The sequence below is a fragment of the Hydra viridissima genome, unplaced genomic scaffold (assembly GCF_058129835.1).
Source record: "Hydra viridissima isolate aposymbiotic clone 2 unplaced genomic scaffold, HvirCarnegie_v1 scaffold_6, whole genome shotgun sequence".
NCBI lineage: Eukaryota > Metazoa > Cnidaria > Hydrozoa > Anthoathecata > Hydridae > Hydra > Hydra viridissima.
The window spans coordinates 10776565-10848653 of NW_028324305.1; the positions used below are offsets into that span (position 1 = coordinate 10776565).

At 29.5% G+C, this 72089-nt stretch overlaps 1 protein-coding gene, 1 long non-coding RNA gene and 1 pseudogene across 3 annotated transcripts; all 3 read right to left on the reverse strand.

Annotated features, from left to right (window-relative positions):
• Window positions 1-8612: 8612 nt before the first annotated feature.
• Window positions 8613-47582, reverse strand: LOC145190592 (uncharacterized). Its single transcript, XM_090089516.1, has 49 exons — window positions 47360-47582; window positions 44488-45254; window positions 42695-42929; window positions 40082-40128; window positions 38947-39735; window positions 35476-35725; window positions 34878-34924; window positions 31534-31777; window positions 31082-31128; window positions 29803-30597; window positions 29190-29448; window positions 28766-28815; window positions 28452-28496; window positions 27817-27846; window positions 27385-27425; window positions 27154-27279; window positions 26985-27048; window positions 26591-26716; window positions 26250-26503; window positions 25123-25221; window positions 24584-24638; window positions 24422-24481; window positions 23078-23418; window positions 22351-22537; window positions 22219-22263; window positions 21867-22139; window positions 21707-21763; window positions 21524-21586; window positions 20331-20348; window positions 20063-20116; window positions 19609-19946; window positions 19271-19457; window positions 17388-17432; window positions 16823-17308; window positions 16407-16744; window positions 16034-16220; window positions 15886-15930; window positions 15573-15809; window positions 15160-15491; window positions 14514-14766; window positions 14232-14410; window positions 11854-11955; window positions 11647-11716; window positions 11528-11562; window positions 11269-11397; window positions 11152-11194; window positions 10373-10419; window positions 9256-9802; window positions 8613-9179 (listed from the first exon to the last, which is right to left on the reverse strand). Exons 1-49 carry the CDS (start codon window positions 47425-47427, stop codon window positions 8668-8670), a joined length of 9648 nt encoding a protein of 3215 aa, XP_089945642.1. The 5' UTR covers window positions 47428-47582; the 3' UTR covers window positions 8613-8667.
• A 5416-nt stretch (window positions 47583-52998) lies between these two features.
• On the reverse strand, window positions 52999-57050 carry LOC145195491 (uncharacterized; annotated as a pseudogene). The gene is made up of 8 exons (XR_016453762.1): window positions 56964-57050; window positions 56647-56877; window positions 56333-56509; window positions 56130-56187; window positions 55569-55694; window positions 54111-55264; window positions 53828-53989; window positions 52999-53576 (listed from the first exon to the last, which is right to left on the reverse strand). The product of XR_016453762.1 is annotated as an uncharacterized LOC145195491 (transcript).
• On the reverse strand, window positions 56651-58029 carry LOC149886984 (uncharacterized). Its single transcript, XR_016453761.1, has 2 exons — window positions 57711-58029; window positions 56651-57072 (listed from the first exon to the last, which is right to left on the reverse strand). It is a non-coding gene; the product is annotated as an uncharacterized LOC149886984 (long non-coding RNA).
• Between the last annotated feature and the right edge of the window lie 14060 nt (window positions 58030-72089).

Consider the following 72089-nt stretch of genomic DNA (forward strand, 5'->3'; position numbering starts at 1 on the left):
TAAAAATGTTAACAAAATAACTTGAAAATGTCCATTGGCAAGAAATATCTGTTGGATTTTTTAATCCACCACAATCCAAACAAAAAAAACAGCAAAACAACAACAACAACACCAACAACTATATTTAATGATAATTAATAAGTACAATAAAAATAATAAAAAACAGCAACACTAATTGAAAGAATTGAAAAATTTTAACAAAAGCAATAAACAATAAAAGTAATAAACAGGTTTAAAAAGTGATAAGAGGAATTTCATAACATAGCCACATTAACTTAAAAGCATAACAAAGATAATAAACAACAACAATAACTAAAAATATTACAAAGTAAAATAGAAACCTTAACTAACACCAAGAGCAGAATGTTATGGATCTCATGTCCATAGAATGAATATAAATGCATCCTTCCGGCCTAATATCACTTGATGATAAAAAATATGCAAAATGAGCAAATAACTATGCCTGATGTATAAACTTTATCTCCAATTACTTTTTTGCTCCATAAGTGAAATTTGTTGCATAATTACTTCGTTTTTATTGTTCATTTTTAAGGAACTTAAAAGTCAAGTACCTTATCAAACTTAGACCAGGTGTCAACAGTTATCATTAGATTCATTGTTAAAATAGAAACTTTACACTTAAATTCATTATGAAATGGTTCAATGCTAAGATTTTCATCAACTCATCATTCATTTCTGATGCCACTAATGCTCACAATAATTATCAGAATTTATATATATATATATATATATATATATATATAAATTATTGTGACAAGCATTCACACAACATTTTTTTGGCACGATATAAAAACTTTATCTGAAATTTAAAAATATATATTATTTGCTTTAAATGAATTCTAAAACTCCACGTTTAAATTATAAAAGTTTGTTTGCATTACATCATGTAAGAATAATTCACAATATATCATAAGCAGCGTTTCATTTTCTCTTTTAAGAACAAGTCTTTTAAAAACAAGTCTAAAAACAAATAACCGTACAACTCTACAACCGTAAATAAATTAGGCCTGCACAAAAAATACCGGTTGCACGACGAATAGGCCTGTAGTAAGAAGGGTGAGGGGGAGTGAGAGGGGTAGAGAGGTGATTAAATTTTTCCATGATAAAACCCTCTCCCCTTTGGTCACGTGAATGTTGAAAATTCCAAGTTTTGTGCGGATCCAGCGTCAATAGAATGAAAGTCGTACATTAACGTGGGCCCGTTTCCTGGTGTATTATTGGTTAAGGCAAACAATGAGCATAGAAGTTCGCCTCTGCCACAAATGATCTGCCCTAATGAGCTTGTTATGGGAAATACACTTATGTTAGCAGGCTTTTAGTTGATTTTTGTAAGTAAAGTGTGCCTTGCTGACACCAACGCATGCAAGAGCAAGTTCATTTTTTGAAACAAGACATAACAGCTGTGCTTTAAGTTTTTTTTTTTTTTTTCCTGTTATGTTTGCTATGTTTCTATGTTGTTTTTCTATTCTGTTTTTCAGGCAGGGACTTTGTTAATGTTGTTGTTAATGTTAGTTATGATTTCTATTATATTTTGCAATAACTTTAATTATTGTAGTTGTTTATTATCTTTGTTTTGAGCACTTTTAAGTTAATGTGGTTGTATTATTAAATTCTTTTGATCACTTATCATTTTTGTAATTGGTTACTACTTTTATTGTTTATTGGTTTCGTTAAACTTTTTAAATTCTTTGTATTAGTGTTGTTGTTATTTGTTGTTTTTATTGTGTTTTAGAATGCTTTTTTGTTATTCAATTATGTAACTATTGATTATCTTAAAACATAATTGTTGTTGCTTTTTTTTTTTTATTTTCTTATACGTTTGAATTGTTCTTACTTATTAAAAGTGCTCATATATATTTGCAGATGCTGTAAAAATTTCTGTGATCAAAAGAGTTGTTATTGCATTTCGAGTTAAGCTAAAGAATTCATGACTTCTAAAAAATGTTATGAACTGTATTTGAACGCATGATGTTGAGGATCTTAATACGAATGTGGTTTGAATTAGTAGACACTCCTAACATATCAACCATTTATACTTAGATTTTTCAGCCACTCTATTTGCAGGAAAGAACTAATATTTCTTTTTAATGTTTTAAATACGTATATTTGATGTTTGTGCATTTGCTTTTCTATGTAACAGTTTTATTTATAAAACTCTATAATCTATAATCTTACTGATAAAAGTGTGCAGATAGTTCTAAGTTAGTCCTATTTATCTACAAATAATGAATAGCTATAATAGTGCATTTCTCTTTCAATATTTGTATGTGTTGTGGGTGTAAACTATTTGTATTTTAAAAATATATGACACGAATAAAAATGTGTTTTACTATTATTCTTCTAATAGATGAGAGTAGATTTATATTTTGATCTTATAAAAATCATTATGAACAGTTCTTATAAAGTAACCCTATGTATTAACTATTATTATCTTGATATTTTTAGGGACATTTACCGATAAAAAATTTTTTATAAAATTACTTCCATAATATTGCTCTCTTAATAGTCATAAAGGAAGATCATAAAGAAAATCATTTAAGTTAAGCGTCGAAAAAGAAGGCTAAAAGACACAATAAAAGGAAATCTTTCAGATATCTATAAAAAAGCGTCTTATCGTCTTACGCATTACCCATCTACAGAGATGTTTTATAAGCCAAAGCATCATCTATCATAGAAAGCCATAAAACGCAATTTTGCCCACAAGGATATATAACGAAATAAAATAAAATGTAGAGAATTTCTCAAAGTCATAAGAAAACAAGCGATAAAAAGAAAAACATGAAACGAACAACATAGTTCACCAAAAACAAAACTAAAAGAACATCATTAAAAGCATTTCTCGACAAGAAACTAACGGAAAAATAATGAAAGAAAACTACCCGTTTTTGGGTCGATTTCCATACAAAACGTCAAAATTTGGGCCAAATGTGGCCAAATTCGAGGCTTTCACCGACTCCTCTCGGCTCCCTCGCTCATTTTTTGTTGTATCCTATCAGGCTGATATCATATATTTAAAAATGTTTCCTTAATTTTTTTTTATCTATATTAATAATGGTATAACAAGTATTTTATGTTAGAGTAAACTCAAGATTAGTTTAAAGTCTTCTATGTACAGTGTCGGTATATTGTAGAGACTAAGGAGTGGAGTAAAGGTAAAAAGCTGTCATCACCAAAAATGTTAAATAATGCAATATATTGTTGATAAAATTTTTGCTGAAGTAAAGAAGACTATTGGTTGAGGATTAGATTTTTTATTTTTCAAAACGTAAATAGTTATCCTCTTTAACAATTATTTTATTTTAGAAACATATTTGATACAATCCATTTTTTATATCACAGTAAAAAGATCTAGTGACTTTTTAAATTTTCACGTAAATCAATAAAAAAAAAAAGTCGCAACTAACTCATTACCTGTTCAGCATGTATAGTATTCATAATCTATACTACAAACTGTATATAATTTTTTTTTGGCTGATCATATTTTTCATCCTCAAAGTTTTTTAATTGAAAAGCAAAAAGTTTTATACCGAATGATAGAGCGAAAAATTTTATACCATACGTATTGTAAGAATTTTAATATGAGTTAAAAGGAATTATTGTGAGTAAATTATTTTAAACATTATTTTCCATCTGACTTCCCAGTTTCGTATATAAAAACTTTCAGCGCTAAACATTAAATGTGGTTTTGTAGTAAAAGTTCTCTAGAAGATAATCCTTTTTTCAGAATTGAACCTGCTAGTTCTGGAAGAATATTATGAAGAAATTTCTTAAATAAAGAGATTTCCTGTGTAATTGAACACACTAACTGTTTATTTTATATATTATCATTATGTAAAGCATCATTTATTTATATCCGAAGGCAACTTTATCGTTTATTATAAAGAACCCTGCAAGCTGTATTGGTACTGGCACAGTCACCATTTTACGTATTTTTATTGAATTAACATTAGTTGAATGCTTAACCGGCCGATTGGGGTTTCGGTAGAACCCGTAAACAAGTACTTGAACTGGTTACAAGTTATTTACACCATACGAGACAAATTAACTTATTTACGAAAGATACACCAGGCAAACCTTTGTACTATGCTTTCATCAAACGTTGGAAACATAGATTAAGCAAGAGAACTGCAGGTTAAATTACAACACTTAGAGCAGCTGTCGTGAATAACGTCTTTAAGGTGCAATTAGCGTTTTTGTAGGTGTTAAAGTATGTAAAATGTTAAATGTGTGAGGGTGTTAAATGTGTGTGGGTGTTAATGTACGTAGTTGTTAAGCATGTACGGTCTTAAAGTTTTTAATGTGTTAAAATGACGCGTTTGTAAAACTGTAAAAAAGGGGAGTATAGTTTATAAAATGTATGATTCGCAGTCAGATGTAAAAAGTATTATCACGTTCATAAAGAAAAAGTGACTCTTTAGTGTCTCAGGGAAAGTCTAAATATTTCCCCACACAGAATCTTGTACTCAAGATAATATATATATATTTCAATACATGCAAGACTCAATTTCTTGAAACAAACATCAATGAATACTCTGCATCAAATGTCTGGAAATCTGACGAAATCGGCTTCAATGGTAGTTACAAGGGTAATCAAGCAACTCTCGCAATCAAACCAAAGAAAATGCAGTAAGTGTCCAAAACGTTGGAACGAAAATGCAATAAATAAAAATTACCAATGGTTTACATGCGAAAATTTAAAATATCAAATATGTATTTTGCAGGTTTACCAAAAAAATATACTCTGGGCGATGAGTTGTTTTGTACCAAAAAATGCGGAGACCATTATTCTGAAAATGTAGTTGGATAACGTGTTCTATTGTTTTTTTAAAAAAAAATTGAAGCCAAAATTGGCCTCTCAAGATGGTGGCTAACAGAGCTCTTAGCGGTGACCAATTTACATTTTTTAAGGCTTTGCAGAAATACGAAAGAAAATAGTTATTTATGAAAGAAAAACTAAACTATAAAATAAATTTTTATGAAAGTAATGAAATGGTTTTGAAAAAATTAGGCAATGAAAGAAATTATTTATTTAAATATTAAAGTTCAAAACATTCAATATACCTTTCAAGTACAATTTAAAATTAAAAATATGATTCATATAAGTTTATATCTTTAAATGTTAATAATTATTCCCTAAGGTTTAGGAAACGCATGTAAAAGCATCTTTAAAAAAATTTTTATATTGTATTGTTTAATAAATTTTCGAATATAGAATATATATTTATTTCACCTACTATACTTTTTCACCTATAAAATATATTTGTATTTGAAACTTATATTTATCAATATTTGAAGTTAAAGTATAAAACTTCATTACCATCAGTTTCTAATTTCATTTAACGTTCGTTAATTCCACTGATATCAAAATATAACTGGACAGCGTATACGGGAAATTTTTTGAAGCCAGTTTTCGCCTCCCAAAATGGCGGCGGAATTAACGAACGGCTATATGAAAATTAAGAAGTTGATGATAATCAAGTTTAAAATCTTAAGCTCATGTATTGATAAATATATAGGTTTCAAATAAAAATCGATTTTTTTGTTTAACATAAGATTTTTTTCGTAAAAATAACGGAGTATAACATATTTACATAAATTTCAAATATAAATATTTTTTTATTTAACAAAACATATTCTTACAATAACTTGTTGTACATTAAATTTCTGTTTTTCGTTTTTTAAGAATAATTTAAAAAAATAAAAATTCTCAGTAAAACTAAGTACGAATTTTAATTTTAGTTTTTTTAAATTTAGTTTGTTTAATAGTAGTGCAGAAAAAGTATTTGTTTGCTTGTGCAGAAGTCTGAAATTTCAAATAATTAGCATTAAATGCTAATTATTTGAAATTTCAGACTTCTGAACAAGCAAGGAAATACTTTTTCTTGAGCAAACAAATACTTTTCTACATGACACATATTTTGTCATGTAAATTATGTACCTTTTAATTCTTCACTAACCAATTCTGTTTGCTAGAAGGTTAATAACATAACAGCATGGTAGGCAGCTGAGTTTCATTTTCAGATAAAATATTTTTAATGCATTGGTTTTTTAGATAGGTAATATAGTTATAAACTATTAGCTGAGTATTGTGAGTACACACATCTCAGACATTTCTTCTAAAGTTATTTGGTTGTGTAGAGTATATATATATATATATATATACATATATATATATATATATATATATATATATATATATATATATATATATATATATATATATATATATATATATATATATATATATATATATATATATATCAAAAATTTGTTAATAGATTATAAATTTTTGTTAAGGTGTTTTTCATTCTTAAACTAGGAGTGATTATCTCTAACCTTTAAGGGATTTAAGGGATTAACATTTAAAGATATAAGTTAATATGTATCATAGATTTTTTGATAACATACATCATGTTGATAATGTTTGATAACATACATAAAGTATGTTATCAAAAATTTCCCTTAATGTCGTTTTGAATAACAAGTAAAAAACAATTAACTCAATTATTGAAAGGTGGAATATTACAAAGAATAATATATAACCAAAATAATATATAATATCAACAAAGTTATATTATGTATTTAATATTTTTATTGAATTTATATCCATTAACTACATTCATGTATTTAATAATCCTAGAAGTAACTCCTGAGTTATGTGTACTCACAGCACTCAGTTAATAGTTCATGCTGCATGTACAATTCTTAAAAATTGATACCATAGTATCTTGCTATAAAATTTGAAAACTTAAAATTTCTCAAAGCTGAAAGTAGACACCACTGTCACTTACCATGCAGCTATGTTATGAACCTTCTAGCATACTGCATTGGGTAACTAAGAACTAAAGGGTACATAAATTATACATAAATAGGCATTTAATCGTAAATTGCACTTAAAAAGTATATCGAATATTTTGAATTTTAATATTTAAATTAATAATTTCTTTGTCTAATTTTTAAAAATAATCATTTCATTTCTTTAAACTTTTTAAAAATTTATTTAAGTCTTCTTTTTCTTTCAAAACTCTATTTGATTATTTTTTGTCGCATTTTTGAAAAATCCTATCAAGTACATCGGTCATCGCTGTGAACTCTGATAGCCAAAATCTTAGAAGGCCATTTTAGGCTTCAATTTTTTTTTTGCCTTGTTAGCCATACAGTTAAAGTTATACAATTAATTTAGTTTAATTAATTGTATAAGTTTAACTGTATGGCTAATTAACACTTTTAACTAAAAAAGACAGTTTAACTTGAATTGTATGGCTTTAATTGTATGGCTAATTAACACATTTAACTTAAAAATACAGTTATTGTATGATTGAACTTTTTTCTTTTTTTTTTTTTTTACTTTTAATGCCTGTAACTTAAAAACTAAATAAAATAAAATTTATCCTCTTGTAGATCTAATATTTCTTAATAAAGTTATATAAAAAAAAATTTATGAAAGTATTTTCCTTAGAAAAGAAAAATTCAATCTGTTGGAAAACTGTTCAACTAGACCCGCTTCTACTCTAGTGTATTAGTAAAAAAAATTATCCTCATAATATTACCAAAATTATCCTCATAATAAGAGTTGAAGCCTTAAGAAACCAGTAAGAGTTGAAGCCTTAACAGTTTTTCGTAGTCGGCAGAATATGGTAATGAATTGTCATGAAGCATTTTGATGTCTTTACTAATTGAAAAATCGACTTTGTCTATTTTAAATCTGGCTATGCATGATTGTTTGGCACACCCTTAATTGGAGAACAATTTAACTCTAGCGTTTTTAAGATTGTAACGTGCGTGTAATTGATTCGTAGAATAATGTTAACATGCAAATATGTTTAGAATAAATCATTTCTAAAAATAGAAACTGTGTTATATGATATACAGGTGACTAATGCTTTTAATTGTCGTTTTTATGTTTTAGTATCATTTGGGTACATTGTTTTATAAATTGTTTTATAAATTCTTGTTTTATAAATTCTACGAATCAATTACACGCACGTTAACAGTTTTGTTGATCCCCTTTAAAAGTAAATCACAACCTCAAATTAAAAACTATTTAATCAAGTTAATATCTCAGTTACATTCTTACATAAAAATCTTATGACTTTCTGTGCCATATATAAACGATCGAAAAACTAAACACCAGTACAATAATTTATCCTTCTTCTTCTTCCTCTTCTTTTACGGTTTACTTTTTGCACCGAAAAAAATATTGCATCATTAACTTTGATACACTTACACTCTCCCTTACTTTTGTAAATAGTTGATAACAAGTTATCAAATATTTAAGGTGACTTTGAAACTCACGAAGTACTCAAAAATTTGACATGGGCACCCTAATCGCTGGACTTTAACCTTATTGGGCTGATGTTAGAAAAAAAAAAAAACAAAAAAAAACGACCCTAACGTGCAAAAACAATGTATATCAATAGCTCAATTACGATCGGTTTGTAACGGCGCGTGGAAAATTTTTCTGAAATTTAAATAAACTAATACTTTTAAAGCTTGTATTAGGAAAAGCAAAGTTGGTATCTATATGCGTCTGTATAGATATATATGTGCGAAATCTGGTCTAAATCATTTTTCATCAAAAATACTATATAGTATTTAGACAGATTTTAAACGTTGAAATTACAAGCCTTTATCAGTAAGTTAAGTCTAATTACTTTCTCCAATAAATAGTTTGTAGAACATATCTGAAAAAGATCTTCTTCTACGCGCACTATTTGCACTTGGTAATAGACGGCGATTTTTTCCTGTCAAGGCTTTAACCGAGTCATCATATGCTTCACCAGATCCACTTCCTTCACCAGATCCGCTTCCTTCTCCTGATCCAGTAGGGGGTTTTGTCCATGGAGCTAAAGTACTTTTTTCTTTTTCGTCTTCGTGGCACTTACTGCAAATGCACTGTCTTATGACGTGTATTTTGAGAGACTTAAATCCTTTTATACATTTCATTTTTACATTTACAATGTTAAAGTTTACAGGTTTACAACATCTACACGTTTGTTCGTAGTAAGGTGAGTAGATTGAAAATGCAGCAGACGATTCACAGTAACCAGAACATGATCCTATTTTAACTTTGGATATTGAAGTGCACAAGCCATCTTCGATTGTTTGTTCAATATAAGTAACATTGCAGGGTGTTTTTTGTACGGGAGTTGTAGATACTGAGAATGAAAATAATTAAATAAAAGACATATATTTAAATATGGCTATTTTTACCTAACTTTATGTATTAAATACCTGTTGTTGTGCTAGATTCTTTTGGTGTAATACTCGAAATCAATGTTTTTTCAGTTGTTGTTGTTCTAATAGTAGATGACGCTTTCTCTGTAGTTGACGTAGTAGTGCTAACCGGTAAAATTGTGGTAGTAACTATTGGTTCAGTAGTCGTAGTAACTGATGTTTGAATGTTAGTAGTTGTCGGTACAGTAGTTGACGGTTTAGTAGTAGTAGTTGACGGTTTAGTAGTGGTTAAAGTTGACGATTCGGTAGTGGTAGTAGACAATTCAGTAGTGGTAGTAGACGATTCGGTAGTGGTAGTAGAAGTTTTAGTAGTCGAATTAGTTGACAGTTCAGCGGTGGTAGTTGTCAGTGCTGTAGTGTTAGTGGTTGTTGGCGCAGTAGTCAACGGTTCAGTGGTGGTAGTTGATGGTTCAGTAGTAGCAGTAGTTGTCGGTGCAGTGGTCAATGGTTCAGTGGTGGAAGACGACGGTTGAGTAGTGGAAGTTGTTGAAATTTTTTGGCAATACCCACAACACTGGTTGTCCAAGTGAATATAGAGTTCGTCCTAGCAAGAATACATACATACATACATACATACATACATACATACATACATACATACATACATACATACATACATACATACATACATACATACATACATACATACATACATACATACATACATACATACATACATACATACATACATACATACATACATACATACATACATACATACATACATACATACATACATACATACATACATACATACATACATATATACATACATACATACATACATACATACATACATACATACATACATACATACATACATACATACATACATAAATACATACATACATACATACATACATACATACATACATACATACATACATACATACATACATACATACATACATACATACATACATACATACATACATACAAACACATACATACATATACATACATACATACATACATACATACATACATACATACATACATACATACATACATACATACATACATACATACATACATACATACATACATACATACATACATACATACATACATACATACATACATACAAACATACATACATACATATATATATTACCGTCAAACAGGTTTCTTGTCTCTCTCTGCAAGTAGATGGCTCACAAACTGAATTAAAAACCAATACATAATATATATATAAAATACATACATACCTATATAAATTACATACATATGCATGCATACATAATACATACATATACACATACATACATTACATTACATTACATATATAAATACATACACATACATACATACATACATACATACATACATACATACATACATACATACATACATACATACATACATACATACATACATACATACATACATACATACATACATACATACATACTTACATGCATTACATACATACATACATACATACATACATACATACATACATACATACATACATACATACATACATACATACATACATACATACATACATACATACATACATACATACAAACATACATACATACATACATACATACTTACATGCATTACATACTTACATCCATTACATGCATTTCATGCAGTACATGCATTTCATGCAGTACATGCATTTCATGCAGTACATGCATTTCATGCAGTACATGCATTTCATGCAGTACATGCATTTCATGCAGTACATGCATTTCATGCAGTACATGCATTTCATGCAGTACATGCATTTCATGCAGTACATGCATTTCATGCAGTACATGCATTTCATGCAGTACATGCATTTCATGCAGTACATGCATTTCATGCATTACTTGCATTACATGCATTACATACATTACACACACGCACATACATGTATACATAGAATACTTTAATGTTGCATACCACAGTCACAACAATTTGTTAGATTGCCAACTCTTTTGTAGCCCTTTATGAAAAATTTAAATATAGTGTTATACATGTAATTCTGATAGATTAAAAATATCAAAGAATTTAACTTACATCCGGACATGGCTTGCCGCACTTCTCGGATACCATTTCTATTACAGCACATTCCTCTTCATCGTCTAATACACATTTTCCAACAACACATTTATCATTTTCAAATGAAACTAACCATTCTGCTCCAACCTGCATAAAAAGAATAAAATATTATCACTACAACCTGATGACAGGAATATTATTTGCTAAGTTAATGAATTAGAAAACACAAGTTTGAATTAAAACAATTCAAAACAAACAAAGATTGCTGCAAGCTTACATTTACAAAATCTTGAGTGACTGGTAGTTTACAATCTAAAATTGATAAACTTAATTATAACAACTTATATATTGTAAAAAGAATTTTGAATAAATTAATCAATTTTGAGTAAGTCTTACAATGGCAGTTTCTAACACAATTGCAGCATGTTCCATTTACAGATGGAAGAGAGAAAATGACTTTTTCATGCTAGAAAAAAATCAAAAAAAATAAATACATAGCAATTAAATGTATATGTTTTTTTTAAAGCAGTAATTTCTAAAAATACAGCATTAACTTAAAAAGCAGTTGTTAGAACTTAAAACTAACATTAATTAGAATCGTACCTTTTTGCAATTAGGATTAATTGGACAGCTCTCTATACATTGTTTTCTACCTTTAATGCATCGACAAATTTCATACTCATTTTGGTACATTGAGCCTTCATCCTGAAAAGGATTTTAATTTAAAAAATAAGGAAAGAGTGTGATATAACAAAACACAGGGCACATTTCAACAAAGCTATCCCCTAAACTAAAACATGCAGCCTATAGTGAATTTGAAGGATACAACAAGTATCCTAGAATGGTATTTTAGAAATCATCTCGTTGGAATACAGCAAAAGAAATTTATAGAATAAGGCTACATGGGATAAAGATAAGGGATCATTCTCAGAAGGATATTCTTGCTGTAAACTAGAATGTCATAGTATTCAAGAAACATAGTATTCAAGAAACTCTTACAGCCCAAAATTCTGTTTTCTGGAGTGATATCAAATTAATTGATGTTAGTAATTTCAGGCACAAACTGATTCCCTCATGAAAAATTTTGCTTTTAAACTACCAATAAAGTTTTTGTGTTAAAGTTTAGCACTCAACTTTAATGAAATTTTGTGACCATGCCAAGCAATTTTCAGAAAAAAATTTCAATAATTCAGGCAAAAGATTTAAATAATATCAAAGATATAAAAAATCTAAATAAACTTTTAAAATAATTTTGCTGAAAGAATGGCAAATAAAAAGACTGAGGAGGTTGTCAAAACTTTTATGTGGGAATGTCAGTTTCTGAGATTGTTGAAGATCTCAAGGTCCCCAAAAGGGCTGCTTATAATGTTAAAGAGGCAAGAGGTTGATGGGACCACAGAAATGAAACCTGGAAGTAACAGATCTATTTTTAACTGGGATTTTGTCAAAAAGATGAAGAGGAGGATCTAGATCAACCCAGCTAAGAAAATCAAAAGCATAGCCTGAGATCTTGATGTAAGTGATTTCTCTGTCAGAAAGGCTGTGAAGAAAGTTGGGTTGTGTTCTTTAGCTTGGACAAAAAGACTCCAAACTTGAAAAATGTAAGAAGATCAGATTTATCCTTAAGAAGAAGACACCAATTACTCTCTTCTTAGATAAAAAGTGTTTAACAGTGAATCTAGTCTCAAATCCCATAATGATCTCATTTTTGAAGGTCTCGGACATCTCAGACAAGATCAAGTTTGCACCTTAGATAAAGCATCTCTCAGAGATCATGATTTTTGGATTAGTCAGTTTTGATTTCTTCCTTCTGGACTGGCCAAAGGTGCCCAAGACTACATTGAAAGAATTCTGAAGCCTCACATCCTTCCTTAGATTTAAGCCAATTATCCTGAATCTGAAAATTATGTTCTCATGCCAGATGGAGCTCCATGCCACAAGGCCAATCTTTTTTCTGACCCAGCAATTACTTGTTGATCAACTGAAATTCTAATTCCACCTAACTCTCTTGACCATAATGCTTTAGACTTAAGTATCTAGGCAAATGTTCAAGCACAAGCTTGTAAGCAACAGAACCCAAACACTGACCAACTCATCAGCTCAGCATCTTGGACCTGGCTCGGCAAATAGACAAATACATTAAGAAGACCTGCTCAGTGTTCTGATCTCAGATAAAAGCAGTATTCTCAGTTGAAGGCAGTTAGATTGATGCAAACTAAACATTATTGATATGTTTATTTAATGAAATTAAAGTTTTTCTTTTTATCTTTTGTCAACTCATTATCTTTAGGCTCAAAATTTTGTCTCAGAAAAGTTAGAAATTTTAACATACATATAGTAAATAACATTTAAGAATATTTAAATAAATTTAATGATTTTAAAATTAGAATCTCCTTATATTATTGCCACTATGTTAAGACTTTTAATAATTATTACATCAAGTTCAGGTGACCTGAGAAAAGCAAACACAAGCTAAGCAAGGGCAGAAATGGAAAGAAAATTAGAGAAAATTTGATGCCAAAAGAGAAAAATGTAAGCAGAAGAATAATGATGAAGATACTAGTCATTTGCTAATATGGATCCAAGCTTTGCTAGGAAAGTGAATGAATACAACACAGTGGAAACCAATTCCTCTGTTGACAGCATCAAATATTATCAAGTGATAATATTTTAAACTGAAACAAATTTGACATGAGATTAAAATATATAAATAACATATTCAAGTGTGCCACTTTCTGTATTTAACTTTCCCACCTTTGGGGCTCACTTTTGTTTTATTGCCTGTTTGTTAAAACTTATTTAATATAATTGTTGGCAAACTTAAATAGATATCTAGATACATGTGTCAAAGATTTGCTTTAGAACAAGTTGCAAGCACAAAATCCTTAGTAAAGCACGTCATTTGATTAACTTTGCTCCATATTTTCTTATGAGGTAAAAACTTTGCATAGATTTTAAAAATTAAAAATATTATTACATACCATTATTTCTCCACTGTTAATGCAAGGACAATGTCCTTTTTCAACACACTTATCACCAATCCTATACATTCCATCAGGACAACAACATTCATCAGTTAGAACTTTGATATTACAAGTGTCATGCCCGTCACATTCAAATAATGAACTACAGTTACCCCGTCTCTGTTCACTGGGACAGACTAAAGTTAAAGAACTTTTTTTCATGAAAAATATAAATACCAAATTATTTTTAAAGTATGAGAACAAAAAATTAACTAACATCATTTTTATTTAAGGACATACCTTTGTTTGGGCTTGTTGTTGGAACATTAGTAATTTCTGTAATAATGTGCGTTATTTGTGTACTTATTGAAGTAGTTGTTGAAATTTCACAAGGTGGACATACATAAAATTCTACTCTCAATGCTGGAAAAACAGGATCACCAACAGCAGGGTTATTAGTTGGACAAATTTTTAAGAACCTTGCAATAATATTTAGTCTTGTGGTTTTGATACTATTATTATCAATATTACCCTCAAGTTGTACTTTGCTGTTCTGAAAATCAGCATAACAATAAATTAAAAAATAATACAAAAGCAAATAGTTTTAGCTTACCATTCTTAGAAACACATTTACTTAAATTTAAAACAAAACAAAAAAGTCAATCCTTCAATTCAATTGTCATATTTTAGAATCCTCATATGTTATAAGTGAAAATTAGTATTGTTTTCTTATCTTATTGCTTTAAAGTCTAAGACACTTAAAGTCTGATCAAAACTGTTTTTCTTTCAGATAAACTTGCTAAATCTAATTTCAAATCATAAAATTCACTTAAAATTGAGTCTGATTAAATTTTCAATAACAAATTTTAACTAAGCAGTCTATGAAAGTTTAAAAAAAGCAGTCTGATTAACAGAAAGTTAGGGTATGAGTATATCTAATAGCTACCACAATCATAGTCTCCCAATCCTGATCTTCTTTCACTTTATATTGAATAGAATATCTTCTTGCAAAACTACTTTTTGATGGATGTCCTTGTGTTTTCATTTCCTTTAGCGCTTCCATTTTGTTAAATGTTATATATAGACAGCTTCCTTCATGCTTTGGAACCCATGCTCCTTCACCATTTTCTGATGGTCTATTATTCAACCTAGCTTCACTAGGTCCAGTGAATGATGATCCAGGGTTATCAAATAGCATTGAATCAGCTCTCATATTTTCTTTAAGAACTCTTCCATCACTAACACCCAAAGGAACCAACACAGAGCAATCACATTCAGCTGAAAGTTAATTTACAGAAGATAATACAACAACAAGTTATGCTTTAGAGAATGGAAAATAAAAAAAAATAAAGTACTAACTCTTTGTTGTTAATGTTGGTGTAGAAATTGATTCAGAAGATATTGTAGATTTAGTGGGTGTTGTTGACTCAGAAGGTGTTGTTGAATCAGAAGGTGTTGCTGACTTAGAAGAGGTTGTTAACTCAGTTGATGTTGCTGAAGATGTTGTTGGTTCAGATGATGTACTTTTTTCAGTTGTGACTGAAGTTGTTGTTTTATCAATCACAGGTTTTGTTGCTTTTGTTGTTGTTGTGCTAACTACAGAAAATTAACAATTTTAAAAATGGAAAATTTTATTTTTGAACATAATTAAATAATCAAGCTATATTTTTACCTATATTAGGCTGTGTAGTTGGAGTAGTGCTTGTTTCAGTTATTACTATAAGAAAGATAATTTTCAAATGATGTTAGAAAATATCATTTTATCAGCACATTTTAAAGAAATAGACATTAAAAGATTGTGTTAAACTAATTTTACATACTTTGAGTAGTTGAGGATGAACAAGGTGGACATGTATAAAATTCAACTCTTAATGCTGGTAATGCAGGGTCTCCTTCAGTTTCATCATTTATCGGACAAATCTCAATAACTCGTGCATTAATGTTTAATTTAATTTTTTTCACAGTATTTCCATCAGTATTTCCTTCTATAAATGGTAACTCCTCATTCTAAAAAACAATATCTCCTTAAATGAAAATATTGTTGCATCAAATAAGAGTACCTAAACGTCAGTAAAAGAACTAACATTAAGAAACAACCAAAGATTTGACAAACAAAAGTTTGCACAAATAAAAGCTGTTCTAGTAAAAAAGAAGTAAATCATAGTAAAACCAAGGAGAACACTTATAAATTACCGTAAGGAAACTTTCCCATTCAGAATCTTCTGTGTCTTGTTGTTTATACTGTATGTAATACTTCCTTGAAAACAATCTTTTTGTTGGATGACCTTGAGTTTGCATTTGTTTTAGTGGTTCCAACTTGTTAAATGTTACATATAGACAACTTTCTCCATGCTTTGGAACCCATGCTCCTTCACCATTTTCTGATGGTCTATTATTCAACCTAGCTTCACTAGGTCCAGTGAATGATGGTCCAGGTTTATCAAAAAATGTTGAATCAGCTTTCATATTTTCATTAGGAATTCTTCCATCACTGACACCCACAGGATCCAATACAGAGCAGTCACATTCAGCTAAAAATTAATTTATGACTGACAGTTCAATAACAATCCATTCAATGTAAAAGAAAAAAGAAAAAAAACCAAACTTACTGTTTGTTGTTAATGTTGGTGTAAGAGTTGACTCAGATGTTGTTGTTGACTCAGATGTCGTTGTTGACTCAGATGCCGTTGTTGACTCAGATGTCGTTGTTGACTCAGATGTTGTTGTTGACTCAGATGTCGTTGTTGACTCAGATGTCGTTGTTGACTCAGATGCCGTTGTTGACTCAGATGTCGTTGTTGACTCAGATGTCGTTGTTGACTCAGATGTCGTTGTTGACTCAGATGCCGTTGTTGACTCAGATGTCGTTGTTGACTCAGATGTCGTTGTTGACTCAGATGCCGTTGTTGACTCAGATGTTGTTGTTGGCTTAGATGTTGTTGTTGGCTTAGATGTTGTTGTTGACTCAGATGTCGTTGATAACTCAGATGTCGTTGATGATGCAGTTTTGCTAGTTGTGACTGAGACTGTTGTTGTATCAAACACAGGTTTTGTTGCATTTGTTGTTGTAGCTTTAGCTGTTGTTGTTGTGCTAACTACAGTAAAATAACAATTTAATAATTGATTATTTTACATTCAAACTTAATTAAATAAATAACTGAATTACATGTTTACCTATATTAGGCTGTGTTGTAGGAGCAGTGGTTGTTTCTGTTATCACTACAACAAAAAATATTTTCTAAGAATATCATTCAAATCTATTGTTAAATTCTTTATAACAATTAAATACATTGTTCAGATTATATTTATAGTGATTGCTGCTATTATTTTAAGGATTATTACAAACATAATTAATTCTACTACCTACAACTATTACTAAGTACTATTACTAACTCAATTATTACTATTATTATTATTATTATTATTATTATTATTATTATTATTATTATTATTATTATTATTATTATTATTATTATTATTATTATTATTATTATTATTATTATTATTATTATTATTATTATTATTATTATTATTATTATTATTATTATTATTATTATTATTATTATTATTATTATTATTATTATTATTATTATTATTATTATTATTATTATTATTATTATTATTATTATTATTATTATTATTATTATTATTATTATTATTATTATTATTATTATTATTATTATTATTATTATTATTATTATTATTATTATTATTATTATTATTATTATTATTATTATTATTATTATCATTATCATTATCATTATTATTATGCAATTCTATCAAATCAATGTATGAAGCTAAAATATTTTAAAGGAAATAATTTGTTGCTGTGGACATCTAGTAAAACTTTGAACTTTTGCTTTGGTGGCCTGCATAAGCTTACACACAGCATTACATAACTATTTAATGCTTTTTTCTAATAAATTTTCAAATCTTTGAAATCTCTGCAAAGTTTTTTTAATCTTTTAAATTTTTTGTTTATGATTGCCCAGCACTTTTCAATAACTCTTAATTATGTGCAGTTTGGAGGATTAGCTGTCTTAGGCACAACTTTCACATCATTTTATTCATACTATTCCACAACCAGTTTACCATAGTGTCTTGAAGCCAAATCAAGTCAAAGCAGAGATCCATTATCATGCGGTTTAATGATTTGATAAGAGGTAAAAGAAATTTTTCTAAGCAATCTTCCACATATATTTGACAAGTAAGTTAGGACTTGCACATATTAAGTACTGATTTTTTGCCACAACTGCAAATATCTTGCCAAATAAAGGGTTTTTTTAGCAAACTAATGCTTTGTGTATTTATATTTCTGATCTGCTTCTCCTCTATAATTGGAAATATAGTAAACAGCCCAGGAATTTGTTGATGATCGTACTCAATGTAGGTTTCATCATAATGTAGAAACTTTTGGAAATGAAATTGAATCTGCAAAGGGCTTTTTCACTTTTTTCTTAAGCTTCAGAACGGTTTGGCAGAAATTAACTTTTTTGAGATTTTAGTTTTTTCTTTAAGCTAAGCATGGGAATTTCGGCCTTCGAAATCGACGAAATTAAACGAAATTCGTGTTTCAATTTCGTATCGAAATTTATATTGAATTTCGAAAGACGAAATTTTTAAACATTACAAATTCACGAATTTCGAAATTAAAACTTATGTTTAATTTCGTGTCAATTTCGTTACTTTCAATGACCCGAAATTATACGAAATTTTTTCGCGAAATTAAACAATCCAAAAAATCGAAATTTCGTTCTCAATTTCGATCCGAAATTGAAACACGAATTTCGTTTAATTTCGTCGATTTCGAAGGCCGAAATTCCCATGCTTACTTTAAGCTATGTGTTGAACTTGTTTATAAATGGAACAATAAAAGTTAAAATATTTTAAATTTCATAAAGTTTCATTATAATAGTGTTAGTAACGTAAGTAGTTTAAGTCTTGCTGCATAAATGATCTATCAAAATTTATCAAAAACCTATCAAAATAAATAAAACTTTGTCAAAGAATCTTTAAATAAATAAAAATGAACAGACTGTTAGCTGTTTTTTACATACTTTGAGAAGTTGTGGATTCACAAGGTGGACATGTATAAAATTCAACTCTTAATGCTGGTAAAGCAGGATCTCCTTCAGATTCATCATTTATTGGACAAATCTCAATAACTCGAGCTTTAATGTTTAACTTCGTTTTTTTTACAGTGTTGCCATCGTTATTTCCATCTATAAACTGAATTGTACCATCCTAAACATCAAAGTAACTAAATCTCATTATACAAGAGCTATGCTTTAATGATCGATTGAAGTATAAATGAAAATACGGAAAATTGATGGAATGGAGAAAGAAGCTAATAGTTCACCATGATAATATCAGCTTAAAAGCAATTCTAAAATACCTGGTAAAACTTTGCCCATGGAGAATCTTCAGTATCATGCTGCTTATATTTTATGGTGTATCTTCTTGAGAACATTTCTTTTGTTGGATGACCCTGAGTTTGCATTTCCTTTAACAGCTCTATCTTATTAAATACAACATAAAGGCAACTTTCTACATTGATTGGAACCCATGCTCCTTCACCATTTTTTGATGGTTTGTTATTTAGCCTAGCTTCACTAGCTCCAGTGAATGATGCACCAGGCTCATTGAAATATACTGAATCAGCTCTCATATTTTCTTTTGGAATTCTTCCATCACTTACCCCAACAGGATTCAATACAGAACAATCACATATAGCTAAAATATTAAATTAAATCTTATCAATACCATCAATACCAATCATGTACCATAAAAGAAAATAATTATGTATATAAATTTCTATACAGTAAAAAATAAAAAAATAACAATCTTACACTTTGTTGTTGATGCTGATGTAGATGAAGGCTTTGTGTTAGTTTTTGTAACAGCTTTTGAAAAATTTAGCACATTAGCAATAAGCAAATTTAAAAATGAGATTATAAACAAAATGAAATAAAAATTCAGTAGTTTTTAATTTGACTCTTTATTTCTACTAAAATTAAATAAAAATTACTTAAGAAACCTCAACTTAAGAAAATTTTTTAAAATCAACAACTTTAAGTAAAAAAGAATTTACAAAAATATTATAAAAACAAAACTCACTCGGAAATGGCCGACGAGCTAAAAATAAAAAAAAGCATGTAAGTAATTTACACAATATAGTTTCATCAACTTGTATTAAATTTGTAAAGCTTTTAAGAAATTATAATTTTTGATAGCCTTCAACTAGTAAAAAGCATATGGTACAACACATAATACAAATTTAGCTATATGAATAGTTAAAAACAAATTTTGCACACCAGAACAATTTATTTTTCGATTAACAAATGTCCTTTTACAACAAATATAACAAAAACAGAGTAAGTAGATTGATTTTTATAAATTGCTATAGCGATTTTGATTAAAAAATGTAAAAACATACAAATAATAATGATGATGATGATGATGATGATGATGATGATGATGATGATGATGATGATGATGATGATGATGATGATGATGATGATGATGATCATGATGATCATGATAATCATGATGATCATGATGATGATCATGATAATAATAATAATAATAATAATAATAATAATAATAATAATAATAATAATAATAATAATAATAATAATAATAATAATAATAATAACAATAATAATAATAATAATAATAATAATAACAATAATAATAATAACAATAATAATAATAACAATAATAATAATAATAATAATAATGATAATAATAATAATAATAATAATAATAATAATAATAATAATAATAATAATAATAATAATAATAATAATAATAATAATAATAATAATAATACAATTTATGCACAAATACAATTAAATATATAATAGACCTATATATTCATATATACACCCTGTTAAGTCAATAAGAGCTTAATTTTGAAAAAATTAAACATATCTTAAATCATATCTTAAAAACTAGACATTCCCTTTTTTTTTTTGAATCAGCATAAAAAAAAAATTGAGAAACTAGAGATGTGGCAAAAATGCCAGTATTTTTATATAAATAGATAAATTTATCAGTAATGCTGTAAAAAACATTTGTAGTGTTTTCTATTATATACTCAAAAGCTGTAACAAACATCTAAAAAACCAGCTGAGGAAATTTTCAATTTCAGAACAAAATTTAATCTTTACAAACTGTCAAAATTTGTTATGATTATTTTCCCTAATGCATATGTGAGTTTGCTATTTGTGTCACTTTGGTTAGCCTTAATTCGTAACAAATAATTTAGGCATTTTGAACATAATTTTTCAGTTATAATTTTTACATACTTGTTGTAGTTAAGTAAAAAGGATTTTTTGTAGTTGATCTTGCTGATGGGGTAGTTGTTGTTCCTAAAACAAATCAATTCAAACTTAATCAAGCTGATAATAATAACTAAAATAAGCGTATAATATGCTATAACAAAAATAATAATATAATACAAGTGTTAGAGAAATTGAGAAAAAGCTTACGGTTATTAATTGATGTAGTAGGTGATTGTTTTGGCTGTGTGGCAGTTGATATTATTGCTACAAATTAAAATATACAAACTCTATTTCTCTACAACTATATTTAAATAACATAAAGAGGTCAAAACAAAACAAAAAAGCCTAATATTGAGAAAAATTTTACTTGTTAAAACTGCAGTTGTAGAAGATGTTGTTGACTCAAATGATGTTGTTGATGACTCAGATGATGAACTTCTTGTAGTCTCAAAGAGTGTTGTTGGTTCAGAAGTTGTTGAAGCCAATGTTGTTGAAGATGATACTGTTGAAGACAGAGTTGTTGACTTAGATGATGTCTTTGATTCAGAAGGTGTTAATGTAGTTTTACTACTTGTAATTGACACAGTTGTTTTATCAGTTACAGGGTTTGCTGTTGTTGTTGTTGTTGTTGTTGTACTAACTACAAAAGATAATCAATTTTAAAAATGGCTATTTTAATTTCAAGCTTAATTAAACAAAGTATTGAGTAATAAGTCTACCTATATTAGGCTGTGTAGTTGGAGTAGTGGTTTTTTCAGTTATTACTATAACAAAAAAAAAATTCTCATGTTGGCGAGTGTCAGTTTATCAATCCTCCTTAATGGTATAAAAACTGTGTTACTTTTACATACTTTGAGTAGTTGTGGATACACAAGGTGGACATGTATAAAATTCAACTCTTAATGCTGGTAATGCAGGGTCTCCTTCAGATTCATCATTTATAGGACAAATCTCAATAACTCGAGCATTAATGTTTAATGTAGTTTTTTTCACAGTATTACCATCAACATTCCCATCTATAAGAGACATTTCACCACCCTAAAATTCAATAGCAATAAAAAAAATTTTATAAATTTGAAACAACAAATTTAAAATGTAATCCTAAGAGAATTAGATGAGAGACACAGGTTTACAAAACAAAAATGTAATGATTGGGGGGGGGGGGGGGAAATATAAAAACAACAGTGAAGTAATTAACTTAACCAACATAAATCAACCAACATTAAATATTTTTATTACAATCAACAAAAGAAACCTTAAGGCATAACAATGTAAATAAGCATTTAGTTATTTTGTTATTGTCCCTCTATTGTCCCTCTATGTGCCTTGCACAGTTTCATCATTCAATCTACTAAATTCTATTAAACTTTAAAAATATCTAGGTTGAACTTGTCATGCTTTTTGATATATGTTTGTGTGTGTGTGTGCGCGTGTGTGTTTATATATATATATATATATATATATATATATATATATATATATATATATATATATATATATATATATATATATATATATTACAATTTTATGTCCATTAAAAAATACTAACCTACAAATATTATTTATCAAAACATTTACCTCAGGAAAAGTCTTCCATTCTTCAGTGTGCAGCTGCTTAAGATACTTTATAGTGTATCTTCTTGAAAAAAATTTTTTTGTTGGATGACCCTGAGTTTGCATTTCTTTCAAAGCTTCCAACTTGTTAAATGTTACATAAAGACAGCTTTCCGTATTCATTGGAACCCATGCTCCTTCACCATTTATTGATGGTCTGTTATTTAATCTGGCTTCATTAGCTCCTGTAAAAAATGCTCCAGGCTCATTAACCAAAGCTGAATCAGCTTTTAGGCTATCGTTGCCAATTGTTCCATCACTTAGACCCACAGGAACCAATACAGAACAATCACATTCAATATTTTCTAAATGTATGATATATGCAGTATAGTAATAAAAACCATTGTTTTATTGAATCTGGTTAGAGCCTTTTAAGGGTATGTAGTTTAATGTCATTAAAAACCCCTTTATCTTCTAAGGTAATTTATGAAAAAGACAAAAATAAGACATGCTAAAGAACACCTAAATTCATGACAAGTTCAGAATATTGTTAATGAGGACCCTGATAAATCAAAAATAAAATTAAAAAAGATCTCAAGTTGTTGGAAGGGACAATTGATGGTAACACAGTATATAATGATAGGAATAATCAAAGGGATTATGAAAAATATAAAACCCAGAAACTATGAAATTTTTTTTTTTTTCTAGGATGTAAATGAGATCAAAAGGAAATGTGTATATGCTTTGGATGTCCCTAGAATTATGTACACAAAGTTTCCAGCAAACATGATAATATTTGGGATAGCTACATAATTGGTTTATTATGAATAACTTTTTTATTTGCAAAAGGTATGCAAATGGTAGTAGTTAATTTTAAGTAGTTTGAAAAGTTAAGCCTAAGAAAGACAAAGTATGCAAAGGTTTTGCATACTTAAGCAAAATTCTACACTTCAGAAAGCACAAGTAACCCTGAAAGCCTTAAAGGCTTGCAAACTTTCTTATTATTTAATGCCAAACATGTGGATTCTGAACTTATCAGATTTCAATCTGGGGCTTCTATGTGTAGAGAGTTGTTAAAAAAAGACTTTTTTAAACCATTATGCTTGTAATACTAAAGTCTTTTTGAATGCTATCACTGTAAAGATAATGTTAAAAATGAAAAAAAACCATTTGATTTTGACATACCACTGCTTTTAATTCCACAATGTAGTAGTGATTGTTATAAAGCTGATGGAGTACAAAGATTTTATGTCTACATTTTTTTTGTCAATTATGTTGCATATTCTTTGAAAGACTTAAATTTATCCATAGGTACCTTATGCACTCCTGTAAATAAACTTTTCACCAGCTAAATAATAAAAATTGTACCTGTTGTGACTGAAATCGGAGTTGTTGGAATTGTAGAAGTTGAAATAGTAGTAGTTGTAACTGAAAAAAAATATCAGTGTTCAACTAATCTAATAAAGAAATGCACACATAGCATAACTTGTTAAACATCCTTAAAATTTGAAACTATTTACAGTCTCTTACTTAGCTCACAAGTAGGGCAGCATTCTCCTGATTTTTGCAACTCTATTGATGGAGGCTATTAGTAAAAGATATATATATCTTAGCACTCAAAAGTTATTATAAAACAAAACTTTCAATCTTATAAAAAATTAACCAAAATATTTACTATAAAACTTAATAATATTGTTTTGACTACACTGAATCCATAGAAATTCCAGATAATTGGAGTCAATTTTATGCTTCACACAAAAATTAGAAAGTTTAATACTTATGATTAATTTCATAAAGTATCTAAGATGCAAAATAATGGCCAGAAAGTATCTTTTGTCAAATCTTGTTGCTGTCCACCAAAATATTTTGAAATTTCTTTACTCTGAAGTTTGCAGGCAACAGTGAAATCAATAAACTTAATATATTGAAATATATTGAAGTTTCAAATGTCAATAACTAATAACAAAACCCCAGCCTTACACAAACTTACACAGTTACAAATTTTTTGAAATGATTTGTATTGAGTATTTGGTAAAGAAGTATTGATTTCAAAAAAGCATATTTATAACCTTGCATTCAACTTTAGAACATGTTTTTGGACCACATGTGATGCTATTATTGATACATTGACAAATGGAGCAGTTTGATTCTTCCCACTTTTCATCAGCCTATTCACAAAAAGTTTAATTAAAAAAACCAGAATTTATCAACAATTTAAAATACTACTTTTAAGAAATCTATTTGAAAATTACTATATTAACTTAAACACTTACTTATAGTTGATGGAACAGGTGTCTCTATTTCATCAACTAAAAGTGTTTATTACCAAGTTGAGTTTAGTTCTCACAAATTGTTGTCACAAAAAAGAAAAAATAAGTAGTATTGAGTGGAGTGGCTGAGGAAAATTTTTAAAATTACTAATCAAAAGTAACTAGTAACTAATACTAATTCTACTATTAAAGAAATCTTCAGAATTTTTGTTTAAAGTGTTTTGTTTTTTATGAATGTACTATTGTATTTTAGTAATTATTGTATTTTAGTATGTAAATATTGTATTTTAGTATGTATTTGTAATATTGTATTTTATCTTAATTTCTTCTAAACTGAGTATTTTATCTTAATTTGTTCTAAACTAAGTGTACTGCAAAATTCTTATTAAAATGTAACAAAGAATTTTGGAGAACACTACATTTTGTAGCTAATATGGAAAGTTGATCAATAACCAATTTTTACTCTTTAGGACAAAATCTTTTCCATGTTAGAAGGTAAAAATCTGATTTTTATTTGTTAAAATATTGGTTTAAATGTGTAAGAGAAAATCCTCCCAGAGAAAAATATTTTCAATTTCTGGATATTGAATAGAACTTTTGATCTAAATAAGCTAGGAAAATTGATCTGTTTTTTAGTTTTTATAATTCTCTTGATTTACTTTTCAAACAGTTTTTATTAACAAAAGGTACACTTTTTATTTCAGGAGCGTACATATAAAAGACAGATGAATGAGTTCAATCATCATTTAATTTCACAATCTTTTTATCTACCTTTTGTCTTTTTTTGCATCTATATAAATTTATTGAATTTTGAAATAAATTTATATAGATTTATATAGATGCAAAATAAGACAAAAGGTAGATAAAAATATAAATTTATTGAATTTTGAAAAACACTCAAAAGCAAAATCCTAAAAAAAATTTACCCTGGCAATATTTCCATTTGGTTTAAGACATGGACAGTTTTTAAAATCAATACAATCAAAGCCATCCCAAACAGTGTCTTTTGGGCAAACACATCCTGGTACACAGAACTTTGTATTATAATCACATGTTCCTAAAGTGTGACATTTTTGCTCACAAATTGGTGTACACTCAGAAAAAACCTTAGGAGGAGTGCAGGGTTTGACTGTTGTTGTTGTTGTTGGAGATGGTGGTGGTAGGGATGTGGTTGAAATAGCTAAACAAGTATTAATATGTTAATAAAAAAAAAATATAAAAAAATGTTTCTCAAAATTCTCTTTCAGTTTATGAATAAATTTCTCACAACAACACTCTTCATCTCTGCCATTGGAACAATCTCTTTTCCCGTCACAAAACCATTTAGACGGAATACAAACACTTCCGTTACAAGGCAAATGACCAGCAACTTGACAAATATCATCAACGCTTTCTAGAAAATATTAAACTATAAAGAAAATATTGGAGAAATTTTCTAGAAAATATTAAACTTTCTAGAAAACATTAAACTATAAAAAAAATAGTTATTACTAATTTGTTCTAAAATAAGTATACTGCAAAATTCTTATTAAAATGTAACAAAGAATTTTGGAGTACACTTTGTTTTGTAACTAATATGGAAAGTTGATCAATAACCAAATTTCTAAGAATCTTAAGTGCCTTTTTGTGTGTGTTAATAAAAAATATTTAGAAAAACATACGACATTTTGGACAGCATGTGCCATCAATGAAAACAGAAACAGCACGCTTTGATGCAGGAATTGCCTAGAAAATGTTTAAGTTTGAATTAATATAATAGTGAACAAAGTGAAAATATTAAAAAAGAAAAAAAACATTAGATAATAGAAATAATTACTTTAAGAAACATACACAATTAGTTTCACACAAGAAATTTTCACAAACAGTAGTTTGCGTGCTGATTTCAAAATTTCCAGTAGCTTTATCATGCACACACTTCTTCTTGTTGCATGTGTCCAATGAAATTTCTTGATCAACCTTGTTCAATATAAATTAAAGAAGATAATTATCTAAGTAAAAAGCAATTTATAATAATAGAAACAGTGAAAAAATGTAACTTCTCTATTTAAAAATAATGCCTACCTGGAGATTTATATTTTTGACTCCATCAAAGTACAAACAACCTGTTATTTTTAAAATTGACAAAAACTAACATTATTTATACATTTTACAAATTGTAAAAATATATATTTGGAAATGTATATTTATAAAAGTAATTACTATTGGAATAAATAAACATTTTATAGTTGTAACACAAGCACCATCTTAGAATCCAGGTTGGCATTCAATATTCCCATGTAAAAAATTTTGTTTGTAGTAAATTAAATTTCAAAACCAAGAACAGAAAATCTAACTAAAGAAGATAAAAATATGTAGTTTAACCATCAAATAAAGTGCAAAAACAGAATAATGACTTTATATCTTCAATGACAACCAGCAAAATGTTTATACATTCTAAGGGTTGCACAGTAATATATTAAAAAACAGCATGTACACTTAAGAGATTTTTTTTACCTGATTGTGGGCTTGTTGTTGTTGTATCAACTACAAATAAAAAAGCTTGCTAAAATTTTTTAAGAACTCGTTAACAATCAACTTTTTATAAAAAACTTTTTTAAATTCTGAAATAAGTTAACTAAAATTAAACTATATGTTTTAAGGATGAACTTTGATGTTATTTATTGAACTACAAACAGGTCAATAAATAATAATCGAAGATTAGAAACAAATTTTTAAAGGATAAGCTTTTTTGTTAAATATCCAATTTTTTTTTTTCAGAACAATCGTAAATATCATGATTTTCGAACAGTCATAATGAACAATCATAAATATCATGATTTTTAATAAATACTCTTATTTTAACACAATATTTCTACTTTAAAAAAATTCTGTTTCTAATCTTTAATGATTAGTTATTGACCAGTTTGTAATTCAATAGATAATAATATATAAAAAATATAAATGATAATAATAATATATTAAAAAAACATACAATTACAATAATAATAAACATTATGTAATTCAATAAATGAGAGTTTATCCTATAGTCAGATTAATAGTTTAATTTTAAGCTATTTGTTTTAAGGATAAACTTTAAAAAAGCTATTTGATAGTTAATAGGTTTTACAGTATTGATAAGTAAGAATTACTTTTAGGTGTGGTAGTCAGAGCTGTAGTAGGCTCAATGGTTGTTGCTATAAAAGTAAAATAATATTTCTGCAAAAAAAAGTATAAATTTAAGGTGCAAAACAGGCAAACAATATTATTTCTAACACCAAATGTAATTTAAATTAAATCTAAAAAAAAAAAAAATAGTGGCAAATATATTTAACTTGTAAATACTTATTTAAAAAACAATACTTTTGAGATTTTAAAAACTTTAATCAGCTCACAAACTTTATAAATAAAATAAAAATGTTTAAATTTTAAAAAAATTGAATTTAAATAAATGATAATTTCTTACTTGTACATGAATGCCCTGTGCAATTAAGTGTACCATTAGCAATACAAATACTACAAAAAAAAAGATTATTTTTTATATTAAAAAGATTTTTTTTCCAGGTAAAATGAGGAAAATTTCTTTAACAAAACTAAAACTTTTCAAATTGATATTTCTTATATAATTATCTTATATTTTACCTTTACTTGATGGAAAAATAAAATCAATAAAATTCCTCTTTAAATAAATTGGAGCTTTTAAAGTCTTTCTAATTCTAATAACTCTTTTCAAATTGAAAGCAAATAAACTTTATATATGTTTAAAAAGTTAAATAAAGGTAACATATGATTGAAAGTTTATTAGAAATTAACATGTAAAGAACAACAAAATTTTTAAATAAAAACTAAGATTGATAAAAAAAATAATTTACATTTTCAAAAAATCTTACCATTCTCTACAGTTGTGTTTTATTGTTTCCCCAACTAGCAGTCTTCTTCCATTGACTTCACAGACTTCACACTCAAAAGCCTTAATGCAAACAACGTCACCATTTTCAGAAACATTCTGAACATAACCTTCATCACATTGACATCCTTCAACAAATACAGCAGGACAATTTAGATCACCTTCAGGATATAAACAGGTTTTTGGACATCCAGAGCCTTTTGTTTGATATGTCATTCCTTTAGGGCAGCACATAAAGTTTTCTAGTAAATCAAATAAAAATTACTTGTTTTAGAATAATTGTGATTATTAGTTTTAAAAGGGAGTGACTGTTGAAGTTACTAGTGAGTAACTGAGATTTCCTACATTTTAACCTAATGAACATGCGTTAGTTACTTCTGAACTTAAATGCCAATTTATGTTGTTTTTTTTACTTACATTGACACTAAAATTGATAGTCACACCTCTTTCTATAGCATACTTGCACAATGACTTCAATAAAGTAGTAAATTTTTTCAATTAATCTTTACATTGGTAATCAGAATGAGCTCAATGTAATTCATTTTAAAAGATATAAAAAGTAAAAATCAAAATGTACAATGATTTTGAAAACTTACCACAGATTCTGTGGCCTTTTTTCCAGTTCACAGCAACACCCTCATCTAAGCATTCCTTGGCATATGCAGCTATAGCTGAACACAAACAATCACAATCTCCTACACCATCACACCCACATACATCAAATACACATTTGTCATAGAAATATGTCGGATCAACAAGATGATGACAAGCTTTAAATAAATCTGACTTGATAATAGCACATTCATGTTTTGCTGGGTCATGCCTATGCAAACGAATTTGGCATGTATCAACAACTTCATGAGCAAGTGGACAAGATTCATCATTGACCCAAGAATGACCAAAAGTGATAGGATTACCAGCAATATCACCTTGTCGAGTATAAAAATCATTAGATTCAGCTCCATCATAGTTTCCACATAAGCCACAAAGCTTTTTCTCAAAAAAAGGTTGAACTGAAATATACAGCCTTGTTCCATTATCCCAAAGAAGAGACACACCATAACTAGATACTATTTGAACATATATACCAGCATGTTTAAATATTTTGAAATGAAAATCTTCAAAATTTTCAGGTGTTTGAACTAATATTTTTTTATCTCCTTTTAACATTTTGAATGTAACACCATATATTAAAGCAGTCACTTCACGCGTACAAGTTACTCCCATTGAACCACAACTTGTTAAACCCACAGTTATGCGAATATTTTCAGTCTTAGTAAAACCATTTTGACAAAGGTCTGATAATATAACATGTTCGCACTGACCTTGATAATCATACATTTTACCATCAAACGTTTTATAATGAGAATCACCAAACACTGAACATGTAGCTAGAGTTAAAAAAATTATTAGCTGAAAATTCAAATTAATTTAATGAATCCAAACTAATTAAAATCCAAAAAAAAATTCTTGGAATTATGGTATTACATAAGGAAGCACATTTTTATTAAATATTTACTTGAAAAATAAATGAAGTGTTTGATAGTAAATATTTAATAAAAAATGTGCTTCCTTATGAAATATCATTACAGAGAATAATTGTTTAAAAGATATATAAAAGGCCTTATTAATATTTTATAAGAATTTTGAAAACATTTTTTATATATATAGCTTTTAAACAAAAAAAATTCAGCAAATTAAGATCTTTTTTAGGAAGGCATTTTGTTTTCAACTCACATTCTTGTAAAAACATACAAATTAAAAGTTTTTATCATTTTGAAGTCAAGAAAAATTTTGTTTATACATATAATAACATATGTAACTTAACTGAAAATCTAAATTAAATGTAATAAAATGAGGCTAGCCATGAAATACCTTTGCATGCATTATTGGTACAGGACCATTTACCAGATGAACATTTACTGTTTATAAAAATATAAAAAGTTAATTTAAATATTATATCACAACGAGAATTTAACTGAAAATATAAAAAAACTATTCAACTTCTAATACTGACAAGAAAATGAACTATTGAAAAGATGTGTAAAGCAAATAATACAAATTGTTAGGACCAATAGAATATATCTAATAATTTATATCTAAATATGTTTAACTTTAACATGTAGATGACAACATCTCAGGATTATATAAACAATAAAAAGTTATTTAGTGTAAGTTTAATATTTTACATATTAAACATATAATTAAAACTATAACTTTTTGATAAAGGTCCTCAATTAAATATGTATAGATAATAACACTATCTATAAAAAAGTATATTTAAAATTGTAATTCAGTATGTTTATTTAAAAAAAAATTTTAGTCACCATTGGTTGCAATCTTTATAAATTGTCTCCCCATGATTATATTGTTTGCTGTTATGGATACAAGGACAATCTGACTGAGAGAGGCATAAACCATTGTGCTCTAGAGTACCATTTGGGCATTCACAACCAGCTACACACATACTAGCAATAGATGATGGGCAAACTTGGTCATATGTTTGACATGTAACAGCACATGTCCTCATGCAAGAGTTCCAGCTTTTCCCACCACTACATGTATTGTTAACTAAAAATTTAATGAATAAAAAATAACTTTTTGTAATATTAACAAAATTAATTACAATTATTTTTTTTTAATATAAAAATTTTACATAGATACAGAGTTTTCCAATAAGAGCAAATTTTGTGAGATAATAACAAATTTTTTTTTTTAATTTGAAAGGCCCATGCATGTTATTATGTATGGAATATGCAATTGATCAAATGCCCATCACAGCTTTGCACAGTGGCACAAGCCTAAGAGATCAAATTTTAATTGCCTCAGCTGCATAGATCCAGTTGAATTTAAGTGATGACCTGGATTATGTTGAATTTAAGAGTATGGGTTGATTGCAGCTAATTGGAATAGACATTTAACTTCAGAAAACCCTACAAGAAAAAGTCTATCGGGGTTAAATCATACAATCTTGATTGCTAGCCCAGTTGTTTCTACAGAATGTCAATTGCTGGAACCACATGTCATCCATGCTTATATTGTTCAATTTGAGCCATAAAACTTAGTTATCATTGATCTGTTGCACTTGACTTTGATGGCCTTGTTAACATTGCTTTGAAAAAGTAAAGACCAATGATACTGCTGGCCCAATATCTGCACCAAATAGTTACTTTTTGTGCATGCATCACCACCTGGTGACTTTATCACATGGCATAGTCCCATATACAGCAATTTTGCTTGTTGATATCACTAAAGGTTATTTCTTTGCCAAAGTTAGGATCCTCTTTCTAAAACCCCAAAGCTCTGTTAATGAACAGTGCCTATGGTCATTAACTTTGAGCTCCTGGGTCTATCAGATCAGGCTCAGTCTTGATATAAAATTTACCAAGTTGAAATTTGCAAAAGGCCAAGTTCTTGTGGACAGAAAGAAATTGACTGCTTTGGCTACTCCTGCACACTTTCAAAAAAAAAAAAAAAAAAATATTGATATTCTTGGTTTATTTGGCATTCCTTTGACTTACAGGTGTTGGCTGATTGTTTACCAAAGAGTTGTCAAGAAATCGGCCAACAAACATTGGTGAGTCAATCTTCAAAGGCCACTTTGTCTGCTGTGTAATAGGCAGCAGACAAAGTAGCCTTTGAAAGTTGACAAATTAATTATTTTGATAATAAGGATTTATCATTTAAATTTGCTACTCAATCATAACTGCTGTGGTGAATAAGCATTAGTGACTAAATAATAAACAACAGATTTAACATATTCTGCCAAAAAAACATGGCTGCCAAATATTAACCCATCCTTATTGAAATACCCTTTAGTTACATAAAATTGTTTGTTTGTTTTGTTTGTTTGTTGTTTTTTTTTTTAAAAAGTGATTTTATCTTTAACTCTAGTCCAAAAAAGAAACTCTTTTTTAAAAAATCTAGTTATTTCGATTTAAAAAAATTAAAATATTTACAAACTTTTTTACATTTTTGAAGACTCTAGGAAAAAATATTACAGTAACTTTGCATTTATTTTGATTTCTAAACTAAGTATATGGTAACTTCTGTGTATATATAATTTTACTTTTATGATTTTACTTTTCTTTTATACTTTATTTTTTGTTTTTTAGTTATATTAGGTCTATTCTTACTAAATGATACCAGTTTTACTCAAAAATATTTCTGGTAAATTTGTGTATTTTGATCCTTGACATAAACCAAATCTTGTAATTATATGGTTATTTAAATTTGATCTTGCAGTTTATTTAATTTTTATGATGGCATATATGAATATGAATTACTGGTTTTTAAAAGATATTGATTGATTGTTAGAAACTTTAAACTATTTTCTTGCTAGAAACTTTGAGCTATTTTAAGAGCAGCTAAAATTTTGATTTAATTTTAGTTTTCATTAAAACTTGCATTATTTTTGTTAAACATTGTAAACTTCTTTTTAGCTGTAGATATTCTAAAGAAGGTATCACATAGTTATTTTGAACATTAAATTTGCTAGAGTTATTTTAGTAGCTACATTCCAACATCCTTTTTATGTTCCAAATATATCATAGGGGGTTTCCATTATCCAAAACTATTTTACCAAAATTTTTTTTTCCAAAGGAAAAAAAATTATGGCAAAATAGCTTTTATTAGAAAATTGAAAGCAGATTAGCATTTCTCTGACCAACCAATTTCCCATTTTTCATTCATTATCTTAGTTGTCAAGGTTTTATAGTATACATTTTTGGTGCAGCTTATTAGGTCATCACAGATCCAGAAATTCAAATCAGGCCCAAGGTCAATATAGGGCCCATTATTTTGATGAATACTAATATTTATTTTCATCATGTTTTTAAGAAGTCATAAAATAGAAACTCATAAAATAGAAAAACTTTTTTATGAAGTTTACTCATAAAATAGAAAAACTTTTTTAAGAAGTGTACTCATAAAACAGAAAAACTTTTTTAAGAAGTGTACTCATAAAACAGAAAAACTTTTTCCATTTCACAAGTGTTCAAATTGTTTTTAAGTTCATTCTTCCAAACAGCTGCAAACTTTTTTACTAACTCAATTATTTATTTCTCATTTCTTAGAAAATCATAACCTTTTTCAGACATTGCAGATTGACAAAAAAAGTTGCTAACCATTGAAATGAAACTAAATTTATTCAGTGCACTAAGTCTTAAAATTACTTCTTTAATTGATATGCTTTTATTGTTAGCTTTTCTTGTTGCTATTTTATTTTTTTCAATACTTAGGATTTTTAAATACTTTCATTCACTTTAGAGAATTTTTATAAAAATTACCAGCAAATAATCAGTAAAAGTTCAACACGAATTACAGAACTTAACTATTATTTTGTTTATTCACAACTGGTATATTTAATATTGATATTCTGAGCCAACTAAAGACCTTGATAATTTTCTTTATTTTTTCATGTCAAAAGAATTATAAATCTTTAGATATAAAACTAATTAAATAAAAAATTTTAACAACTTCCTCTTAACTACCAGAGACAAGCATCATATTTTCTTATTTTACTTTAATAACTATTTCAAGTGCTAAAGCCTAAAAAACTGGGAACAATTTGATAGGTGTAAAACTACATTTGATGATACTATTTACTATTCATACTTATGCAGATATGCAAAAGAAATTTAATTCAGAAATTATAGGAAAAAGTTTATACCTTGGCAAAGAACATCTGAACAAACAAAAACACCATGTTTACATTCACTGAAGAGAAAAAACAATTTCAAATACTCATAACTGGTAGAAACTCAGTTATTAAATCTTAAAACACCACCATCATACAATGCAGTACATATTTTTTTTTTACATTATCTTAATGGGTATTTCTATTTCTTACTTTTCACTTGTGTAACAAATGTAAACACTCTTAAGTAATAAGAATCGAAAAGTAAATAACATACAATGAGCTCTCTTATTTTGCTATTTTAACTTTTAGTATTTAAACTAAACATTCATTTAACCTTTAAAATTTTTGAACTATAATTTTCTACATATTTCATAAACAGTCCCAGTCTTAAAGTTACTACTGACAAGTCCAAATGGTAACTCATCAGTTTAATATTAAATTATGAACCAATATTCATTATTCAATATTAAACTGATAAGTTACCATTTGCACTTGTCAAATGAAAAAAATCTCATTAAAATCTCAAAATACATTTTGAAGTAGAATAAAATATCAAAACAAGTTTACATACAAAATAAAAAATAGAAACTAGTTAAATCTGCAACCTCAGAGATCAAAATAAACTTACCATATACTACAACCCTTTTTTACTTTTTCACCATTAAGGTAAGCAACTCCTTCACTCATACAACCACATCTGCTTTTTAGAACACAGTTACCAGTACTTTCATCAATTACATGTCCTTCTGGACATGTACAACCCTCTATGCAAGTATTTTCTTTACAAGTGGAATCTGGAGACAGTACATCAGAACAACTCTTAGTGCATAATGATCCACATTCATTCCATACCTGCGATGGTGAATCACAAACATAATCTAAATAAAAAAGATATTAAAAAAAAAATTGTAAAAAAATAGACTTGTAAACGCGTTTTATATTTGCACACTATCATATAGTTTAATAATGGAAAAATATCAGGGCAGATTTTTTTTTTTACAAACAAGTGGATCTTTGAATTTACCATTTCAGTAAAAGATTGAACTGATTCTTTTTTTCTCTAATTATAGCATGCATATCTTATAGATTGAAAAAATTCCAGAAACAAACAAAATAACAAAATAAGCATACTGTGTTAGTATATCAATAATAAATTAGCTTGTATGTAGCATAATATATGCAAATATCATAAAATACACATTTGATTTGTACGAAAAGCCAACTGTAACAAAGTGATTTGTCAATATTTCTTCCAGGAAGATTTCTAGTTAACAGAGGAGCAGTCAACTGTTTTAACATGTTTACTGTTGATGACTTAACTTATATGAACACTCTGTAGTATATCTATGTTCTTTGAAAAAACTGTAGTAAAGCGTGTACACGAAATAAATGTGAAAGAATAAGCACATCATTTTTTTTCAGTGGTTGTATTAAAATCTTTTTAATTATTTTGTATTTTGTTTACAACGTGTTGTGGTTACAAAAAAATATGGTAGTTTTTGTATTTAACTTGAAATTAGTTTTAAAAATGACAAAAGAAGAAGACGTTAGAGAAAAAATTATGCACAAATATTTACAAAATCCTAATAGTAGCTACAATTCGATAGCAAAATCGTTGCAAATACATCCATACACCGTTAGTCGTGTTATTCAGCGTTTTTCTCAAACAAAATCGATCAAACGCAAATCTGGTGGTGGAAGAAAGGAAGGTTTTAAAGATATAAAACTAGTTAGAAAACTGGTTAACAGTTTTAAGAATAACCCAAGCCTTTCACTCAGGGAACGCGCAAAAATATATGGAGTTTCTCATAGTTTCGTTGCAAAAGTTAGAAGCAAACATGGTTTTCATTCTTTCAAAGTACAAAAAGTGCCCAACCGTTCTGAAACCCAACAAAAAAGTGCAAGAACCCGCGGCAGAAAGTTGTATGACAATTTTATTTCTAAAAATTTCTGTTTTATTGAAGATGATGAAACTTATATCAAGTACGATCATCAACAAATTCCTGGTGCTGTTTATTATATTGCCAAATATAGAGGAAAAGCAGATAAGAAATTTAAATACACTAAACATGACAAGTTCGCTAAAAAAGCTTTCATTTGGCAAGCTATTTGCAGTTGTGGCAAAAAATCAGCACCTTATATTTCTCAGTCCACACTTTCTGGTCAAATATATGTTAAAGAATGTTTACAAAAACGCCTTTTACCTCTCATTAAATCACACAATAACAGACCTGTGTTCTGGCCTGATTTAGCATCAATTCATTATTGTAGACTAGCTATGGAATGGTATAAAAAGAATAATGTGAAATTTGTGCCTAAAACAGAAAATCCTCAAAACTGCCCAGAATTGAGAGTTATTGAAAAGTATTGGGCTATTATTAAAAGAAAAACGAAAAAAACAGAAAAGCTTTGCAGAAACATTAAAGATATTAAAATATCATTTAAAAAAGCATCAAATAGTTTTGATTCTTATTCTGTGCGCAAGCTTATGGGTACCACTAAAGCAAAAGCTCGAAATTTTATTAGATTACCACAGGAATAATTAATTATTTTTTTTTAATGTTTGATCTTCTTATATTATTGTATTAAAATTATTACTTGGTTCGAAATAAAAATTGAGGAGTACTTTTTTTTAGTTGTTTTTCTACTTTCACATTTATTTCGTGAACACGCTTTATACTTATGTTCTTTGAATTAGTTAATAGAGCAATTAAATATTATCTAGATTAAATATATTACTCAAAATCCAAGTCACCTTCAGAAAACTGGCATTCTGAATGCTCAGTAGAAATTGATACCCTTTGTTAAAAAAGGTCTTGCAAAAAAACATTTATAAGACTGATAAAAAAAACTTGCCCACTTGATTTTTTGTAACAATTAGCCATAGTTCCATAGGATCACTATGTAACTACTATGAAAATAGTGTTAGGTTTAAAAACTTTTTTGGTGAAGATAAAAGTAGAACATTCATTAAACTTCAATCAAATTTTCAAACTTCCTGAAGGAAGTGGATTGTACCACATCATTTGCCAAGCAAATTGGAGGTGTAAAATTGCTGTTCTGAGTTAAAAGAAACAGAGAGATTATAAAACAATCACCAAAAATTTTTGGTAAATTATGATTTTTCTTATCAGGTATAGCAGCTTTAGGTGTAACATTTTTTAAAATTATTTCCAGGATAATTGATTAAATAATAAATTTATGGTATCTTTTATGAATAACCATTGATTAAAGATCTTTTATAAATTTTATAAGACAGACCTTGTGATTAACTTCTAATTTATCAAATCAATGAAGGAAGTACATGTATTTTTTCCAATCAAAAAGTGATATCATATTTTCTATTGAAAGAAACTGTCAAAAAAAAATTTTTAATGTAATATTGTAAGCAGAATGATAGTTTAAGAATCTTCTAAAATTGTTTCATTTTAACTACTTTAAAACCATTTTGGCAAAAAAAAAACATACTTTAAAAAGATTTAAATTGTGAATGGGAACCAAACTAGATAAAGCTACAACTAGACAAAGAGCAGCATTCACTTATTGTTATTCTACAGACACAAATTAATGTTTAAAAAGGTACCCAGTTTTTTCCATATAAAAAATCCGAAATTCTATTTGCAAAAAATAATTTTACAAGGAAAATTAAAGTTGACATTATTAAAATATCCAGTTTTAAAGGGTTACATTATCAGCCAGCTATTATTTATACAAATATTGACTGACAAAAAATTATATATCCAGCCTACCCAATAATAATGATAATTAAAAACCATCAACAACAATTTTTTTTTAAAATTCATAATGTACACACACATCAAATTGGGTAAACACCATGGATGCAGTGGCAACAACAAATACTTTGAATAAAATTTTTAAATTTTGAAAATTTAATTTTATATTCATCTTCTAAATGTTTTTGAATTTTGTAAATGAATGTATTTTTGAATTATTAAACTTGATAAAGTTAAAGAATTAACTATAAATTAAAACAGTACACATTAAAATTTAACTAAATTATTTGAAAAAGTGTAACATACAAACAGTGTAACATTTAAAGTTAAGTATAAAGCATAAACTGTAAAGCTTAACAACTTACCACATTCAGAACCATTTCTCCATCCTTTTAAAATAACTCCATTAAGAGAGCATTGCCTAGAATATGCAGTTAAAACATCACACAAACATTCCTGATGTCCATTACATCCACAGACATCTTCCAAGCAATCCTCTACATATCGGGAGGGATCAACAACTTTATGACATGGAGAAAATTTACTAGACATCAACTGTGAACATACTGTTTTTGCATATGATGCAACTTGATGATTCTTTTCACAATTAGTTAATCGAAAATCAGCATCTATTAATGAGCAGTTATCTTGAGCATAAGTCCAGGAATTTGCAAAGTCCACTGCGAAATGAGCAAAATCATTATTTGAAGTTTTAAAATCATCAATTGATTTTAAATTAAAATCACCAGCAAGTCCTGACATTTTATTTTTAAAACTACCAGGTGCATTTACATACAACCTTGATCTACCATCCCATAGAACCTCAAAACCAATTATAGTTTTAAAACTTAAAAATATATTTGAGCTATACCCTATTGAAAATCCACGATTAGAAATGAAAGGAACATTTACTTTCAAACCATTTACCATTACTGAAAAATTATAATTATTATAAGCAAGCATTATTGGCATAGCTTTAAAAGTAATTAAAACATTCATAAAACACTCTTTTTCTTTGCAAGTACATCTATCAAGCTCAACAGCAAACAATCCACTATCATCTTGGGTAAATGTATATCTCCTTAGACCAGGATAGTCATATTCTTTTCCATCATAGGTTGTCACATGACCATCTCCATAAATAAAGGCATGGCCTAATAATTTAAAAAGTAGTAATATCAATAACTGTTAACCTTAGATTGTTTAAAAATTTGTACATTGGATTCATTTCTTATAAAAGAATTTTGAAGAAAATGTTAGCATTTTATGCAAATATTATTTATACTATTACAGATAAGTAATATAAAAATATCCTCTGTATTAATAATCCCTGTAATAAGATAAAAATACTGAAATACTTAAAAAAATATTTTATTAAAAAAAACTTAAAAACTTTTTTTATTCTTGTTAAATAAAGTTCTTTCATTTAACAAGAATAAAAAAAAATATTAAAGCTTTTTTTAATAAAATAGAAATATAAACCTTATTAGTTTTACTTACCATTACATTCTGTTGCATTACAAGTCCATTTACCACCAAAACAAGTGCTAAAAGAGTAATTTCAATATTTCAGGGAATAAAAAAGTTATAGCAGTCAAATAGCTTTAGTATAAATCATTTCAGGCCATAAGATTAACTGATCTCAGCTAAATCAGTGCAATCTATTTTAATTATGTTCACTTTAATTTTTTTACATGTGTACAACCTTACATGTACGCAGTCAAAAAGATGTGACAAGTTTTTTTGTTTTATCTACTTTTTGTTTTTGAAAGTTTAGGTTCTACTGGCTTTATCACTTTTTACCTTCATATGATAAAATTATCGTTTAATAAATTTAGGAAAAGAAAACTTTTCTATTTTTTTGTGAATAATTTTTATTCTTTAAAAATTTGAATTTATTGTTTAAAAAATAATTATAAATATTGGTGAACTGCAAACTTTACAATTATGAGCAAAAGTTTCCTACTTAAGAAGAAAAACTACAAACTAAAAACTATTTTGATTTTATTATTCCCATAAACTTTCAGAAACACCTGCCAGAAAGAAAGAAAAAAAGAAATTTCACTATTATTGGTGGCTCTCTTGATCTTCTCATCACAGACTTAGCTACATATAGCTGTATTGCATGGATTTTTTTCCAAATTGAAGAATGGAGGAGGTATTAAAAAATGGTTATAAAGTGAAACCTTTCACCAGAGCAGTTATGATTAAAAACAAGTTTTCAATCTGCTTGCTTGCACCTGCGCTCCGATTGCTCTACCTTGGGATGAAAGATATATCAAACCCTTTGGGTTTGTAATTGTGCATCTTTATTGTAAGAATATACCATATTTAAGCTATAAAATGATACTTATTCATGATTAATCTTAAAGTTTTCTTTATTTTTCACTATTGGATTAAATTTTTTATATATTGAAAAAAAAAATATTTTCAACTGGAATCAGTTGAACAAAATTCAACTGGAATCAGTTGATTTTTGTTCAGCTAATTCCAGTTGAAAACTGAGCATTGAATTAGTATATGTTGCAATTTGGTTCAGTATCTTATTTATGTTTTAAAGCCTTTGTTTTCACCCTGAGAATTTCATCGCAACCCTAGTTTATTTGAGAAACATTAACACAGGTTATTGGCAGCTGGTAAGATCTTAGATGTGAAAAGTAATCCTATTATGGAGTCTAAGAATAGAAAAATAGATTGTATAAGCTTAAGTGTACTTCCTATTATCAAAGCTAAGTTTAAGAACTGTTAGAATTGATAAACTTGAGGAAGCAGACTGTTTCAAGCTTCCATAAACAGATGTTTTATCAAATAAAGAGCTGTAGAGTATGAAAAATGAAAAAAGAACTGTTCAAAACTATTTGTGTCAATTGAGAGAGTAGTAAAACTGACCTCAGAAGTCAGCAAAATGGGTATTCACTGAAAAATGAGACAAATTAAAATCCAATAATTTTGTGTTTAAATGTTGCAAAAAAAATACCTACATTTGTATGTGTAAAGTTTACAATATGTAGATAAAAAATGGAAAAAAAAGATTTAAAAATACCTGTTTTTTAATGATGAAAATGTGGCCTTAAAAGAACAAGTGTGAAAATGCATATAAAATTTCAAAAAAAAATTGTTCTTGTAAAAAACCATTTATGTGAAAACATGTTTCAGTGGAAAAAATGCCAAAGAGTACTATTTATTACATAATCAATTGAAAATCTCATCAGAGGTCATACAGAGCTTTGCTAATGCAACAAAAAGAACATTAGATAACACATATTATAACAGTTTACTAAAAGAAAAAAAGATAAGAATTTTTATTCCAACTTAATGAATCAGTTTGCTTTTTTTGAAATAACAAACAATTCAGGCATTTTAAATAAGATTTCCACAAGAACCATTTTTCAATGGATACCCGTTAAAAGCGATCAGCCTTAACAAGAAAAATGTTCTAAATCTTGTCAAGTCAAAAAAGCAGAAATAAAAAAAAAAATTCAAAACAAAAAAAGATTACTTATGGTTTATTTTTATTTTTTTTAAATAAATTTTTTTAGTGTTGTTTTCAACAAGAAATAAACAGAATCTGTAGCAAACAAAGAAGCAAAAAAAAAGCGGAGGGGGAAGGGTGGAGGGTTATTACTTATTTAGTAAAAAACTTATGAAATAAACTTTTTAATTATTATGAAAATTTTTACTTAATTTCAAAAAATATAAGTCAAAATAAGGTAGAATCAGGAAGACCTATAGCTTTCTTATTTTACACATAAACTTTTAAAGGTCCAACCAAGGTACTTAAGTTTGAAGCAATTTAATTACTGAAAAAAGATTTTTACTGATACAAACTCTACAAAAGACTGGCAGAACTTACAAGCTTGAGAAACACTGATGCTGTAATTTAATATAGTAACAATGTTTCTCAGGCTGACAACTTTTGTTTACACATTGAAAATAGATGCTTTAGACACCATATCGTCAGAGGGTAAGATGTCCTTGCATTTAACCCTACTATACATACCTTCAAATTTTTTAATCAAATAGCCGGGATTTCATTTTTCTAGATAAAAACTTTGGAGTTGACTTAGTTAACAACAAATTATGCATTTAAAAAATAATTTTTATGAATATTACCATTGATCACAATTTGAATGTATTTTTTCACCATGATTGTATTGATGCCCATTATGTTCACAATGACACTCACCAATCTGGACACATTTTCCATTAGAAAACACAGTGTTGGGTGGACAATAACAACCTTCTAAGCAATCTTTATTGCATACTTGATTGATTCCATTTTTCTCACAAATAGAAGTACAAACTGGCCCACATTCCATATACACCAAATTATTTGGGCATAACCTTGCTGTAGAAAAAGTAAAACTTAATTTAAGCATCAAATACTTTAAAAAAAGGTTTTTAGTATAATTATTTACAACTATTTTTTCAACCAACAAAATTCATATTGATTTTTGACACTGGGTTTTACAAGTCTAATAAGTTTTAAAATTTTTGGTGCTGAGAAGTAACTAAATTCTGTGAGAGATTTTTATCATAAATAATATTTAATATACCTTTCTTAACACTTTAAGCATTTTTAGTTTGCATTAAATTGATTATGTCAATTAAAATGTAAATTTAAAATGTTGTGTTGTTTTTGGCTTTAATTGTATGGGCATTACTTTGTTATAAAATGAGCTTTGATTTACAAACTTTTTTTACTTTTTATTTTTCAAGTTAAAGTTAATAAACCTAAATTTCATTTGCTGAAGACACTTTAAAGAAAAATCAAATTATATTTGAAAAAATAAAAAAGTTAAGATGCTATACCATCTAAATTATCAGAAACATTGATGAAAGTTATTGAAATTATAAGAAAGTTCAAAAAAAGTAGCTGTTTTTATAAGTTCATGTATATTTTAAAGAACCAAAAATCAGACTTAAGCCTAATTGACCCAATATTTTATATTTATTCCAGTCCTTAAATGTTCATATTTTGTTCTTATATTTTTTATTTGATATGACCATGACTTGATACTGTGTTTAGCTTTATAGGTAAATGAAAATAATTAAAACAATTAATAATCAATCAAAATAATTACCATATATATAATGCTGTAAAACTTTTATGTCATATTGTTGATATTTTGTAGCGTACAAGTTAAGTTTAGAGAAGAAATTTTAGGTAAGTGTATAAGAAATAGGTCAAGAAGAAATGATTCCATAGGATGAAATTGAAAACAATTTTAAGATTATAACCTAGTGCTCCTTCAAGTCAGAATGATAAACAAATCTTTAATGATGATATTGATATTTTATAGTAAAAATTATGTCTTTGTTAATGACTGATTCAGAAATATTGATTGTTTAACAGTATTTTAAAAAAACATTAAGTTGGTATCAAATTTGATGTTGCATAAGATTACATGGAACCTAGTTATATTAAAAATATAGAATTTACACAAGTAGACCTATTTGAAACAAAATGATAACTTTGGTGAGGAGAGGGTTTAGAAAGGGGGTAAATTTAGTCAAAATGTTCTTTTGACTCTTAATTATTCATATGGGGTTTAATGGACCCCAAACCCTTTAAAATCAATAAAAAAAAAACCCAATTGGAATCTATAAACTCTAAAATCAACATCAATTAGAGGGGTTTGTTAATAACTTTTAAGTGCTTGGGATCCATTATACCCCATGCAAGTAATCAAGGGTTAAAACTGTTTTAACAAAAACATTTAAGCAAACTAGAAAACTTACTTGTAATAAGCTCACTAGTAGCATTCTTAAAAAAAGTTTATTCAAATAATTAATTGGATTTTTATAGATTCCTTAGGTAATATTTTTTATGCTCTATACTCTACACTGAAATATAAACTGATATTAACCAATCTTATAGTAATATAGCAATTATATGAACTTACGACAAAACTCAGGATTCCTCCAATCAACATGTATTCCACTTTGAATGCATGTGCGTGCAAGTTGTTGGTGTATCTCACAAAGATCCTCATCCGATGAATTTTTATTACAAATCAATTTTGCACAAGTATCTAGAAAATGACTCTTATTTAGCTTTAGAATGCATTCTTTGAAAGCAATATTTAGCAAGTTATCGCAACCATTTATCAAGTTAATTTCAGATCTATCACATTCACTTTTAAGAGGAATGGTTTCTTGACAGATTTCTCCAGCTTGAGGCTTTTGCCAACTGTCGCCAAATAACTCAGGAGATTTTGAATCTAAATCATCTCCAGGAAGATTGTTATAATTTCCGCAAAGGCCACACGTGCCATTTCTAAACTCCTCAGATATAGTTATATAAAAAGATTGTATGCCATTGAATTTTACCACAAGTTTACCTCCGTAGATTTCCACAAAAGTGTAATCTGCACGTTGGGTGATAGTGACTACTTTGTTTGAAAATGGTAGAACTAGAGCTTTACCGTTTTTTGAAACTTTACTTTGAGATGAAATGCGGTAGTCTTCCTCATCTAGAAATATAGCGATTGACTTTTTACATGGATGCACCTTGCAGTCGTTATCATGCTCTATGTGAATGCCGTAATCGTCGAAACCTGGTCGACAGTCAATGGCTAAAGCATAACTACAAGTTCCTTGAAAGTTATAAGAAAGCCCATCAAAAGTCGAGAAATGGTCTTTCCATATGGAACATATCGCTGAATCAGAACTAAAACAATAAAAATTTAACTTTTTTAATGCTTATAGCTCTAAAAGAATATTGCAAAGAGTATTATCTTTTCTCTTCTTAATTGTATTGGATCATTTCCTAAAAGTAATATTCTTAGGTAATATCTTACTTAATAATTATTATCCCTTTTTGCATGAAGGTGTATTTAACATGTAACTTAAATGCAGAAGTGGTTCATGATAGCATACAGAAATCAAGCTGAAAGAGCCTTTGGGAGGTTGAAAATCAGATTGCATATTTATCTTCAAATCTAGAGTTTGATGCAGAATTTATGTAAGTTTAGTAAACCACATAGTTTTCAACTAAACCTTTACTGTGGTTACTTTTGTTTTAATGTTGCACTCTAATATTATTAAGAAAATTATCCACTCTTTGGCCACTCTTTTTATCATTTCAAAACTTTGTTTCAATACTTGCATAATTCTTGTTATGTGTTCACTTAGTAATTTGATTGATTACTAAATGAGAACATGTCAGATTACAATATACAACCTCTCAGTGAACAAAAAGAGTCTGAATATGTGTTCTTTGGTGTTAATATTCGTGTTTAAACTCTTACCTTAGTTAAAACATGTCCTGACTGTGGGAGGAAGCCTCCTAACAAGGGTATTGGTAATAAAAAAACAAGGTGTAAGTCGCTTGTTACTATAAAATTCTACTGATAGACAATCAATAGAGTTTTATAGTAACAAGCTACTTACAAAGCAATAAGTTAAACTAACAACAAGTTAAACTTAGAAAAGCAACAAGTTGTATAATAATAAAAAGATTTTCAACAAAATATCTGAAAAATTATCTTTTTATATAAATCTGTGATTGTAATGCGTAAAAAAAGTCATTGTATAATTGGAAAAAGCTATAGTACACTGCAAAATGTTTGATGTTTTTAAAATTACCACCTCTACTACAAAAAACCATGTTCGAAGCAAAATATTATTTTAGTATAAACACATTGCAAAGCAATCAATGATCAATACAGCAAGTGGGTTCTTAGGAAGAGATGAAAAAAGAGTGTTAGATATAGCTGTTTCTTGTGATGAGACATGGCAGAAATGAACACATAACTCTTTAAATGGTATAGTAGGTGTGATTGTAAGTAATTCCAAATAATGTTTTTTATTTTTGGAGTTAAAGTGTTAAAATAAGGCAGTTTTCCTTAAATATAGGAAATCACTAGAAAAGGATCAAATTTTGTGTAAGACTATTGAAAGTAGATGGTTAGATCAATTATAAAAATACGATGTTGCTAGACATCCTTATCAAAGTAGAGTTAAAGTAGTTAAAATCTGGGTTTATTTTAGAATTCACCGGAGCGAATTCGTATCAAAACAGTTAAGGCCTTAGAAAGATAATGTCGTTATCTAAACTATCTGATATATACCAATTATCATTCCCGTATTTAGTGAAAGAACTCTCTTTAAAAGACAATCGAATCTTTCCCACCAATAACTGCCGCAAAAATCAGATTCTTGTAATCAAATTAAAATATTGACTATTAGATAATAAATATGAAAAAAAGTATTTTGTTGGTAAATAAAGTAATTTTACTTTATCATAAAGATTTAGATTATCAACTGATTTTCACTGCAACTGATTAATTATCGAGCTAGTTAATTTAGTTTTCACAGAAAAGTTGGTTTTATTATTCGGAATACTCGTAAGTTGTAACTATATTTATACAAGCAAGTACTGCGCAACCAGAAAGGATAGTCTCTATGATTAACAATTATGTAACATTTATGATTGATAGTACGACTTTTCGTAACTTAATGGATTTCGTAAAAAAATTTCCTGAGAACTTGAGGTATTAAAAACCCTGGATTTGAGGTAAGAAGCTCGACATTTTTTAAAATAAATATTATTATAAATTTCAATTAATTTACTTTTTATTACTTAATTTACTGGTTGACAACTATCGGCAATTATCAATTATTACAAACAATAGGTGATATTTATTATATTAAAAGTAAATTAAAGCTAATTCTGTGCATCAGAAAGAAAAAAATAGTAATGTTAAAGAACTATGATAATCTAAGGTATAAAAAAAGTATAATCTAATGTTTTTTGCTTATAAATAAACTTACCCAATTGCACTGATAAAGCTTTCTAATAGAGTCACAGTTACAATAAAAAATACCGAGAGATTCCACATACCAAATTAAAATATTTTTCTAGTAGTCAAAAGTGACTGAAAGACCTAAAATTAAAAAGTTTCGATTGAACGTAATGACAACGTTAGGTTTGTAACAATTTAACGATATTTTTAATTTTATATTCTGATAAGTTTAAAAAAACAATTTTATGATTAGTGTTAGAAAATTTATTTCTATGGTAATAAGTATGATTTCTATGGAAACGAACATCGGCTTCTTCATATGTTAATGTTAGAACTGTAGATGAAGATGATGCTCATCGCCATCTTTTTATGTTTGTTTTTTGCGTCGTTTTGTCAAACAGCTTTGTTTGAAGTATACTTTTCAATTTTCAAATTTCTTCATTCTCTCAAATTTAGAACCGGTTTTGTTATCATATTACAATCAAATTAAATGCGGGTGATAAATATCTATTTGCATTTTGTTTGAATGAAAAGTGTTCATTTTATTTTCATATTTCTTCTATGTATTCCGAAATAATAAAAAGTTTGTTAAATTTAAACATTTATTTAGGAACTTTTATTGATCGTTGCTTTATAACAGTTATGTATTAACAAAAAATTAATTAGTAGTTATAAAATTTACCCAGTTAAATAAATGTTTTTATGTAATATAGTAGTTTCAAAAAAAAAAAAAAGAAATGTGACATTTAGTTAGCATCTCCTATCTGGAAAATTACTTTATCTTTCACAAAAAAACTTTTACATAGGCTTGAACATATTTTTTGCTTTGATAGAGAAAATAATTCTGAAGAACTGATCTGTTATTTTACTTTGAAGTGCACTTGCTAAATTTGTTTTTCAATTTAACTCACTTTTTTAATTAGGTAAAATGATAATAAAAAAGTTAGCTGTAATAATTAATAAAAGAATTAGTACTCCATCTCCTTCTCAAACGAGCAATTTACAACCATTTTTTTATTTATCAATGTTTGCAAAAAATTGAGAAAAATCTCATTTTCGAGATTTAATTATTTTTATTGCGTTTTGAAAGAATTTGAAAATTACTAACAATATAATGTGAGGAACTAAAACAAAAGGAATTTCTTTATATAAGTTTTATAATTCTCCTTCGATATAAAAACATTACTCATCTAATTAGAAAAAGTGCAAGCAATGCAACATGGACACAGTTACGAATTATTATAAAAGAAGAGAAAGACTAACAGTTAATATAAGTATAAGATAAATTCGAACCCGAATCTGCCGAGCATTAGTAGAATTGAATTTGGAAAAGAACGTTTTCTAGGTGAAGTTGGTAATGCCTGTGATCCCAATAACTTCATTCTTAATAGCATCTTTTCTGTGGCAATATTCCTGATAATGTATGTCATACTGTTGTCAAAAATAGGGGAAAAAATTTATCGAGCTGACGCAAGAAAGTCACCTATATGGGTTGAAAGTACACACTAGGGGGTGGGAATTTTGATATTTTTTTCCGATAATCAATTTATCCCTTTACTACCGATGGAGATATAATATAAAAGGTATTTTAAAAATTGTTTCAATCATAACTAATTCAAAAACCCTCTGCGTAAATTTGCTAGTGTGAGATGCTAAAGATTTTCGAAAATTAGGTTTTAGTACAAAAAAAGAAGTCTTGTTTTTCATGACATTTGTAAACTAAATTGTCAATTAAATAAAAGTTAACATATTTACATGGAGCTAATAAAACCTCACAAACTACAGGTAAAGACCTACGTAATTTGTGGTAAAGATATTGCTCGTAGAATTCCACATTTCAGTTATAGGCCTTCAAAGCTTGCGTCACTGAAGGACCGATGAGATTGTCTTAAAGTAGTCTTCTACTTTTGACAATCACTTTGTTGCTTCCAGACAAAATTTTCTTAGAGTGTCTGTGGTATGACAGTGGTGAAACAAACCTTCCCCCCTCCTTCCCACTAGAACCAAGCAATTTGAACATCTTACGTTGAGAGATTTGTCTTCTTTTTTCGACTCTTGTGGAGGGCTTTTCTCATTATGTTTTAGGTGTCCAATATAGCAGATAAAACAGTTGCAGTCGTGATCACGAGTGTGTGGTCTGACAAAAATGGTCTTAAAATCAAACAATTTGGGAAATACAATATCTTTTTCTCCACCTTTTCCTCTCGGACTTAAACGGTATAACTCACAGAGATCTTGTATCACTCTAAAAATGCAAAAATACAAATTGGTTTGATAGATTTGACACATCTGGAAAGGTAGTGAGTTGACGGGTGCACTTTTAAAAGCAAAGCATACAAACAGTTTTCCAGCTTTAATAATTCTGCTTTACTAGATTAGGCATCTTGAAACCTTGTTAAAATTATTCTGGCTTAATAACTTATTAAGGGAAAAAAATAAAATAAAGTAAAAACTTATTGAAATTTTGAAGATGTTTAAAAAGAAAATACAGCTTATTTTTTTTAAAACTTAATATAATTTTTATGTGACAATATTCAATCCGAAATCACTCATAAGCAACACTGTAAAGATTTTGAAATGTGCATGCAACGTTCATAAAATGCAATCCAAAAATGCTTATACACTCTATGATTATATTTACAATACATACTTTCAGATGTGTAACTACCCAGTCGGCACATCTAGTTTCACTTTCGGAATTAAAACCCTTATAGACACGTATTCGTTACGATCCAGGCGTAAACTAAGAACACGTAGATTTCACGGGAATTTTACTGGAGTTTGACACGTATTTAATGAAATTTCAAACAAATTGAGGTTTTAAATACGTGTCTTATAAGGTTTCAAGCACGTATTAAATGAGATTTCAGTATGAAACTTAAATCTTAATCAAACACGTGTACGAGACGGTTTAAGGGTAACCAAAAATACGCAGATTTTACTTGAGTTATACTAATTCTGTCATGTGTTTATACTACAGTTTCAATCAAGCAAACTTTTAAAATCACTTTAATTTATTAGAAGAACCTTGTACGTTAAAGATAATCATTTTCAACGTACATCTTATTTTAATAAATTATTATAATAAAGAAAGTAAACTATCAAAATAAAGGAACTTTATTTTATAAATATGTAGTTGATAATGAAAGGAACATTAATGTTCCTTTCATTATCAACTACATATTTATAAAATAATTCTACTTTTCTTTATTTTCTTTAAGCTATAAAATTAAAGTAGCTATATTTCTTCTTATGAAAATATGCATGTAATTATGTATTTATATATATATATATATATATATATATATATATATATATATATATATATATATATATATATATATATATATAAACATATATACATATATATACAAAAAGATATAAACATATATATAAATTTAAAAAATGGCAAATAAAAGAAAATGCATAAATTGATCAGTCTTTTTGCAGGAAGTGCTTTTTTCATTCCTTGCTTTAACCTTTCACTCAAATAAGTTTTTAACTGTTTTTTAGGAATCTTCCATGTCACTAAAGACATCAAAATTGTCGACAAAATCAAAGTTAAGTTGTGTGTTAATAACAAACGGTCAGTATATTGCTTGTTTGGCACATAGTTATCATAAATAAGGTTAATTTTTTATTGTACCTCTTCCATCATGAGAGTCTAAAATTGTATAACAATGTACTTTTGCATCCTTACAAACAGTTCCATTTGCATCAAATTTTCATTTTAATTTATCTTTCATTACATTGTCCTCAAGGCAGTTTTCTAATATTACTAATTCCTTTATTGAGGGAACCTGTTCAAATCTCATGTCAAGTGCAAATCTTTAATGATGTAAATTCCATTTAACTGAAAGAGGAGACTATCAAATAATTTGTGATTTGGATAACATCCTTTACGAAACTATATCAGTTTTCAATTTTCTAGCAGTTTTAAAATAAACCATTCTATGATTTTCTGGTGTTGCTTCTACTGAATACTATCCCACTAAACATTTAATAAGGTGCAGGTGCATTAGAAATAAATGAGCGAACACAAAATGGTAATTCAATATCATTAATAGAAATTCCACACTGCCAAATCCCATTAGCCAAAATTGTAAACTTGATGATTTATGTGCAGGTAAGTTGTCAATATTTATGCTCACTTCCACAGACCTACTTTCTTCGGTGTTTCTTTGAAAAATTGATAAAATACTCTTTTGTAATCCAAGGTAAACTTATTTTCCAATACATTTATCAACATCTACATTACGAGGCATATGCAGTATAGTGAGAGATTCTTTTGGAAAGTCCTCTTGATGAAAACCACCACTAATTCATATCAAGTTTAACAACTCATCGAAATAGTCTTTTTGGAGTTTGTATTTTGAGACTGAGAACTTGATGAAGATAAATTGAAAGCATAAGCCAGCTAAAACTGCTCAGTATTTTTTCATTTATTCTTTCATATATGATGCTGAACTTGCTGTCTTCATTTTGTTAAATTGCTAATTTTAAAGCATTAATTACTAATACTTGTCAAATGTTAAAATATCGCCGTGGACAGCCTACCGAAAGTCGGTAGCCAAAAATAAATTCTTATCCTACCGAAAGTCCGTTTCATTGGCTTAGAATTTCACGTGTCAAAACGAATTTATTAATCAATAAAACGCGCATTCGGTTGTGTAAATAAATGTAACCAGTGAAGGTAATATTAATAAATATTTTCATTAACTTATTTCTACAAAGTTTAAGTGATAAACTTTGCAGAATGAACTTTTTTAGTGTATAATATATATTTTTAAAATATTAAAAGTTAAAGCCTTAGAAGACTTTTATAAAATTTTATTTTTGAAACTTTTAAAGCATTATAGGTTTTGCACTTAGAGGGGGATGTTAGGGCCTCAGCTAAGTGCGTGCTATTTCCGTAAATGTTCTTATGTATAACATATACATTTAATTCACAGTTTTCTGTAAATTAAGTCTTCTTATTTTGATCAACAGAATGATTTTTATTTTTTATTTTTATCAATAATTTTCAGATTTTCTATTGATTTTAAAATCAATATAAAGTATTGAACATTATTGAAAAGAAAAAAAGGCATCTGTTTTATAGTCACATGGTCAGTGTACTGTGATCATTAGAATGATCAGAATGCCTGCACAAACCAAAAAACTCAGTTAATGTATGTATATCCACTGCACCTATCCCTAAACCAATCGATGTATGTACATTCAACTCGCCTACCCCTAAAAATCAGTAGATGTATATACACATTATTTAAAATACTGACAACTTGATTATTTTTATACTGACCAATTCATTAATCATCTTACCAAAAACGTCTATTATTAGAATTTATTCATACTTTAAATAGCTTATTGCAAATAACTTTACTACAAACATTGCCTTGGTTTTTAGTTCATAAATTACATAAGTTTCAAACTTATGTAACTTATTTAACGAAATGCACCACGAGAAGGTAAACCATAGGACTTTGCATTTCATATCTTTTGATTAAAGAAAAAAACAAAAAGACATTCAACGGTTGAAAAAATCTAATTAAAACGAGTTACTGATTATGAAAAGAACGTCAATACTTTAAAAACTGTTTTTTATTTTTTATTTACAAATAATTATGGTTCGATCATCTTTTTGTTAATGACTGTTTAATTCAACATACAAAAAAAAACTAACAGAATGTCAAAATATATATCTATACAATTATAACTAAGTACTGTCCATAAAATCTAACCAATCTATAAATAAATACTATCCATAAAATCTATACAATCTAGATAATACTATCAACACTTGTATCTAATTCATATAATCTATATAATACATGCTGCATAAGTACGCTAAAATAGCTATTACCTTGCATAACAAGAACGACAATACCAATATCTTGCTTTTAAAAGAGAATCTTCCTTCTGGCCTACACATTTTCTGTGTGACCACAAGAGGCATGAATCGCATGCAATTGCACTGCCAGTTTTATTTCCTTTATTTGTGCTTTTCTGGCATACAGCGCAAGGCCAAATGTGTTGATTTTTTTTAGCGTCAATTACTTTATAGACAGTTTTCCATGCATCTGAGGTAAAATATAACTAAATTAATGAAAGAAATTCTAATGCACATTCATCAAAAATTGAGGATGAAATGCAATCTGGTCTTTTTTCTATAGCACTGCTATCAATTAGAGTGCCAGAAAGAGCTTTCTGTACATCATCAGCTTTTAAAACCCAACTAAGCATCACTATAAGAGAACAAACAGATCTTTATTACTAATATTACTAATACCATAGAATTAACTACTAAAAGAAAAATTGAAGTTCAACTTTAATGAATTATTAATACAAATTTAAAAAATAATTTCACAAATAAGCTCTACCCTAATTAACTTTGTACCCATTTGGTTTTGTTTGCAACTAGATGTTATCAAATATAAAACTATACAAAACAGTATACAGATGTTTACAACATGTAATACAATCATTTTTAACATACTAGCATGTCTTTGAACAGAATCAAGTTTCAAAAAAGGAACTGGGACATCAGAAGACTGTCGGTAATGTTTTTTAGGCAGACCTATAGTTGTAAGTGTAGCACCTTTAGGGCGCCCACATTGGACAACACATTGAGGCAAATGAATCTTCTTTAAACCAGAAACTAAAATAAATGTATAAGATTATATAATTCTTATTCTTCTTATTCTTACATGACTAATACTTTATGTATTTTATTTTCAATAGCAGATAACAACTTCTAAATTTATATTTAACTGTAATACCTCCTTCATTTTCCTCAACTAAACATTCTTCTTGGTGTGGTTTTGTGTTATCCACAACAGATTGTTCTGAGGGTTTCCATTCAGGTCTGCTAATTTCTCTAGTTCACTGTAAAACGATTCTTCAACAGTTGATGATGTTGATGTACCCTCTTGTACTCCTGCAATGGAAAAATCCGGAGTTACGAATATAGAGTCTTTCTCAACAAGTTCATTTACAACCATGACCTTCCCATGTTCCCAACCCTTTTGCAATGCCTGAAGAAGGTTCATTCGCTGTTCAAAAGTATGTCCAGTAGACTCTTATACTAAAGTAGCTAGAAGTGAAGTTGCTTGAAGAGCAAGCTTGAACTTTTCATGCTGAGAAAGTATTTTTTTTCTTAGAGCAGCATGAAGCTTTACACAAGACTCTTCATTTCTGGCAAGTGTACTAAAAACTCGCTGATGCTGACGATAATACTCCCTGGTCCATCTTTCTGTACATAACTCAGCATCAAACAGATTCATTCCTTGCAACTGGCGAAGAGCAAAGATATGGCGACAAGGCAGACTCATGGACTTGAAAAATATACAAGCACATGAAATAGAAGTTACTTTAAGCTGACCTTCACTACTTTTGACTATATAATTATTATGTTCACAATATAAAAATTTGACTTCGCAACGCAAGGTCATTTGTTTTAACACTAGCTGAAACGCATATGATGTCAGAATTTCTTTAAAATTTGCCTCAGCAGAATTAGGCTCAAACATATCAACATATATTTTTTGCATTTGATAAATAGTTTGGTGGTCTCTTTCATTCCGCATTGAGGTTAATAAAACATAAAATTTATCAAGGAAGTTTTCCAAAGTACTATTAAAGTCAATAACTTCTTTTAGTTTACCATTAAAATTCTCTAAACGGTTATTTGTGGTGTTCATAAAATTTGTACAAGCATAATTTAAACCAAAAACCCACTCATTATGAATGTTGTGCCAGTTATCATTAAAATAATTCAACTATGGTAGGTGCTGATGAAATAAATATCCCATAAAAATCATTGTATTGGTCCTCTGACGTTGCATAAGCTAATTTCTGAATGAGTTCAAGACATGATGTTCGTTGTCCACTTGTGATCCCAAGCTTGACAGTAGTAATTTCACGATTGAAAGTTCTTAAAATAAAAATTAGATTATTTTATTATTTACAAAATACATAAATTTGTAACACTTGAGTTTTATATGAATCATTACATATAAAACGTTTGCATGAGTTGGATATTTCTCATATTGTCGTTTTTTCCATTACACACTTTATCAACAGTTGATGTGGCAGCAACTCCCTTGCGGCCTCTTCCCTTAATTGGTGGATGTATGTACAGAGATATCTGCCATCCCCATAAAAACAAGTGACGACATATTGATGATCTAACTATATTAATTGTGCAATTTTACAATACATTTATAAGCTCAAGTTACCTAAGAGTGTGAAATAAGCAAAGTAACAGAGATGCATCTGGAAAAGCAGCACGTAAAACATGTCTCTCTGTCAAGTCTTTGTTTGACCAAGAAACATTGTTTCTCTTAATTGTTTCCACAAACCAACTAATAATTAAAAAAAAGAGTTTATTGTCAATAATTTAGTTTCAAGTATAAGTTATAAAAATATTTTTGTTTGCTATGACAGTAACTTAGCTAAACAAAAGAGATACCAATTAAATAATTTCTATGCTACTCATGTAATCTAAAAGAGTAAAATATGAGATTCATCTGTAACTGACAACTTTAAACATCACTGGAGGACCATAAGACTGTCCCACAGAGCAAATTTCCCCCAGTTGCAATAAGACATTAGAATTTCAGGTTCAAAGTAACAGGACTGAAGAATTTTTTTTCTTTCCAAATGTCAACTTCTTTAGGTGCTCTAAGTCACCACAGTATAGTTTAAAAATGTGACACAAAACGAATTTGAAATGTTTTTTGGAGGCTACCTATCCATGGAAATCAAATATATGTATGCATGAGGAAAAAAAATCAAACCTCAATGATGCAGCATCCTCATTCGTAAGTAAACCTACAGCAGCTACTTCACTTTCACCTGTTCAATGATATCAACATTAAAAATATTTCAAATCAAATATACAAATTTATTTAAAAAAAAAAAGCAAATAATGAACAACTTTGCAAAATATATTGATAGTATGTACTAAAAGCAAACAAAATGTATAAAGCAACATAATAACCAGCACTATCTTCACAAAGTATAATATAAACAGGCAGTCGAATTTGTAACAATTTATAAGTTGCATTTATACATATTAACTCTGGATATGCATTGTATGCACTATGCATAAATGTGTTTCGGAAAAAAATCCCTTTTAAATTATTTTCAGAGTCTGTTAAAACTTCAACATTAGCATCTAAAAATAATATAATTTTTTTTTATATATAAATTCAATGAAATATATAATTATATAAATTCAATGAAATATATAATTATATAAATTCAATGAAACAGTGAACGAAAGAGTTCAAAGTTATTTCAGAGATTACTTACTATATTTTTCTTTTAATGTTGCAACAAAAGTTCCGATATCATTCCAGGTGTCAGTTTTATGAGATAAAGCAGAAATATTAGATATATCTCTAAGAGTTATTATTTTGCCTGAGGAGTTTATCAAATCTTTTTGCAGCAGTTTTTTGTTAGGTTTTAAATGAATTAACTCTGTAGCTTTTTGAATAGATAATCAGGGAGTCTTCTTTGATTAGGCAGGTGCTTATAAAGAATCTGAATTTAAAAATAAAGATCAATCTGTGAAAAAACATTTGGGTAATAAAGGGGAGTATAAGAAAAGAAAAAAAAGTGTAACTTACTTCAGATACTTCATGGTTATGTGTTTTATCCATATCTTGTAAAACTAAACATTGCCCATCTTCTGACGCTTTAAAATGCAGGTAGAAAGGACAGTTTTTTAAAAAAGTTCTATAATAATAGTTATAATCAGAATCCAAAATATGGTCTATTTTAGATATATAATAATTTTCATTGAAATAAAATCATTCACAAATAAAGCCACCTTAAATGTGAGATTTTTTAAGTAAAATTTTACTTGTTTTTTAAGTTTTTTACAGAACAAAATTATCTCTAATACTTCAAAAGTTATAAGAGTTTTAGTAACACCCTCTTGAGTGAATATTTTCAAAAAAAAAAAAAAAAAAACAAGAAGCCTTAAAGCTCATCTTGAAACAGCCATTCATAGCTTTTTTTGTTTAAAGTTGTATGCAACTAACCTAGGGGTTTTATGTCACTAAACTTGAGGCATTAGTTACTAGTTGTATGTAACTAAACTTGAAGTATTAGATATTTTTGCTAAAGCACTAAGTGATGATTACTTGCCACATCTAATATTGGATTTTATAAAAAATAGAAATCAGTGTGTAGTTGTTGATGAATTCTATTCAGACTAGGTAGACGTATTAAGTAGTGTTCCTCAGGGTCCTGTAATTGGTTCTGTAAATAATATTGTTTTGGTATTCATAAATGATATCTCTAAATTGGTTTAAAAAAATTGTAATTGATTTTTTTGACATTATCCTGCAAAAAAACAAACAATAACTTACGAGCTTTTACGTATTCCCTCGCCACTATATTTAAATTTTTGACCACCATGTATACAACAATACTGAAATAGTATTTAACCTGAGGTGCTATAACAGCAGCTTTCTTTGGAACAGATTTTCTAGCAGCCTCAATAGTTCTAGCATCTCTAATCCATAACTTAACAAAATTAGTATCTTCATACTTTTTATTAGCTTCTTTTAACAATAAAAATGATGAAAAGGATTCAGAGGAAGTAAGAGCGATTGCCATTTTCACTATATGATATATAACACTTCGAATTGTTATGACACCTGAAATTAATTTTTCTACCGAAATTTCTTAAAATTATTTCTTCTAACGAAAGCGTGTTTTATTGGTTGATTTGACACGTGAAGTTCTAAGCCAATGAAACGGACTTTCGGTAGGATAAGAAATTATTTTTGCCTACCGACTTTCGGTAGGCTATCCACGGCGTTTTTTATTTGTTATGGGAAAAAAAGATCTAAGAAAAAAATTAGATGTTACAGGATATTTAAAAATATGTGTTTGAGAGAAAATCAGTTCTCTACTTCATCAACAGTTTCTCATAGCAATTAAAGCTTTAGCATTATTTTAACATTAATTTTTCTCAGTGTTTATTATAAAATCAAGTTTTGTTTGCTATATATATATTATATATATATATATATATATATATATATTGCTGAAATTTTAAGGATTTATTTGTTGCATATATATACATTCAGCTTACCAAAATAATTTATGTCAACGAATCGGTTCAAAAATTAGAATGTATTTTTAATACTTTGGGTTTTCTGGTATTGGACCATCTTAAAACAGTTTGGAAATGTTAAAATATTTTATTTGTATTGCCTTTCAGATGGTGAGATCAATAAAACGCACCACCGAGAGGGGTAAATGGGACGAGGAAACTTTAAAAAGAGCATTTCAACTTGTAAAAAATGGCAGATCCGTTAAAAGTGTTTCAGATGAATTGGGGATACCCAGGATAACTCTACACGACCGACTAAAATCGAATTCCACAGCCTCAATCGAGTTCTGGCTTTCAATAAAGCTGAAGCTGATTTGTTCTTCGCTAACCTAGATGAGGTATATAAGAAACACCAATTTAAGGCGACAAGAATATTCAATATGGATGAAACGGGTATTTCAACGGTTCAAAAACCCGGTAAGATATTAGAGAGCTTACGATAAGAAAACTGCAACGGCAACTTCTACAATTTATGACAAATATTTGACACTAGGCATGCGCAATGGATGGGATTCCCTGAAATGCCGTTTTAAAACTTTTAATGCAACGTCAAAACGCTGAAATTCGTGTTTTCTGAAAACGGCTTATAAATGGATCAAAGTAGCACTTGCTCCAAAAGTGTAACAAAGTAATTATTTAATTTCTGATACAAATTTAAGATATATACATAAGTATAAATGTATATATATATATATATATATATATATATATATATATATATATATATATATATATATATATATATATATATATATATATATATATATATATATATATATATATATATATATATATATATAATATATAGGGAAATGCGGGTTCTGGCTCATGAACACTTTTCCATAGTTAAGGATGCGATGAGTTATCATTCAAAAAAAATATGTTATCTTGAGGTACCCCTAAAGATCTCTTATCAAAAAATTTCTTGTCTTTTTCAAACCTCAGCGATAGGTCGTGTTTTGTAGTGTCCGATAGCCAAGGTTCTGTGAGTGCCATCATTCAATAGGATCCTTTTCTCATCGTTAGCGCTGAGTACGACCTTGTTGATTTCTTCGGTGTAGATATCGTGAAGATGGGATCTGAAAACGTTCATGGTTGCAAGTTTTCTTGTTTACCCTGCAAGCAGTCACCACAAGGTGTTAATAATGCTTTGAAAGTCAAGACCTTCATTCAATTTTTTCAAGACGTAAAGACACAAGTGACCACAGTAAGAGGTATCACCAAACTGAACTTGCTCGCTGTTGTAATAAACAGGGCTTTTTAAATAATGGACAAGTTCGACAAGAGGAGGTTGAGCATAAGAGTCGAAGCTGTATTTTTTGTCAGCGTCTTTGAACCAGCACACCCAATGAAACCCTTTGGTGCTCGAATCCCCCGTGTTGATAATCCCGCATTCTTTTCTTCTCGGTTTTTTCGGTAACTCGTCTCTTACAAGAACTCCACGAAAGTTTTTTAATTCTAACTGTTTGGCAGCTTTTTCCAATTCAAAGTTGGTTAAAGCCTCGTTGGGTAAAACAATTCCTTCTACGTCAATCCATTGAAAGTCAATCATTTTTTTAAAATTTGTTAAAAAAAGTTTAAGCTTTTTAGTTTCTTTGAATCATTACAAGATGGAGCCTAAAATGGGTATGCTATTGAAGGGTGAATTTGGACCGAGAAGTAAACCAGAACCAGAAATAAGAGTGCTTGCAAGCGTACCGAGTAAGGGGAGTAGAGCACCGATGAAACCTCCTGTTATTTCATGTCCTTTTCCAGTTTTAGCAAAGAGTCCTTTTCCAGTTTTAACAAAGAGCCCATCGCCTTGAGTATTTCCAGTCCAAGGTTTTAAGAATAAGCCTGAACCAAATTTGGTTATTTTTATTCCTTTTCCATCTTTGCTCAAGTAAAATGTTTTGGGTTTTTTATGATTAACACCTCGTCCAGCGATAGAATCAACCATAGCTGAACCGGCAGATGAAGCAAGTCCACCTAATAAACCTTTTGCAAGTACTGGAGCTGCACGAGAGGCAAGAGTTCCTAGTAAAGGTAAAAGGGCACCGATGAATCCACCTTCTACTTTTGCGTTGTGCATGAGTTGAGTTTTGCTGAGTTTAAGCGTGACACCTTTTCCAGCTTCGTAGGCTTTTCTAATTTGGTTGAGTTGCGCGTTAGTGACAGCAAGAACATGTTCGCCGTTTAAGTCTTGATGAGTGAGTTTTATGCTGGTTGCAGTTTTATCATGCATCGCTTTTTTAATTTTGTCAGCTTGTCCTTGCGAGATGTTGAGTTTAATGTTTTGATACATTTTATAGAGTTAAGAAATTTATTTATTTCACTTCTCGAATGTGATAACGGATTGTAACACCCTCTCCACGAAAATCAACCAAATCTCCATTGTTATCAATGATGCGAGTAACCATGGTTGAAATTTCAGGAACTTGAACAGGAAGATAAATCAAATGCATAGGTCTTTCGATGATTTTGTAACCAGGGTCAACTTGCGGGTAAAAGGAGTAGATGCAGTTTAATTGCTTACCATTAACGTAGGATGATCCGATAACGTTATTAACAATTCTAATGGTATTGATGCTTAAAATTTTAGCGATATGATCTGACTCGTGTTCTGAATTGGAGTTTAATTTTCTATTAGTAAACCCTAAAACTGAAGCAATGCTGTTATCCACGTTAAAGTCGATTATATAATTCGCTCCAAGTTTAATGGTTGATTTTAAGGTGTTGACATTCACTGCAATTTGAAGGTTGCTTGATGAGTAGCTAATTTTATTCGCAATAATATAACTTCCACGTTGAGCCTTTTGTATGGTGGATGAAATCGACCTTTGCATAAACTCATTGATGTCTTTAATTTCGTAGCTTCCGTCAGGGATGATAACGGTTTCCCAATGAGCACCATTGTTCATGCTGTATTTGATTGAATTATTTTTACTGTTTATGTTTGGAATACTGTTATAGGTCTCAAGTCCGAGAAAAGCCATTTCGTAGCTTTTTCCTTTTTCAAAGACGATTTTGTCTAAAAAATTAGTCGTGATAACACTTGATTTATCATCTACATCGATTATAGTACCTGACATTTTTTAAAAATGGACGAAATTTTTTTAGATCCTTTTGGATCCGTGGAAATGAATTTTTAGTTTCTTTGAATCCGTGGAAATCACAAGTGATTTTTAAGTTAGAAAAAGGCAAATTCATCCAGACCTCTTCTGTATTTTCCATTATCTTTTTCAGAGGATAGATCAATGACGACAAATCCACGAGGTTTAGACCAGCAATCTCTACAAAACTTTCTAAATTCTTTTATGTCCATATCACATGAGGCGTGTCTTTTATAAATTTCACCAACAGTTCCATCGTCTTGAGGGAATAGACAAATAAAATTGGCATTGGTTCTAATGGCATGTCCGTCAAGATCGAAAAAATTTTGAGCGAGATAAAAGCAGTCTGCGTTAGAGTGTCTTCCATGCGTGTAGTATTTTTCACACATGCTTTGTTTTTCTCCTCTTAAATCGTCGAAGATCATCAGATTGTTTTTTGATATTCGGGTTGGAAAAGGGATTTGCCAAAGACTTGCAAGTGGTTATAATCCAACCATCCAGGCCTTAATAACAGGTTTAACATCAATGTTGTTTTTCCACAACCAGACTTTCCAACGATGAGTCCTCGAATGTCTCTTGGAAAAAAGTTGTTATGATTTCTTGTGCTTTCTTTATCATATGACAAATCAACAATGTCCATTTTTATGTTAAAAAAACTTATTTATATATGTTAAAATGTACTGCGTTAAATGCAAAAGAGAAACTGAAACCATTCATTTGAAAAAGGAGATGTCAAAAAACAACAGACCTATGTTGAAAGGGACTTGCGACTCTTGTGGAACGACCAAATGCCAATTTATTTCTTCACATGCGCTCGATGGATCATCTTCTTCGAGATCTTCTTCGCATGCAACAAAAGGAGGTGATTTGGTCGAATCGATCAATAAGCTGTCGAGTAAAATCAAGCTTCCATGGGCAAAATTTCCAGGAGAAATGCATATTCCTGGGATGAACTTTGCAGGACCCGGAACCAATTTGGATAAGAGATTGACTTCTACGGACATGTATCAAGATTGGAGCAAGCCGGTAGACAGAGTGGACAATGCAGCGTATCACCATGATTTGGCTTATAAATATTTAAACGACGTTCAAAGCAGGAATGTGGCAGATCAGATGATGCTTGAGGAGATGAATTCGATTCCCAATCCTACTCAAAGAGAGATGAATGAAAGAAAGCTTATTGCTCCCATCATCAAAGCCAAAGCCAAATTCGGATTGGGTGTAAGTGATTTGAAATGGACAGACCAGCTTGCAGAGGAGCTTCATAAACCGGTGATTCACCATTTTAAAAGAAGAAGGGTGATAGTGAACGACATCGATGAGATATGGGCTGCAGATTTGGTTGATATGCAGTCTTTTTCAAAATTCAACAACGGCGTGAAATATTTGCTCATGGTGATCGACGTTTTTCAAAGTATGAATGGATCGTTCCGTTAAAAAGTAAAACAGGTCTTGAAGTGGCTGAAGCGTTGAAAAAGATATTCCAAGAAAGAAAATGCATCAAATTGTGGGTAGATAAAGGAAAAGAATTTTACAACAAGCATGTGAGAGCGTTAGGTGTTCAATTGTATTCCACTGAAAACGAGGAAAAAAGCTGTGTCGTTGAGCGATGGAACAGGACGATGAAAGAGAGGATGTTTAAATATTTTTCAGCCAACAATACCAATAAATACGTTGACGTTTTGGATGAGATGGTAAAAAATTACAACAACACAAAGCACTCTTCCATCAAGATGACACCAGTGGAAGCCAGCGATGAAAAGAAAAAAGGTAGGGTATGGTGGAATCTGTATGGAAAGGATCAAACATTACCAACAAAACCGAAATTTTCTATGGGTGATCAAGTGAGGATTGTAAAAAAGAAGTCTCATTTTGAAAAAGGGTATACACCGAGATGGACTGAGGAGGTTTTTACCGTATCAAATGTTCAGCATACGAATCCACCCACATATAAAATCGCTGATGCAAACGGTAAAGAAATTCAAGGCACTTTTTACGAGCAGGAGATGTAAAAGACGCATCAGAGCATATTCAGAATTGAAAAAATCGTTCGCAAGACGAATAAAAAATCATTGGTCAAATGGTTGGGATATCCAGACTCGTTTAATTCGTGGGTGAACAATAAAGAATTGGTTAGTCTACAAGATCCGAAAAGGATCTAAAATTATTTTCTTCATCTTGAAAATGAATGCCCCTCACAAGTTTTTTAGAAATGTTGCCTCAGCAGAAGTTCACCGTTTGGAATTGCAATTAAGGTTTTTAGAAGAGAGGATTAGAGAGTTGGAAGAGAGAAGACCGAGTAACATTATTATGTATGCGAAAACGTTGGATCATCCACCCTATTATAACGACAAAGGACAGTATGAGATTTTTGCTCAGAAAGATATTAAATTTGCTGCTCTCTCACATACAACGATAGCTTTATCCATTGGGTTGAAGTTTGAGAAAGGTATTGCAGTGGTGACATTAATGAACAAAATCACTGAGCAGTTGAATTATAGAAAGAACGAAGTCATGATTTCAGAGTCTGTAGAGAACGTTATTATGGACGTGAAAAGCAACAGCAAAGAGGACGTCATTGTTAAAAAGGGTGAAAAGCTCTGCACGATTACGCACATTGATTTAAAATAATCTTTCTTAATGAAAAAATGGAGATATTGAATGAAAAAATTTATCCAGTTCTTCCATCAGCTCCAGTGGATGAAGGGCATCGTCTTCAGAAGATCGGCGAGATTCAGAAAGAAATAGAAACTGAAAAAGTGAAAAGAATGGCTTTGAGCAAAAAGTACCATCGCGTTTTCAGGATCATTTCGAATGTGGACAATACGATGCAAGGATTATGCATAGCATTGGGTGTGACTGGAATAGGTCTTTTGTCAACGATTATTGCAAGTCCAGCAGCGATTGCGTGTGAAGGTGTGGCTATTGGAATGGGTTTTTTATCGATTGTTGGCAGTCAAGTGAACAAAAGAATGGCTTTAAAAGCGGAAAAGCATGAAAAGATAAAAGTGCTGGCAGAGTCGAAATTGAACACGATCAGCGAGCACATTTACAAAGCGTTGGTGGATGGAAGAATAAGCGATTCAGAGTTTCAGTTGATTCTTGATGAGCTTCAAAAGTTTAAGACCTTGATGGAGGAAATACGAACCAAAACAAAAAAGGGTATTGATGAAGTGATGAAAGAAAACTTAATCCAAAAAGGTCGAGAAGACGCCATTCAAGCGTTCAACAATATGTTTAAGAAAGGATCAACGTAGTCGTAAAAACCAACTTATGATTTTTTTCTCACGTATTTTAAAAAGATGTTTTTCTTTAAAATACAAGACCCGAACAAGAGAGATGAAATTGTGAGAGAGATTAATGACAGAAGAAAGGGGATTTATCAGAACAGCATCAACGACAACATTTTAGATGCTGATTTTCAAGCTAATGCGAGCAAGCTGTTTAGACCTCTCATTGAAAGCAACGAGAAGATTTTCCATAAATCTAAAAAATCTGAGATTTTCCATGGATCCGAAGGATCTAAAAAATTTGTATCCAAAATGCCTTTTGAAGTGAATAAGGTTGGAGATAAAATGTTTATCGGTAAAATGGAGGTTGAAATGGATGGAGATGACATTATTGTTGGTGATGAAAGGTATGAAAGGACAAAAGGACTTTGGGAGCTGATGACTAAATTTGAAATACCAAGCGAGTATACGGATGAAGATTTGGAGAATTATGAAAAAATTTTAATGGACAGCGATGCTATACGATCTGATACGCAACCTCACAAACCGAAAGCTTCAAGAAGACCAAAGTATCAGAAACTTATTGCTCCTATTTGGGAAAAAATGGTGCGTATTGAAAAAGGGAAAAAAGGTCGTGGAGTGATTATTCTTCCGAGCGATCCGAATGCGTTAGTTGAAAAGCTTGAATTGAGTATTGCTTCCTGGCATGCTGGAAATACAGCATCGAGAAATGTAGCTGTGAGCATTTGCGATGAGTTGTTGAGACAAAAGGAAATTAATAAAAGTGAATACAAAGCGATAATGAAGACGATTGATAAAATTTAATACACACCACGGATCCAAAGCATCAAGGGATTTAACATGAAAGTATCTTAACGAAAAATGCTCATTGTGAACAAAAGAAGATATGTGAAAAAGAACGTTGTTGGAGGAGGTGGTATTGTAGACTTGATTAAAAATTTCATCAAAAGAGCAGCTTCTTCAAGTATGTCAAAAGCAACAGTGAATTTGCTTAAAAATGCTGCATCAAGCAAAATTGGGCAAGAAGCGATTACAGCTGCAAAATCTGCTGGTACTGAGTTGGCTCTTTCTGCCATTTCTGCTGCTAGAGATGTGACTATTGATAAAGGTAAAAAGACCATTGAGAAATTAAAGACTGGTTCATCCATTAGTAAAATGTCGAAACAGAATGCGATTCGAATCCAAGACTTAGTGAAGATGGGAAGAGGCATGAAAATCGCATGAAGGATGAGTGTGAAATGATATAAAAAAAATTTTCTTTCTATAAAATGATAACTACTGATCGATTAAGAGTGAGTGATAAACCAGAGAATGACAGTGGCATTGAAAAAGTGGATTTTTTTGAGTACCTTCCAACCAATCTTGATTTAAATTCTTCAGGCACGATCACTTTTGAGATTGACTGTCAATCTATTAAAACATTACCATCAGAGGCTTACATTCTTATTGAAGGAGTGTTGAAAAAGAGTGATGGAACCTTTTATGAAGCCACAGACAAGATCGCCTTGGTGAATAATGCTTTGATGTATTTGTTCAACAACGTGACTTATGACTTGTCTGGAGAGCAAGTGGAAAGAGTTATTTATCCAGGTCATGCCACCACCATTCTTGGATTGTTGAAATATCCTTTCGGTTTTCAGATGACAGATGGTATGAAGCAAATGTGGTTTATGGACACATCAAATCTTGTTGAAAATGAAGGATTTAAAGTTAGACGAGACCATTTGTTTGCAGACACTACATCCGTTGGCGCTTTTTCGTTCAGGATACCTTTAAGACACATTTTTGGTTTTTGTGAAACCTATGATAAAGTTGTTTATGGGTTCAGACATACCATCACCTTTACAAAGAAAGAATGCGATGATGCGATTTACAGAGCGGAAAGCGCTGGTATAGGAATGATCGATCTTAAAAAATTCAGGCTTTATATGCCACGGGTTGAATTGAGTGTTTCTAAAAATGCTGAATTCATGAGTTTAATAGCTCAAAAGATACCTATCGAAGTAGCTTATAAATCAAACAAATGTGAAAGACAGCTTATTCCTGCTGGTCAAACAGAATTTACCTGGTCGCTTGGAAGAATCACCGACAAAAGCGTTCCGATGTTTGTTTTGTTTGGACTTCAGACGAACAGACCATCCAGTCAAACTGTTAATCCGTCACTATTTGACGATTGCGATATTAGCAATTTTTACGTGACCGTCAATGGAATAAAGTATCCAAATTTTAATTACGACTTGAATTTTGGAGAAAAGAAAGTGACCATGGCTTATGCAGATACGTTTTCTTTTGATGAAAAATATTACGGCACAAACGAACTTGTTTGTCAATCTGGGTTGACCTTGTTTCATTATTTAAAATTGTATCCCTTGTTCTTCGTTGATATCAGCAAGCAAAAAGAAAGAGTGGCTTCAGAAACAGCTGAATTGGTGGTCAACCTTAAATTTCGAACTTCAACTGTTGCAAATACCGTTATCTTTGCTGTGGTGATCTCTGATAAAATGCTTAATTTTGTTTCAAATGGAACTCACATGACTGCTGTTTATTGAGCAAGATCCATGGAAATGACCGTGTTAAAAATTCGAAGAATTTCCACGGATTCAAAGAAACTAAAAAATCGCAGATTTTCCACGAATCCAAATGATCTAAAAAATTGAATTGACTTAAAAAAAATCACGGCGTAAATAAAATGCATTACACAAAAAAGTTTTTAAAAGAGTTGCTGAATGAAAACGGTGTTACTAAAACAGCTTAAAATATGCCAACGTTGTTGATGCTTGCGATTGAAAATAACTTGATTAGTAAAGATGATCTTTTGGAGAGAGCCACAGAAAAGAGAACACGTCGACCAAGAATACATGAACCTAAAGAAAAGAAGCTTGCTGATCCTGTTAAGAAAATCACTGTGAGATTGACCAACGTTGAAACGGGTGAGGTGACTGAGTACAAGTCTATTTACAAAGCGGAGAAAGAAACTGGTCATGGATGGAGATATTTTAAGCTTCGAGATGGAAAGGTTGAAAATGGAATCAAGTTTGAATATTTACACCCTTCAGAAAGGATCTAAAAAAATTTTTTTCTTCCGTAAATAAAATGAGATATACAACGTCGTATTTGAAAAATTTGCTTAGGGAAAACGGAGTCACCAAAACCTCAAACAAATTATTAGGTCTGATGATGCTTGCAGTTGAAAATAACTTGATTAGTAAAGATGATCTTTTGGAAAGTGTGAAAGAGTGCAGACCAGTTGGTATTCAAAAATGGGAATGGCTTCGTTCAGCAAGAAAAAATCCAATCACTGTGAGATTGACCAACGTTGAAACGGGTGAGGTGACTGAGTACAAGTCTATTTACAAGGCAGTGAAAGGAACTGGACATAAATGTGAATATTTTGCTAATCGAAATGGAAAGGTTGAAAATGGAATCAAGTTTGAAATTCTTTACCCTCGTTGATTTTTTAGCTTTTACCGTGTTAAAAAATCCAGTGATCTTAAAAAAAAAATCTTGGTGCAAATAAAAAAGATTGGTAACATGCAAAGCGTTGAGAAAAAGTTTGGTACGAACATCGAGTCTGAGCTGTCTTCAGATCCAACAGTTCGAAAAATTCAAAGAAGGATGCGAGGACTTTCTTTGGAAGCTAGAAACCATATTTTAAGATGCTGTAAAGATTGTTCTTTTGAAGTTCTTGACACGATTGTACAACTATTTATTGATGGTGAAAAGCATGATAAGATTGATAAACTTGCTCAACTTTTTAGTTCTCGAAGATCGTATTCTAAATGAGATTCTTTTCAAGTGAAAAATTTGCTGAAAAAAAAAATTGAATTCGAGTTAAATCATTGACAGCGATTAAAAAAGATGGAGGAAATGCAAAGCACAAATGTTATTGATAAATTAATGGAGGAAATAACAGATGTTAAATATGGCGGCAGGTATGACAAGTTTGTTGAGGAATTGAAAAAGATGAAAGTGGATCAGCTCATTGACAAGCTCAGACAGTCTGGAAAAATGCTTGAAAAAATTAACAAGCTTGAACTTAAAGTTTTTAAAAAACTGAAAAGACCGTTGATGAAAGATGCGTTTGAAAAGAACTACATGCCAATTCACGAAATGATCCAAGACCTCATCCCTCTCCGAAATCAGCTGCTTATGGAAATCGGGAAAAGTCATTTGAGTAAGAAAGAGATATACAGAATAAAAAGGCTTTTTGCACGCGATATTGATGAACTAAAATATATCTTAGGTAGAAAAATTGAGGCTTATGAAGGAGATATAGTCCATGTCTTTGAAGGAGAACATTACCGAATGATCCAACTCTTTGGTGAAGAGGAATTGCTAATGGAAGACTTTGAGCGTCTAAAAGAGGTGAAAAATCAAATCGACTTCACCATTTTATTATTCGAAATGGATGAACTAAGAGCTTAAATTCTTCGAATTTTGAGATCCTTTTTTGATTCTTTTTGAAGAATTGAAAAAAAAAATTGAATTCGAGTTAAATCATTGACAGCATTTAAAAAAGATGCTTAGTATTGATGAATCAGGTTATCTCATTGATGTTCTTGGAAATCGATATGTGTTTGTTGACCATTATGATGTGATTGATGAATATGGCGCTTCTTACACACTCGGCTTTGATAAAGATGGAAATATTCTTTTGGTTGATTTTGATTCTGGTTTTGAAGAATGGGAATATGATCAACAGAATTTGAGGGACTAATAGTTGTCATCATATGATTTTTGATTCTTTTTGAAGAATTGAAAAAAAATTGAATTAAGGAGAATAAAATCTTTCAGTAATAAAAATGCATTACACAAAAAAGGAATTGAGAGAGTTGTTGAAGGAAAATGGTGTTATGCAAACATCAAACAATTTGTTGGCTTTGACCATGATCGCGCTCGAAAACAATTTGCTCAATAAAGACGAATTGATGACAGAGGTGAAAGAAAGAAAACCTGTGGGTAGACCAAAATCGAGTAAGCCTAAAAAAGAGAAAAAGCCTGTCGATCCTAAATGGGAAAAACTTGCTGAAAATAGAAAAAATTCACAAGCTTACAAAATCACCCATGTGGAGACAGGTGAGGTGACTGAATACAAGTCTCATTACCAATTAAGAAAAAAAACGGGTCATTACTGGAAATACTTCGACAATAAAAATGGCTACCAAATAATTAAGTTGTAACGTGATTTTAATTTTGTTGAAAATTAAAATTCTTTTTTGATCACGGCAAAAAAAAAATTGAAATGGTTTAAAGAATTTTTTCTCTATATATAAAATGGATAAAATGACTGTGAAAAATCTAATAGAGATGGCTAAAGACCAAGGAGTCAAAGGCATCTCAAGAATGAGAAAAGCTGAGCTCATTGCAGCTATACAAAATCATAGATTTTCCAATGATTCGAAGAATCTAAGAACAACAAAGCCCATCATTGGGTATGGTCCTGCTCCTCAACATGTTGCTCGTAGACGCACGACTGAGGCGAGACCGTTGCCTGCACCGAGACCTGTTTCCAATGACTTGATTTCGTTTGGTCCTGCTCGCTTGCAAAATCGAGTGACAAGAACTGAACCATCCATCCTTGACACACCTGTTGTTGATTCAACAAACGTCATTGCTCCAAAACCTGTTCCTGCTCCTAGACCTGGTTGGCTTTCAAGAATTGCAACAACTGTCTCCAACGGTTTTAACCAAGTGCTTACAGCCATTGACCCCTACGTTCCTGAATCGGTGAAGAATGCAGTGAGCAATGTGGGCAACGAAGTGAAGAGAACGGTGGGATCTCTCAAATCATTGGCTCTCAAAACGATCGCGCGATCAGCAGTTTACAAGCCACAAATAAAGTTTGAGTTGACTAATCATGCGCTAAAACACGTCACTGAGCAATTTACTTACACCCCCTCTGTTCGATATGAAGACCCTGAAGCCTTTTTAAACATGGTTAAAGAGGCTGTCATCAAAGTCATTAAAAAAAACACAAAAACGAACCTTGTTTTAATCTGCGAAATGGTGCGTGTGAATATTGCTACTGGAGAAGAAAATCTTCGCACTGTGGTCTTCCCGTCTATATATGAAAATATTCTCGAATCAACAGACAAAGGAGAAAGCTTTAAAACATGGAAAGAAAGAATTCTTGAAAACATGACCAACTACAACAAGGAAGGATCCAATTGGAGAGTGAACAAAATTTTAAGAGTAGAAGTTAACATGATTGATTGGATACCTTTCAGCGGTTCTTCCTACATCGATCTTCCTCCAGAGCTGAAAAGTAAAAAGACCATCATCAACATGAAAAACGATGACAATCAATGCTTTATGTGGAGTGTCACCAGAGCTCTTAACATGAAAAATACGCATGACGAAAGAATTGATGAAGACTTGATTCTAAAATCTGAAGAGCTCAATTGGAATGGAATGGAATTTCCTGTTTCCCTTACTCAAGGTATTAACAAGTTTGAAGCGAATAATCCAGATATTAGCATCAACGTCTTTGGGTACGAAGAAAAAATAATCCATCCTTTACGAATATCTAAAATTTTAGATCGAAAGCATATTATCGATTTGCTGCTCATTTCAAACAAAGACACTAACCATTACTGTCTCATTAAAAGCTTAGGAAAACTGGTTGGTTCTTCAGTAACAAAAGGAAAAAGAAAACAACACATTTGCAGAAATTGTATGCAAGCTTATGACCAAGAAGAAAAGCTCCAAAAACATCAAGAAGACTGCTATAAACACATCTCGGTTCGAATTGAACTTCCAAAAGAAGGAACAACCGTTCAGTTTAAAAACTACAACATGTCCATGAGAGTTCCGTTTGTGGTCAATGCAGACTTTGAATGCTTCACCAAACCTGTCAACACTTGTACCCCTGACTCAAAACAGTCATACACCAAACAGTATCAAAAGCATGTTCCAAGCTCGTTTAGCTACTTCATCAAATGCTTCGACGAAACCATTTATAAAGAAAAACCAGTCATGTACACAGCAGAAAGCGACGATGATGACGTGGCTCAAAAATTTATCACCAGGCTTGAAGCAGACCTTAAAAAGATTTGGAACGTTATCGATTTACGGCAAAAAGAATGGAAGAATAAGCCAATAAAGACTAATGAGGATAAGAAGAAGTTTGAAGATGCAACCCAATGTCACATTTGCAAAAAGGATCTTAACGGTGATAAAGTATGGGACCACTGTCATTTGACCGGAAAGTACCGCGGTGCTGCTCATAACCAATGCAACATAGATTATCAAATCCCTAGTTTCATACCCATTTTTTTACACAAT

Coding starts and splice junctions, on each gene's coding strand:
- LOC145190592 (XM_090089516.1), bottom strand. CDS start 47,427: ATGTGGAATCTCTCGGTATTTTTTATTGTAACTGTGACTCTATTAGAA. Junction 34,925..35,475: donor AAAAAGGGTTGTAGTATATG/GTAAGTTTATTT, acceptor TTTTCTCTTCAG/TGAATGTAAACATGGTGTTT. Junction 11,398..11,527: donor TCACTCAAGATTTTGTAAAT/GTAAGCTTGCAG, acceptor CTTTTTATGCAG/GTTGGAGCAGAATGGTTAGT.